This window comes from Urocitellus parryii, chromosome 4, assembly GCF_045843805.1.
Source record: "Urocitellus parryii isolate mUroPar1 chromosome 4, mUroPar1.hap1, whole genome shotgun sequence".
Lineage (NCBI taxonomy): Eukaryota > Metazoa > Chordata > Mammalia > Rodentia > Sciuridae > Urocitellus > Urocitellus parryii.
Window position 1 is genome coordinate 110,739,850 of NC_135534.1, and position 72,089 is coordinate 110,811,938.

The 72,089-nt window shown below is 38.5% G+C and overlaps 1 protein-coding gene and 2 pseudogenes across 1 annotated transcript; 1 reads left to right on the forward strand and 2 right to left on the reverse strand.

Annotated features, from left to right (window-relative positions):
- Positions 1-7,167: 7,167 nt before the first annotated feature.
- Positions 7,168-8,091, reverse strand: LOC113192555 (olfactory receptor 10D1B-like; annotated as a pseudogene).
- A 6,533-nt stretch (positions 8,092-14,624) lies between these two features.
- Positions 14,625-25,287, reverse strand: LOC113192560 (von Willebrand factor A domain-containing protein 5A-like; annotated as a pseudogene).
- An 11,505-nt stretch (positions 25,288-36,792) lies between these two features.
- LOC113192559 (putative olfactory receptor 10D4) lies at positions 36,793-37,725 on the forward strand. Its single transcript, XM_026402727.2, has one exon. It carries the CDS (start codon positions 36,793-36,795, stop codon positions 37,723-37,725), a length of 933 nt encoding a protein of 310 aa, XP_026258512.2.
- The last annotated feature ends 34,364 nt before the right edge of the window (positions 37,726-72,089 follow it).

Below are 72,089 nucleotides of genomic sequence, written 5' to 3' on the forward strand. Positions count from 1 at the left end.
ATATAACTAAGGATGACTGAAATTGGTATGGTTGAAGCCCAAGTAGAAAATAGTGGTGGAAAATTATACAATTGTAATGATTCAAGTTGATAATATTGGGCTGTGAATGTGAACTAATCTCAAAACAAATTTGACAAGGGTAAGCCAAATGTTTGTTGTGGGCATTCAGCATAAGGACATAAATGCTATAGAATTCCTCATCATCATAATGATACCATCTTGAAGGGGATGGGAGGCTGACACAAATTACTATGCTGAACACGACTGTGTGAGTCCTGTAGGAACATTATGGTGCTAGCCCAGAGTGGGGTCAAAGAAGGTTTTAAGGGAACTTGACTATAGACATATAAGTAGAAATGAGTGAGCTCTGCACAACATTCAAATTAGAGAATCAATGGCCTGACAATTCCTCATATCAAAGTCCCTGGATCCAGAGAAAAAACACCTATAAATACCAGTAATTTCTTTATAAGAAACAGAGTATCCAAAATGAGGGAAGTGGCAGATACCCAAAAGAAACTGTATCTGGTGAATTGTGCTTAATTCTGGGAGGCTACATTTTATGGTGGTGGTTTATAGATTGTTATTATTCAGAAAAATTTAATACTTAGATTAAAATAATTTATACCTAGTATCTATATGACAGTACAACAAACAGGATTTATTGTATCCTACTTCAAAGGGAGGATTTATAGCCATATAGATATATTTTATCTTTATATCTTTACCATAAAACATACCTGGAAACTGTATGAGTCGAAATATGAAAAACATAATTTTCTGTCTTCAGATTTGTTGCAGAATGAATTAATAATCATTTTTAGGTAGATGCAGGAAATCACTGTTATATTATAAGGAGACTCAACTTCATGAAAGTCCTCCTACCTTCTGAGAGTAAAAGGGTCTAGAATAATTGGAATTCAGATACTTGGTCTTTCTCTACTTGGAAACAGGAATCCAGGTTATACATTTTCTTTAGACAATAGCCTCTGAGAGAAATAACTCTGGATGATTTTGGTGGTGGCAGTTCAACATAGAGACTCCCAGGCTCTCTTTTCCTTAGGGAATTAAAGTGCAGATTTCAATATACAAGGATCTAACTTACATATTATAAATCAAATGCCACAATCCCTCCTTGTAGATTCCTCAAAATGCTATCCCAAGACACTCATCAAAACAATTTCATTTTGGTCTAGAGTTCTGATCCATAATAGATGTCATAAAAATACATAGGTAGAAACTCCCCCAGGATTTTTTTTTTCACCAGGGATGAGCTGTTACAATGTAAGAGCAGTTAAATGTTTTTTTTTTTTTCATCTTTCATATGAAACTGTCATTAGCTCCCTCGTGTATAATAATTTCTCTGGGCTGAAAAAGTAGTAGTTATTAGGTAAAGGACTAGAAATTAAAGCCTCATTGATACAGTTCTAGCAGGTCCTCATGACAGTCACTTCCTATCTGGAAATAATATCTGAAATGTTTAAAGCCATGATTTCAATCCTTGTTGTTTACTGAAGGCTTGGAGCAAGAGCTAATTATTTGTAGTAATTAGTGAAAGTTGCTCTGTATAGGTCTCTGTAGTTTTCGAGACACTTATGGCATCATCTTAGTGAAGGACTTGGGGGTGAAAGGTGTTGACCTAAGGAACTTAGGAAATGATAGATTAATAAAACAAATCGTGTAGTCTCCATTCCAATTGTAATTTATAAAGGTATTTTTCATAAAACTATAGGTTGACTATTCTGAAAATCACCATAGCTATATACTAGAAACACACACACAAACGCGTGCACACACACACACACACACACACACACACATTGGTCAGTGAATAATGGCAAGTAGGTTTATGTCATGATATAAAACTGATACAGAGAAGTCAGAACTTCATTTTTAGATAGGGAAATTATATAAAGTAAATGACTTTTTAGCTTGATTCTTAAAGTTTGTCCCACAGAGGAATTATGGATAATTAAACCAGAGGCAAAAATAAAAATGTTAAAGATACAAAATTGTGAATGATTAGATTTAAATGTTTTCTGAAATCATCTCCAACATCTGTCCAGGATTAATCATTTCTGTCTTTATTGACCTAGTCAATATTTCATGTATTTTCATTAAATATTTACTATATTTTATTTTAGTTATTTCTGTGTCTGCCAACCATGCTTAGCTATGAGCCTCTTAAGATTCAGAGACATTTATAATTCCAGTATTATCATACAAGTAATTAAGATATAATAGTTTATTATCAAACAAGTGGGCCAGGCCCAGTGGCAAACCTCTAACCCCAACCACCCAGGAGGCAAATGCAGGAGGATTACAAATTCAAGTCCAGACTCAGCAACTTAGCAAGAGCCTGTCTCAATATAAAAATTAAAAAGACCTGGGGATGTAGCTCTGTGGTATTGTGCCCTTTGATTCCATTTCCAGTACAAAAGCAAACAAACAAAAAAATCAAAAGTAAGTGGATGAATAAAAAAAAAGTGCAAAGTGGATCTTGAGTAAAAGATAAGAAGAAGAGAGATGGATGTAGTGCTGGGTTACTGTATGGCTTTGAGGAGACTAAAGAGGTAATTAATTCTTGTTATTAAATCCACAGATATTATACTAAATTACTAAGTTATTTTAGTTTAATTTTAAATGACAAACAATTATTAAAATGTTAAAGAATTAGAGCTGCACCATGTAGTTTGCATTGTGAAAAGATAGTACTTTAGAAATTAAATTAATTATGATCTGCCGCAATGTGGCTGGGCAAATAACCGGGAGGTGACAAGCAACGTGAAGGTTCAATGGGGAACTCAAAGTAGCGGTCACCTGAGATAGCAGGAGCCGATTCTCTGCCGGACAGCAGAGGTATATATACTTAACTAATTACACACAGCTTAACTCAATTAACATAAATTAGATACAGCAGTCAACCAATAAGGAATCCTCATCATCTTAATGGCTCGCTGGCGTTGCTTCACAGATCACTCCTCCTGGCAAAGTGCCAGGTGCCATCTTGACTTGATTTCAGCCTTCAACAATGATCATAACCCATCTTAAGATGTCTGTCCACATTCTTCAAGCTACTCCAGAGACCACCTTCAGAGTGTCTTGGTGACCTGAGGGATCCCCATGTCCTCTGCCTTAGGGTTGTCTCTGACCAAAGAAGATTTTTTAGCCTATATAAGTGAAGCAGTCCAGAAGGATCTGCTAATTAATACTCCCAAGAACATCCACTAAAAAATAGTTGATACAAAAATAGTCCAGCTTCCTTTGTGCCCAGGTACAATAATGGAGGTCTTTCTCCACCATTTTTCAGAGGATTCTCAATGGGATTGAGGCACAGTTCTTCATTGGGTGAGCCATAAATATATGCTTGATTGGCTGTCCTTTCTTTTCTCACTATTCCCTTACTATGCTTCCTGAGAGTCTCTTCCAAATGAGGATATATCACAACCTTTGGGAAAATCCTGAGTAGTTTTTCCTTTTTTTTCCTCCTCCTCCTTCCTCCCTTCTCCCTTCTCCTTCCTCTCCTTCCTCCCCTTCCTGCTTCTTTTTTTATGAAAGGAAATCTTGAGAAGAGGTTGACGATGTTACCTTTGTGTCATGCAAAGTTAATATATTTATAAAATGGGCTACTACACTTTGAAAATAGTGAATAAATTAATCTCAGACATGCAAATATGTAAGTATCCAAACAACATTTTTGTGAAAAAAGAAAATATCAATAGAATTTCATTGATATAAGTTTCAGAACCTTGTTGTATAATGTTTAGAAACAAAAACATATGAGGGAAAACTCAAAGAAAACATGGAATTCAGGAAAATTATGGCACCTAGAAGGAGAGAAGTGAGTGGGATCAGGCCAGAAACTACTTGGAATTTTCACTGGCATTGCTCTTTTCCTTTAGTGGGTAGAGAAAATAAACACATGTGTGCTTATTGTATCATGGTACAAAAATATTCTACATATTTTTCCACTAATATTATCTTCTGATTTTTTAATATTTGATAAAACGCATTTTAAAAAGACCAATAGGACAATGACAGATGATTTATGATATCATTCTAGGATATCATTGAAATGGGAATTAAAATAATTGTTTAAGCCCTGAAATATAAAACAAAGGAATGATAAGTAATATGCAAGATTGTTTCTCACCAATCTAGCATTCCAATAATGACAGTTAACCTTCAACCCTCGTCAACCAGTACACTATGTAAATATAATAATGCTATTCTCTTAGCTTAAATGATTATTCCGGTAAAGGTAAAGTTAGGATTTTTGACCAAAACCTTGCAGCTGGGGTGACTGAGAACATTAAGTTCTGATTGGTTATTCATTAATTTGAGTCACCTTCATTGGGAACAAGTCACTAGGGAGAGCAGGGAATGACTGGTGCAGGGCCTGACCCCTGTGGATATTCCCTTGAAAGCCTCTCTCCAGGGTGTCCCTGTCCTTGTCAGTACCATCATCTGGGCTTCACTTTTAGTGTCTATGTCCTAGTTCTCCACAGAGACTGCAGGTAAATCAAAACACAGGTCAAATTCAGAACAGGCTTTGGCTTTATAACAAATTATGGTATCTTACAGAAATGGTTGGATTCATGTAGAAGCCTTTAAAGAATCTAGAATCTTGGGTGGAGGTACTGGATGCCCCCTGAGCCATGCTTGAAGCTCATGAGTATCTCAGGAAGTTCTGCCCTGCAACCCACCTGCTCAAAACATCTTCTGAACCTCTAGTCCCATATTTCTCTTCTCTGGCCTCCCTAGTCTTAAAATTTGATTCTTCATTTTCATTTGCCCCTGTGGATTAGTCTGAGGGGTGGGCTACCTGAATTGAGGTTCTTCGATTGAAACTTTTTCTCAAATGCTTTTGTTTACTGCCACTTATGTGATAGAACCCATAAAAATCTTACCCTACCATGAAAGCCAACCTGGGCCTCCAACCTGGGCCTGGCATTCCTGCCTCCTGATTGGGAGGACAGTGTTCAGGTTCTACCCAGAGATCCAAGAGCTATCAGAACCTCTCAAAGCTGTTTGGACAAACAGAGAGATTAATTTGCTTAAGAAGATATGGATGGAGTTTTTTTGTTCAGGCTTCTCCCCCAATCCAAGAGCAATGTGCTGAGCTGGAGACAAACCCTGAAATCAGAAGATATAATAAATTTGACCTTCCTGCAAAGACATCTCCTCATAATGGCTTGTGGTTAAGAGAAACCAGTCCAAGAAATTTTCTCTCATCCTCCTCCCAAGTCCCCTAAGAGAAAGACCGAGAACTATGCTGTTTCTTCCTGGATAATACTCCTCTATTGGTTGGGTCTGGCAGGTTCCTTGGCTGCTTTCTAATTCTGATTTCTAATTCCTCTAGATAAAATAAGCAAGCAAACAAACACATCTTTAATCTTGAACACTTCTGTGAAGTCCTTCTCTGGCCTCAGGAAATGCACTTCTTACTTTCTGCTTTAATTTCTACCTTGGTCTTAGTGTGAACCCTGGATGTTCTGGTCAGTTGCCCATCTGCTTCTTTTCCTCAGCAAACTCTGACTTTCATAGTGTCTCTGAAATACCCAATCTTAGCTTGGGATTACTCATTGAATGATATGTAATGAGCAAAATTGGAAAAGAAGCAGGAGCCCATATTTTATCCTTATACGTTGTTGTGTTTTGAGTGAGCATTTAGCCAGGAAATTGAGGAAGGGAATCATTAGAGTGGATCTTCAGAGGAATGAGAAGGGTTTGTGATACAGTAAAATTCAAATAACCTGGGATGTATTTCCACTTCCCATTTAGGCCTTTGTTTACTGAAAAGGAAAAGATAAACAGCTGTGATAGAAGGATTTTAGGAGGTTCACAGTAGTAGTAGGCAAAAGTTTGCCTGGACCATTTGCCGGCTCACTCTGGTGGTATAGGCAGACACAACACTGCTAGTTGGGTCTGGCAGGTTTCTTGGCTGCTTTCTAAATCTGAGAAGACAAAAGAAAAGCCTTGCTTCTGTCTCTACCCCCTCCTTTTCCATCACCTTCTTACCAGGATCTTTTCTTCTCTATATTTTTTTTCAGATAATTTCCATTTAATTTGCAGACACATCTGCTTTTTAAAAAACATTTTAATGGTACATATTAATTATACACAACAGTTTCATTGTGGTATATCCATATATACACGTGAAATAATTTGATCAAATTCATTCCACAACAAACTTCACAGCAGCAGTGTTCCGCAAGCATGATAGTGTCCTTGTTAAATTCAGTCGTGAAAATTATACCTGGCCTGATTGAAATGAAATATTTCTCATTTATATCCTAGCTGACCCCCCAAAAAAATCAATAAATAGAGGAAGATAAGTCAAAGCCAAATCCTTTTAGTAAACAAAGAAGCCCAAAACACAAAAAAATAATAGCTTGGACCCAGCAATGCTCAGCATTGCCCATTGGTTGTACTGAAGGAGGCAAAGACAAGTCCAGATATTCTAACATGGAATCACAGCCCAATCCCCTCTCCATGGATCTCTTTATCTCTTCTCTCTTCCCATTCACAAGCTGACGTCTACTACCAATGCCTATTTCCAGGTTTAAGCCCAAAAGATTGTTTATAAGTGGTATAGAATACTAATATATCTGCTTCACCTGAGAAACCGGCCCAAGATCCTAGCAAGAAGCATTTTCTTACCCAAATTCTTTGTGGTTCTGAAGTAATAGGATGCTATTGGAAGCCATGAGAATACATCTCTCTCACTTCCCTAACAACCCTTTAGCCAGTAAAATGATGGCTTATCTAATGGTGGCATCTGGGGAGACAAACACTGTAGCCAAGATGAAAAATCAGTGTGAGAAGAAGATGAGGTGTAGGAATGTAAAAGGAGAGGAAAATTAATATTGAAGAGCAGAAGGAACATTTTTTTCTACCTACTGGGAAAAGTTCCCTTCCTCTTTATGAGTCCTGACATGTCCACAAGAAAACATTAAATTCCAGTGTCAGAAGACCAACCTTGGAGTCTTCATTCTGCTACTTGTTCCTCACACATCCTGAGACAAGTCACTTTAACTCTCAGCATCTCAGTCCCCCATGTTGTAAAATGGAAATAATAATAATTCCTCATGCAAACCAAATAAAAGTATTCCATCAGCTCTGATGTGTGGCTGAAGTTTTAGCTACTGATCTCTCTCTCTGCAATTATTCAGGATGGAAGCCCAGCAGGTGGAGGGCCTTCCTCATAGAAGATTTCATCTCCTTATTTCTGAGACTATAGATCAAGGGGTTCCGCATGGGGATGACCAGGTTATTCAGGACCTGAACAGTTGCATCCAGCCAGGGGCTTGGGGTTGGCCTTAGATAGATGAGGACCACTGGCATGTAGAAAAGCAGGATGGCCGTGAGGTGGGCACTGCAGGCAGAGAAGGTATGGTGGCAGCCCTCTGCAGAGTGGATCTGCAGGATGGAGCAGATGATTCAGCTGTAGGAGGTGAGGATGAGGAGGAAGCAGCTGAGGGGCATGAGGCCAAAGCTCATGAACCAAAGCCAGGGCTGAGGTGTCTACACAAGCCAGCTTCAGCATCACTGGGATGTCACAGAAGTAGTGGTCCACCTCATCAGGATCACAGTAGGGCAGCTGGATGGTGAGAGTGGTCAGAAAAATGGCCTGAACCAGCCAAAAAATGAGGTCCCTGCAGCCAAGATGGCACACACGTTGTGGCTCATGATTATAGTGTACCGTAGAGGGAAACATATGGCAACACAGTGGTCGTAGGCACAGAAAAGCAGTCTGTGTACAGAAAACACCCAGTCAGCCCAGAAAATGGTAGAATAATGGTAGAAGAGCTGGGACACGCAGCCCACATCAGAGATGGCTCTGCTGTTCCCTGAAAGGTAGAACAGCATCATGGGAGAACTCAAGGAAGGGAAAAATATGTCAAAAATAGATAGCTTGCACACGAAGAAGTACATAGAGTTATGAAGGCAAGTGGAGGAGATAATTGCCAACAAGATTAGCACGTTTCCAACAAAGGTGAAGATATAAAAGTACAAAAACAGGATGAAGAGAATGGTCTCCAGACCCTCTGTGTTTGGGATGCTTAGCAGGACAAACTCAGTCACCATGAATGATTCCTCATAGTTGTAAGAAAATCTAACCCTGAGAAGGAGTCTGAAACACCAAAATCTGGATAACAATGTCACATTATTAAGCTTTGACTATGTTTTTAAAAAGAAGCAACTTGCCATATGAAAGTCAAGAGCAAAATCTATGTAAAAATTTCAGGTAATAAGATGTAGCTATTTCAGAGTCAGTCAATCCAATCTTGCAAAGACTATTTTTAAGAGAAATGATTGTTTATTATAAATGAAGAGGAGAAATTTAGAGATATATTCAAAATATACCCAAGTTAGGAAACTTTTTTTCCATGCATATAATGTTTTTTATCACCATTATATTTTAAATTCTCATATCTTTAAGTAACAAACTCCAATTATCCATTAGGCTCTGCAAATAGCAGAAAAAATAGTGTTAGGAAGCTAGGCACTCAATATGAATAATGGCTTTATCTGTTAATCACCTTACAAAAGGATCTCATAAAAATAGAAGGGAGTCAATCACATAGAGAGGAGGAAGGGGATCAAGAAGAAGGGAGAAAACAGAAGACATGGGGAAGTGTGGGGAAACAGTGTCTACCAAATAATGCTATGTCCATGAACACATATATCACAATGAATCATATGTATATGATATACATGTATCTCAATTTTACATATTAATATAAAATTAATGAATGCTTACTATGTTCCAAGCAATGATTCAGCATTTTAAAAATGTTTTATTTCTTAAATGTATATATAAATCATATTTTATGACTATATTATATATATAAGTTATATAATAATAATCCATTAATTAAAATAATACTAATAATTGCCATAATTATAATAGTAGAAGGGATATGAGTTGAGTACAACAAGTGGATCAAGGAAGTCAGGAGGGGAGAGAAAGAGAAGATACTGGCAAATGACACTGATAAAATCATGTAATTTTAATGTTAGATTATGACTAATAAATCTCACTATGTGTAATAATGTACCAATAAAAATTCTTTTAAAAATCCTCTTGGGCTGGAGTATGGCTCAAGTGGTAGCATGCTCACCTACCATGCATGGGGCACTGGGTTCCATCCTCAGCACCATATAAAAAATAAAATAAGATAAAATAAAATAAGGATGTTGTGTCTGCCGAGAACTAGAAAATAAATATTGAAAAATTCTCTCTCTCTCTCTCTCTCTCTCTCTCTCTCTCTCAAAAAAAAAAAAAATCCTCTAAATCCTAAGAAAAAAATCTTTATTTTATACCTCTGAAACAGTGTTCTTTAAGCACCTTCCATTAATGCTGGTATTTTGTAATTATTTTCAAGTAAATAGCTTGTTAACACTATTGAATGGACTTAGATCACATCCTCTTCAGATTTTATTCCTCTAGATTTGATAATGCTAAGATGCACAATTCTATCACAAGAAACTGCTCTAGCTCTTTCCATCTGTTTAATCTATTCTACATGGACTTTAGCAACTTGAAAATATTAGCAAAATATAGCAGCAGCAAAGAAAGTGTCAAATTCATGTTACTGATGAAGTGGGAAATATGGTGACTCATGTAGAATAAAAGCAAAGACCAGTGCTAATCAGGAAGGTTAAACAAGTCGAGGGTAGTATGGTGCCTGGGAGATGTAGGTTCCCGTAATAAAATGAAAAGGGACACAGAGAAAAGATGCAGAGGCAGGAAAAAAGATGGCGGAATGGCAGAGAAGTCAAGCTGCTAAGCCTTATTTATATCAATAGGTTACTTTAGGTCATTGGCATCATTAGTACATATTTGTTCATTGTATTACTAGGCAGGTTACAGACTCAGCAAAATTATGTAGTTTATTCCTCAGTTATACACTAAGTTGCAATGTATTAGGAGCTTTGTGTAGCTCTTAAGAAAGTCCATTGTATAAAGTTACTGTTATATAGGCAGGTTTAGGCTCAGTGATACATTGTAGTTATCTAACAAGAGAGTTCCTTTATTCCCAGAAGTTGTGTGCCTGAAGTCAAAGTTGAGGCTGATAAGACTAACACAGATCCTCCTCATGAAGAACATTGCTACAGCAGCCAGGCATCCTGTGTCTTTGCATAGAAGTTTTCCCAGCAGCCAGGCATTCTGTGTCTTTGCACAGAAACTTCCTAGCTACCAAGCATGCCACAGTCATGAAGCTATCAGAGATCTCAATCCCAAACACAGAACCCCTACTGGTTTCTCTTCTTCTCATTATTCACTTAGTAATGATAATAGTAGTAATAATAATTGAATATATATAAATAATAGTAATAATATTTGAATACATATGTATTGATAATGGTAATAATAATAGAACATACACACACACACACACACACACACACACACGCAACATATAATGAATGCTTTTATGTACCAAGAATTGGATCGAACTTTTAAAACTGTGATTTATTTGTAAAATGTATTTATAAGAATAAGTTACCATTACTATTACTATTCAGATCCACAGAAAAGAAATGGAAACTCAGAAACGTTAATAAAGCTGCCTGAAGTGCAAAGATCCTCCTGCCTCAGCCTCCGAGCCACTGAGATTACAGGCATGAACCACTGAGCCGAGCTAGATGACAGTTTAAATAATAGTTAATGCTTATTGTTCATTTGCTATGTTCTGGCATTGTCTTGTGGGTTCTGTAAATACAATCTCTTTCACTTAGTACCATAAATTTATTAGACAGGTCAAGTCTCCCCAGTATTTTAAGGTATACACCTTAGTCTCTAAGTGTTTAGTCAAAGACTGAGGTAACCAAGTTGATTAATGATAAAGCTGTATCTCAAATCAAAAACAGTACGACTTCTCCTTTGAGTTATAAAGAAAAACAAATTCATCATTAATTTAATTTTCAAACACTCATTCATAAGTAATTTCACCTCACATTTGTGGTTGTTGTAGTTTTCCAGTGCATTTTCATTTTGCTTGGATTGATGACCAAAAAAATGTGTAAGATAGTTTGTCTTAACCCAATTTTACAAATACAAACACTGAAACTTAGAGCCCTTTTCTAAAGTAAACAACAGAAGAGCCCAGGCATTCCCAAGATTAGCTCAGTTTCCACTATATCACCATGGCCTCCTAGCATGACTGCAACTGACCCCGTGAGACAGCAATTTCCCATGCTTCTCTCTGATCCTCTCTCCGTGTATTATTATTAATCCATTCAATTTAGGGATTTGGATAAGTGTTCTGTATATCCTTAAAATCATTAGTGTTTCCATGACCAAATTATGGGGGACAGATGGGGAAAAAGGGGTAGGGGGGAGAAAATGTGTTAGCTCACAGTCTGTTCCATGAAGATAAATCCCACTAGAACATTCAACACATATTTATCAAGAGAGCTCCCTTGTCTTGATATAACTAGTGGGTAAATTTGCAATAGACTTGCATTATCCTTTTTTCAGAGTACAGTCTATCACTTTAATTCCTTATTCTCCTTTATGTTTTCAAGTAAATCACAGACATATTCCAGCAACAATTGGCTTCTCAACTAAACATTCAAAAAATTCAGAATATAAATAGCCAGGCTAAGTCTGGGCATTATTGATCCAGAATGGAAAGAGGTAGGATGTGGCTATTTAATGGAGGACATATTTATTTTATCTCCTCCTTTCTTTCTCCCTCTTCCCCTTTTTAAATTTCATTTTATATATTTTTTTTCTTGGTTGAAAAATGTTTGGGCTTCCTGAAAATTAAATAGTTTTGGTGAAAGAGAGATGATCCACCAAACAGAGAGTTAAATAAAAAAAGGACAAATACTCCCCTCGTATATATATATTTAATATTTATAGATATTTAAATTTTAATATTATATAATATTAAATAAATTATGTATATATATATATATATATATATATATATATATATATATACAATATCTACATTTTTATTGGAGAAATGAAAGTAATATCAGGAACATGAATTCCCCAGAAAATCTCTTGAGTGATTTGGTATCCGAGTCATCACTAATTCCTACACAATTTTCCATGCTTCTCTCTGATCCTCTCTCCTGTATAAAAGTCTATGATATGCTGGGATACGAGTCAGGTAACCACAGCAAGCCAGACTAATGGACCAGTTCTTGAATTGATATGGATAAAATGGAGTAGTAAGAGATCCCCACTTCTATCTTAATAGTAATGTTACCATAATTTGATCTTTGTCCCCAATACCAATCCATTGATGAAAACAGGGTTTTGAGAAAGATTTAATACAGATTATTAAATGAAGGAAAGAAGATAGCTAGCAAAATAAAACAAATCTAACAGACTTCAGGAATGCACCCAAATCCACACTGAAGACCTGAGTTACTAAGAAAGCTGCTGGATTGGGAAGCTACCTACTGAACTGTGAAGCCCCTGCTATGGCTGGCTGCTCTAGAACTAACATACTGTGGCACAGTCTACAATAGCAAACATGAATACCAAAATGTCCTGTCTCTTGCCACATGTGACTCTTACTGAAGTGTAACTGTTGGGCAAAACCTCAATCACATCAAAACCTAACTGCAAAAGAGTCTGGGAAACAAAATTTTACATTTTCCAAACTCTGTGCACTAGGAGTTGCATGCTGATCCACCATACCTGCTACAGTGACTGTTCTTTTGACTATTTTTATTTTAAAATATTATTTAAAACTTTATTTGGGTAAGGTTGAGATAAAATGGCTGTGTCTATTTAATATTTATAGTGATGAATTCTGAGATAAGTATACACCATGCAGGCATCACCACAATCTATACCATGAACCTATGCATTGCCTTCTTTATTACTATTTATGAAAATAACACACACAATATCTACCCTTTTAATATATTTTTAAGTATAAAGTGCAGTTTTATCAGCTATCAGCCTTGTGCTAGACTTATTCATCTTATTAATAAATGAAATTTTGTGCCCTTTGACTAATATCTCCTTGTTTTCCACTTCTTTAACACCGTGGCCATCACCAATCCATTCTCTGCTTCTGTAAATTTGACTATTTTAAATTCATCATGTAACTGGTATTATCCTCTAGTGTCTGTCCTTCTGCATTCAGCTTATTCCACTTACCACAATATCCTCCAGATTTATCCATCTTGTTGCATAAGGAAAGATTTCCTTCTTTTTCAAGACTAATTTCCTTCTTTTTACTATAAAAAGAAACTGAAAAAATATCCCCAAACACATATTTCCAGGAGTCAATGTTGAATCAGTTAAATAAATCAATGAAAAAAGTATCATGTATTTGTTGATCAACTTTCATCTTATCTTTAAGAGCTCTTAAAAGTAAGAGCATTATCTTCTACTTGAGCAACTGGGGTATCAAAGATATCCCTGTTTTTTAAAAATGCTGAAACTAAATTGATTACTTGAGATTGTAATTTTGGAAGATAATATAAGGCAACATTTATTCTATAAAAGCAAAATTTAAATAGTAAAGTATGATTTTAGTTCTTGAATTTGGAAGAAGACTATTCCAGACCAGTAATTCCACTGAGAAAGCTATCAGACACCATCCAGATCTATCTTCAAACCCAATTTGTAAAAGGATGACCAGTGAAGCAGGGACCGCAAACAGAAAGACAGCAGAGTTATGCAGGGGCCAGGCCCTAACTGCAGGCAACCTGTGCTGGCAATGATGGCAAAAGATTTTGTTTAACCACAGGTCACTCCAGACTCCATCAGAAGGAGGTTTCAGGTCCTATATTGTCAACTAATGAAGCTGAACTAGCCCTGGCAAATTTAGAGACTAGACAAATTTTATCCCCTATCTGATGATATTTCAAAAGATTACCTCCTAGGTAGTGAAAGCTACAAGAAAGTATAGCATCAAATATTACTACTTCAGGGCTGGGTTTGTAGCTCAGTGGTAGAATGCTTGCCTAGAATGTGTGAGGCACTGGGTTCGATTCTTAGCACCACATAAAAATAAAATAAATAAAACAAATGTCCATCAACAATTAAAAAGAAGATTAGCACTTCAGTCCCCATAGACCAGAAAAGTGAACTAAGGTCCATCCTACCTTTATGGTAACTTTGTAAGTTTGTCCTATTGGTGGAAGGAAAGGATATTAATTCAGAACAGGCAGACAGAGGCATTGAATAAGAAGTGAACGTTCTAATTCCCATGAAATATCTGAAGAACACCAATATACACACTGAGTCGAGGTACCTCCTTCCCTCTGCAGTAGGCAGAAAAGTTAATGAAGTCTGATAATGTGAGACACATTTCTTCCCATTTATATCAGATGCAGTCTCCACTCTTCTTGTGCTATTCTTCTCCTATGAACCTACCCTGGCACAAACTCACACTCTCAGAGCTCTTTCTACTTTCTATTGTGTCCTCTGAAACCCCTAACACATGATAAGCAATCTTTCCTGTATGTTTATTTTCAGTACAAGAGGCCTCTTCCAACTATGTCTTAACTCACATATCCTCTTTAAATTGTTCTCCCTTCATCTGTCTCTGACGGTTGTTACTCAATGTCTGCACTCTACCCAGATTTAGAAGGTGAATCTAGAAACTCTGTAGCCCCCAATGCTTACTCTTCCACTCTCACCTAGGTACCTTCCAGATTTCCTCACTACTTTCACCAACCCAAACCACTTTATCAGTTACTCGTTCTCTGAGGCTTCTAATATCCAGATCGTAGACATCAACTTTATTCCAAGGTCTGTTATCATCTTGAGGGTTTTCAGCATACCCATGGAGACAGCCTACCCTACTTTCTAATGCAAAGCTTCTTAACCTCCTCAAATTCAATGATTTTGCCTCTATTTTCCCCTTCACTTTTAGACTCCCAGACATGATAAGCCTTTTATCATGCAGAATTGTGCCATTTGTAAAAAATAAACTGAAAAAAATCTTACCTTTAAACTATTTTTTTCCAGTTTCTTACCTAGACATTCCTATTTTACCTGAACTTTGACCTCATCTAAAACATATAAGTCTTGATTTCTTCATTTTTTCCCTTATATCAACTTCCTTTCATCTTTATTCTGTATGCAATCTAAATGTCAAGTCCAACAGTTGCCACTCCATTACTGATATTTTCAACTCCATATTGTTAATTTGCTTTCATCACACCTATCTGGCAAACTCCCAACACTGAAATTAGCCCAACTCTCTACTTGCTCCATTCTTAGGCCACATCTGCTGGGTGCCACTAAAAAGATTCACATACACTATGGTTCTTTTTAGTAGTTTGGTTCTACTACATAAATTGAGATACTGGACCCTCTTCTACACAAATGTTTCTACTTTTCCCTGGGCATTCCACTTTCCAACTAACTTCAGGGGCTCTTTCTGTTTTCCTTGAGTCCTCTCTTCTATCATTCCCAGTATCAGGTCATTACAAACATCAGCCTTTTGTGGGATCATTTACCATCTCATTGATGAATTAGCTTCAGATTTAAACTGATTTTGGGGGGGGGAGATGATACTGGAGATTGAACTCAGTGTCTCTCAATCACTGAGCCACATCCCCAGCCCTATTTTGTCTTTCATTTAGAGACAGGGTCTCACTGAGTTGTTTAGCTCCTTACTTTTGCTGAGGTTGGCTTTGAACTCAAGATCCTTCTGTCTCAGCCCCCTGAGCCACAAGGGTTATAGGCATGTGCCACCACGCCTGGCAACTGTTTGGTTTTTGATGCTTGTGTGTACTTTCTATATTCTAATATCCCTCCATATTAAATGTCTCTTCTAATGGGCCACATTTTAGCTCCTTAGCACAGAAAAAAAAATGTTTAACATTCACCAGACAACCTTGGATATGGAGGCACAAGGAAAATGAGACAGTTTAAGGTCTTTCACAAGCTTTTCCTTTAAATAGTATACTCAGATATTCAGGACACTTAGTCTGTGGGAGTCTGAATGGGATAAACTCACCAGGAAAACACATCTTTGGCCTCCTACCGGCATCCTTGAACAAAATTGGCCTTGGAATCTGCCTGTAAGCCAGGGGACCCTGAACTGGCTGCTTAAGCTTCTTGTTTATAGCAATGAATGCTGTAAAGGAGCTGATGTCTCTAGATTCAATGCTGATCTTCAACACGTCTTCTTTATCTTTAACTAGGGTCTCACTGAAACCTAAGTCTTTTCTCTGGTCAAGGACATTTTAGCAAGATGGTGAATGGTGAATCTAAGAGAAAAAAATGAAACAAAACATTTTGAGACTTACAGAAAACACCTTACAGTTATTTGGGGTTCCAAATGTTAGGGATGGCAGAGTGAAGAAAATGTCAGAGAAGAGCAGAAAGAAGATTGAATATTTCATAAAGGAAAAGGCAAATATAGGGAAACAATTGAAGCTAAAACAAGAAAAAGAATCCACACAGCAAGGATGACAGAAAAAAAAGAAGAAAGGGAAGAAAAATGAAGAGAAATGTGGGAAAAGAATAGGGAAACTGAATTCTCACTTGGCATCTGACTTGGGTTGCAGAGAAAATGTCAGCTTATGCTTAAAACTCTTGTTCTGGAGCATGTACTTGAGGCATGCTTCTCCTGTAGACTCAACTGCCTAAAAATTAGAGAAGAGAAGTGATGGAAGGCAGACATGACCAGACAAATGATTGGAACCTCCCCAGCTCAGCACATTAAAATTTCTAAGTAGCCATCAGGTAGCCCAGGAAGTCAGAGACTTGAAATGATGGGGAAGATGGTGGTCTGGCTCTCCCTGGGATTTGCAGTCTTGCTGAAATGTAAATATACCTACTAACTTTATTGAAATTGTTAGGACAGTTGCTAATCTGCCTCACTTGCATTTTCCCAATGAGCAGGGCATTTATGATTAACCTCTGATCTTTAAACATGGCTGTTGGTTCTGGGGAAAGCATGGTAGCAGGCACACCAGGAGGTAAATTTCAGTTCAAAGAGATATTGCATATAGCAGGCTTTAGAGAGTGCTTCGGGGACCGAAGAGCCTAATGGGGGAAAGGGAACCAAATAGGCAGAAACAAATAAGGATGAGAAGGATACCCACAATTAACTGAATGTTTATTATGTATCAGGTGTTATGTGACATAACATATGTTATGCCTAATTCTTAATACTATCTTGGGATGTAGGTATTATCTCTTTTGCTTTATGCATTAGAAAACAAAGGTTGAGAGATTTAATAGCATAAATGTGAATGAAGATATGCTAGGGGAAGTATATATCCAGATAATGGAACTAAAAAAGCCATGGCAGCAACTGGGAAAGAAGAGTTTAGAGCTGGGTGCAGTGAAGCACACCTGTAATCCCAGGAGCTCAGGAGGCTGAGGCAGGACGATTGCAACTTCAAAGCCATACTCAGCAAAAAGCAAGGTGCTGAGCAACTCAGTGAGACCATGTCTCTAAATAAAATACAATATAGGGCTGGGTATGTGGCTCAGTGATTGAGAGACCCTGAATTCAATCCCCAGTACCAAAAAAAGAGAGAAAAACTAAAGAGGAGCTTAGAAATAGAACCAGAGATATCTCCTTCTGTACATTGATAAGGGACCATCAATTTACCACTAAAAGAGGTCCTGAAGCACAGGTCTGGAGTCTCAAACATGATAGCCAAAGCTCTTAGTTTCTCTGAATTTGTTCTCAAATTCAAAAGATTCAACCACTTTCAGATTCTTATTTCTGGTCTTCCAACTAATTGGGCCATATTCCACATGTACAGTGGACACATTTGTATGAGACCACATGTAGCCCTGCTAAGAGCAAAGCACAGGCCTTTGGGAAAATGCCCACTGGAAGCAAGTTGGGCTCCTGCCCTTGCAGCAGTGTCCCCTACCCTGCTGTGTACTTGATCTGGATTACCCACCTCTGGACACAGGGCTGGCTCCTAAGCTTGAACTGCATCCTGTCCTTACCTGTGATGAACTCTGAAGTGCCCGCTGTCACCTGGGCAATGTTTTTTATTAAGCTGGTAGAGATACCTTCTGCAATACTAAATGAGAAACATCTGCAATTATAAATAAATGGAGGTTAGACATGGGCATTCAAGAGTGGACTTACACAATTAATAAGGAATGGTGACAGCTACAGGATAAGTTAATCTACCTCCCTGATGAGAACTGTAATACAAGCCAATCATTGAACAAGTTGTATATTCATGGAACTTTAAAATAACCTGAAATTAATAGTAGAATTTAATCATGCTGAGTCTCTTCAGCAACAGTCTCTTCCATTTCCCAGATAAAGAACTGGGGACCTGAAAACTTAACAAATCTATCCACATTCATTTCCCTACCAAATGGTCAACATGGCACTAAGCATTACACTGAGCAGAACATTACTCTGAAGTGAAAGAAAATAGAAAAACTCTCTCCTTGTACCTCCCTGGTACTATTAGGGCACTGGATCTGCCCAGGAAGGCCATTCTTAATATGTGGCCTTCTGATCTTCAGTTGGAAAGATCTTACTGTGTCCTAGTTTGTGTGCACCAGAACATACTTAACCTGTCTGATTTCCCAAATAAATATATCTATGAACAGAGAACGCCTTGGTAATACTAATATAAGCATATAAACAACAGGAAAAAATAGTTTCTATTGTGAATTAATATTTATGGATTTAGATTTACATAACAAGTCTTTTTTCATTTGGGTTAGTGTGAATCATCATCCTCAAATCTAGTGACATTACATTAGGATGGATGCAATTAATTTGGTATCATTCTCTCTGAAGACGAAATTCTGCCAGCATCTTGATGCCCTCACTGCTACTTTTCCAACATGAACTTTGATCTGTCCCCTATGCTATATATATATAGTGCTTACATGCATAGTTTTACATTATTTTCATGTATGATGTCAAAACTGAAATGTTTTTATTGATCATAAATCTCTGCCTAGAACTCACTAAAATGTTCTGTGTGGATGAAAATAAGACAATAATTATAATAATAGCAAAAATGTATACAATACATATTTTGTCTTGAGAACAATTCCTGATGTAAACACTGGTATTATGAGGCTGTAGGTTGCAAGTGGCACCATTAGGGTCTGGTCACCCCAGCAGAAATCACATTCAGATTGTACCTGTGTTTCTCGTAGTTAAACTGAAATTTTTAAATTACACTAAATGTTTCAGCAACTTCTCCATCTGTGAAGACAAAAAGCTGTATAAAGAAAGAAAACACACATTAAACTTCAATTTCATCGTAAGGTATCAGAATTTGCCCTTGAAAGCCCTAATTGCTTCATTCCAGAGACTCCAGGGCTCTTCAAACAGGCATGCACTTCCCCTGGCACTGCACTGTGTCCTCACAGGTCTGTTTGCTGCTCTGGGGATTTTCAGCTCCTCCACACACTGACTTCATCCAGGCTTTTTGGACACTCCACAAAGTCAGTTCAAGCTGAGTTAAGTATTACAAGATAGAGTCTTCCAATTACCACATTTTAAAATTCCTGCAGTGAATGTCACGGACTGATTCTTTTATTTTCTCTGTATCCTTCTGTTAGGTCTGTTCCAATTCCTATCTGTAGGGGGTGACCAGGGATGGAGGGCTCCCTGTAAATGTTCTGAAGTGGTGCCAAGATTTCAGTGCCCCCTAGGTCCTTGCTCATGAGCTTAACTCTCTTCACCACTCCTCCATTGTTTTCTGAGTATACTTCACACTCTTCTTGAGAAAAACAAATACACCCAGGTATAGAACAGCAGTTGGACATTGCACACAGCTGAGAAATCCAAGTCAAATAGTAATCCCACCAGAAATCCCCAAAGCCTAGATCAATTCTTCAGTATTATCTTTAAAAATCTAATCCCTTCCTTTAAAGGATCAATTTTCTGGTCTTTTCAGAAATTTACGGAAAGAATTTCTCACAGAAAGATTCAAATTGATAAATGTCAATATAACATCCTACAAGGCAAACTCTTCAGCAGCAGAATCAGTGTTTCCTGAAGGGGAGAGAGGATGAGGAGAGAGTGAGAGAACCTTCTCAGACCCTGCCAAGCCAACTCTTAGGACTGCAGCCTGTCACCTGATGTCATGCCACTTTACCTTCCCAGAGCTCAGAGTGGTCATGCCTGCTGCTGCTCAGTTGGAGAACAGACCTACACCTCCAAATGCACCCCACTTTAAGCCCTCAGCTTCACCCTCACTTGTCTACCTGACTCAGAAGAAGAAACTGGATTTACCTGGGCTGCCTCTAGGTGTGACTGAGACCCATCCTGGTTATTCATGGGACACTGCATACTTCCTGAGCAGTCCATAAGGAAGACAAATTCTCCACAGGTCATAGAATGCCTCATCTTCAGGAATGTCTGAATAGAAACTCACCATGACAGAAGGATCTCCCATTAAACTATTATTTTTGTACAAAAGGGATAAAAATCCTGTGAGAAAAAAGGGCAAGTATCTTAAAGCCCCCATGGATCAATTATAGTGAACTCAATAGTGAACAAGAAAATCTCAAATCTAAATTTCTGTGTTTGATTCTTAGGCAATATTAGCTTGTAAAGGGCTTTGGCAAGTGAGGCATAAACATATAAATAAGTAAGGGAAGAATAATCAACCCTTTTAACAGTGTCCCTGGAAGCTATTTTCCTGGAAGCTTAGCAAATGAGTGAGACACATGAGATGAACATTTTCCAGCATTTGCCAAAAGAAGCAGAAAAGCTTATCTGCAGAGGCATACCTTCTCATATCAAACCAATATGAGAAGGTCATTGTTTAAATCTTTAATTGCAGCTTTGAAAGGTTGATGCTCATATGCATAATTTTGAAGCTCATAAATTACAAGAGTATTTATAAGCAATATACACACCAATGAAATTCCAGGTGATTTGGTATGAAGGACTCACTGATATTCTCTCTAAGAAAAGAAAGTTCTGGGGTTCATGTTGAATTCAAATAGCTTCACATAAACCATGGGATGAGGGAGAACAGAGGAGACCACCCTAAGTGGATAAACTGTTAAAGCTATATCTGATTTTATGTTTACATGTGAATGAAAATGGAGGCTGGAATTAAAACATCATTATTGAGATGGAAATGAAATGATGACTAGATTATATTAACTTCACTTTTATATTTCAGAGAATATAAGAGGATATGGAATGGGGTACCATTATCGTATTTTTATAAACCTAATCTAGAATGGTATAATTAAATCCTTAGAAGTCTGGGATTCAATATGACCATGGAACCTGTTTCAGTGTAATCTTTTATTCACAGGATACTCTAACAAACACGCTATTGAATATAGTGGGTATCATCCACAAAACACTTGATAAAGACTAGTTGAGAAAATTATGTATGCACAATCCAGACATCTGGATATGTAATGCAGCATTGGTTTTGATGAGTAAGATATATTCCTTTCTGTGGACACCTGGGTATTGTTGGGTTGGCTCTGTCCTGAGAAGTTAGAAAGGTTGAATGAAACTTAGTACATATGAACTGTTCAGAACACCACCAGATACATGGTAAGCACTGAATGTATATTGTCTACTATAACTCTTTCAGCTTCCTTCAAATTATCTTTAACTCCAGCAATCTCTGCTTTCTTGTTTTCTTTCTTTCTTTTTTACTCCCTTGTTTTCAAAGAAGGTGTTTCAAATCTTAACTTTACCACTTGCTATCCCCAGTTTTCTCATCTGAAAAATCAAGGTAATAATATCTACTTAATATGATTGTTTTGTTGACTAAGTGATATAGCTGAGGACTTATAGAAATTAGCTGAGGACTCAACTCATATTGAACTCTTAATAATTGTATAAATTTATTTCTAAAAGTTATTTTTATACAGTTATTTTTTAATTAAAATTTTAATTTTAAAAAGACTTTATTCCCTTAATATAGTAAATTCTTCTAAGTTTTAAAAAAATAATGTTGTGCTTTCCCCTCTATACTGGTATGCTTCTTGTGGCACAATACTGAAACGTTTTTATTGAGCCAGGTTGCCATTCCAAGATTTCATTTGCTTCCTTGTGGTTAAATGTACAGCAAATCAAATCGAACAAATATGTGAGCTATACAGCTGCACCTGAATATCACTGCTGGAAGAGATTCATGAGACTGATAAGGATGTCCTTGATGTCCCTCTGTGGGCTATACAACTGGCCATGGGAGTAGATAAGAACATCTGCATGGGGCCTAGAAAAATATCAGACAAGAAAAGAGACAGAGATCTCAATCCTTATCTTCTAAAATTGAACATTATGAAATAATGTTCTGAGAACCAATCACTAGTAATATATTTCACAGGCATGAAGAGCTCAACAATTGGAATCAAACACAGATAACTAACGTACAAGACAGAGAGTGCAGATTCATGGGAGATGAACTGGTTATAGCAAACATTTTTGAGTTTGGGACCTCATCATGGACAGCTGGCCCTAAGGAATAATGGTTGCCAAGTGAGGCCACCCAAAGAATGCCACTTTGCAAGCTCAAGTGTATGAAACTACCTTGGCCACACATCAGTAATGAGAGCCTGGGATGGCCTGTGGGAACTGACTCCAGGGAACTCTCTTCAGAGCGGTTATAGTTGTATAAGCATGAGTCTAGTCCCAACCATGTCACTGTGAATGTGACTGTCCCCAACAATGCCTCCATTCTAACCATGTGGAAAATGCTGCTGAGTGGAGGTATCTTTCCAGTAATACTTTATGGTCCCTGCACCCCAGTGCAGGCATCCAGGAAGGCCCAAGAGAACAATAGACTGACTTGGTTGTACCACTTTTTGTTATTAGGAGAAGCACATATGTGTTCAGGAAGATTTAGATAATAAGAAAAATTAGGGAAAAGTAAGAAACTGAACTTACTAAGATACTAAACAGTATTAGAAATTAATAACTAGGGCATTATAAAATTTTAGAGATGGATAGTGGTGATTGTGGTGAAAGATGAATTATTAAAGTCACAGAACTGTCCACTTGAAATATTTAAGGTGTTAAATTTTATTATTTGTCACAATTAAAAAGAAAGAATTTCAGGAATATTACATGTAGGTATGAAGAATCTATCAATAAGGGTTATTCACTGGATTAAAAAAAGAAATTAAGAAACCGAACATTGTCTTAATCTAATCCCAATGACTATATTCATACTTCCTTTTTAAAAAATGTTTTTTATTTCTATTGCATATGTTATTTTATAGTGGTAACCTGCTTGTATGACTTATTTCTTATTTCCAGTTACATGGAGGCCTTTCTTCCAAATTATTCCAAAATGCCAATGTATAATATTTCAATAGCTACATATTAACTTATCACATTAATGAGGGCACAGCATAGTGAATAAAATAATTTTAATCATTTAACACTTGATGTTATTAAAATTGTTATTAAAATGTATCCAGTGTATATTTTTATTTGTTCTTAGATTTATTTCCTTGGGTAACATTTCAAAAATTGCAGTTACCGAATTGAGCATTTATTTAGATATATATGGCAAAATTTGTCTTGAAAAGATCAACACAAAACATTTTGTTAACAGTAATCTATGACAGTGCCATACTTACTATATCTTTTGAAACATGAAGCATTATATTTGCAAATCTTTGATATTTAAAATATAAAGATGTCATATACTCATTTTTATTTGCATTTATATCTGGACTGATCACTGTTGCATGTATATAAATGCCTATATTTTCTGTTATGAATTATTTGTTTACATTATTCATCTAACTATCTACTACTTAAGCTTGCCTATAAGACAATGCCACAGCGTACAACCAAGCCAATCTCTTTGTGTGTTGCAGTGAAGCTCTTTCAATATTTCACTTTAGGAGGTTTATCTGCTAATGGATAGAAAATGGAAGTGAAGATATTTGAGAGTGATTCTAAGACTGTCATCTGCCAAAAGGTGAGTACAAAGGGAGAAAAAAAAAATACCTGGCTTATTCTCAGGCATCCCCATCTCCTCAGATACTCAGGGGCTGTACACTTCCCTGTAGTAAATCAGGAGTTCCATGTCTCTGTTAAACTTGTGTCCTTCAGCCAAGGAAACGTGAATTGGGGTCTATCAAGGGAGTCAGGTTAGAATATCACTCTTTGCTGCCTGGAGCTGAGGTCAGAGCTGAGGGCCACAGGCTTTCTCCACCAGTGAGCATGACCAGGAGCAGAGGGAGAATCAGGAGAAGACTCAGCACATTAAACCTGGGAGAAGAATGAGCACAGTGCATCCCCCTCTGGGTTAACAGGGAAAAGTAAGGACCACCTGGGAAGGGTTGGACAAGGTCAGGACCCAAGGAATAGGGTCCTGGCAACAACAGTCCTCTCTTACTGATTACCTGAGCAGAAGTCTTATCATCTGCAAGGACCGCAACAGCACTCAAGGGGCAATTGGAGTGGACCCTCTGGATGCCATGCTGGGAGCTGATGGTGGCAACCATGCTGAGTGTGTAGGGCAGTTCCTCCAAGGGGACTAGAGGAGTTTTCATATCAAGGCAACTATTTATAAGATGTTCTACAAAAAATTACTTTCATTCTGTTTTCCTTTCTAATAGCTTCAGCACACCCTCAAATGAAGAAAAAATTCCCCTATTATGCCACCAATTACTCAAAGGGGAGAGGCATTTACCAGGGAGATGGAATCTAGGATTCAGGATGGCTGGAAGAACATAGCACAGGGCCCCATCAGCATCCAAGGGCGGCTCCTGAACATACCTCAGGGTGAGCTCCACCTTTGACCCAGGCAGGAGGTTCCCCACATTGCAACATCTCTGGATTATGAGTCCTCCTCCAATAAGTAGGCCTCCAGACCCGGGGATATGGAACCCTCATAGTTGTGTTGGGCCTAAGGAAAATAGGAGGGATGGGAAAGAAAGGTAACAACAAATGAAAAGACAGGATTGAAGAAAATGAAGACTGTTAGAGAAAGAAATTAATGGGTCTTCTCAATTTCACAGCTGGAATTTGAATGCCTCTAAGTGATTTATCCCTAAATGATTTCAGGAAAATCAGCATTTAGATATGAATGGAGGGAAAAGCATCCAACACTAGCACTTTTTGTGAAGGTGCATTAGAATGAGATCTTAAAGAGTGCACATTAATCATTAAAGGAAGGGAGAAGACAAAGAACCCATCTCCTGTACCTCCATCTTGTCTGTAATTCTGCCACAATTTTCTTCCCATCCACCAAGTCCTCAAAGCTAAAGACATCAAAGACTTCCTCCATGGAGTACATAAAGGAGGCTTCCAAAGGGACGTTCTCCTCATTCTCATAGTTGAAGGTTGCAGACACACTGGCCACAAACTCATGGATGGACAAGGTCACAGAGATGCTCTTCATTGCCACTGGGTATAGATCAGGTTTCAAGAGTTCGACAAGCTATAATAGAAGGCCTCTTGCAGGTCAGGGGTTGGGCTAGCACTGGTACACAAGGGTTGGACATCAGGCTTACCTGGCTTCTATTGGAGAGTGATTAGGCCACAGGAGCCCTCTATGCTGACACGGTGATCTTAGGAAAAGACACTTCATGAGCAGAGTGACATGTTGGGAGATATGCATCCAAATATTAGTACATTATGAGCCTCCCTCTTGCATAATAATACATTCAGAAAGTTAGTGTTAGATCTAGAACAAAAGGAGGAGGAAAAGGGGACAGGGTCTGATAGTTTGGCTCCTTCTAAATGACAACCCTCCCCGGGAGTGTGGGTGGGTGATGCTGTATAATTCAACAAGGTTCACTAAACAGGAAATTTTGAAAAACCTTGAGGCTACTTAAAACAGCAATTCCACTTTTTCAAAAGCTCAAAAATGCATTTAATACACTATTCGCTTGGGAATATTGAATAGATACCATGGTAGAGCAAATGAGAATTTTAGCAGTTTAAGATCAGACAGACTGTGGTTTTGCACACTGACACATAGCAACTCTGCTTACTGACATTTAACCATGGAGGTTTGAAGAGGCTAACAGGTAGCTGTAACAGATAACTGCAGTAACAGAAGCAGGAAAAAAAGTAGTGGGACCAGAACAATCCCCCTTTAAGCTTACTGCCATAAAAATCCCTAAGCTATGTGAGCTGAGTCCCTAGATTGTTGACAAACTTGTACCTATATACGAAATGTAGAATGCATCTTCCAGTAGAATTGCACCAACTCCCTTACCTTGATGTACCCAAAATTTGCTTATATATAAAAGTATAAGCCCTGTTATGCTTGGGAGTTAGACATTGGCAATTATCCCTCTGAGCTGTGGTGCTACTAATAAATTATTGCTTCCGGATCTCAGTATTCTGACCCTCATTTCCCACTATACTATCATAACCTTAATCTCCCTTGAAACTCAGTATTATCTTTCCAAAATACTAACCATCAGACCTTCGTTTCACATTTGGATTAATATATGCAAAGTTCCTACATTAGTATTTTTAAACAACTGGGACAGATATCAGCATTGTTCCTGTTGTCATTGTTACTATTATTCAATAAACATTTATTGTTAATCATAATGAATCATTCTATTCAGACCTCCATATAGGAAGCATCTTAAATCTCCTAGATCTTGTACAATATACCTTGTGATTTTTTTTACATGTCACAGTTCTTTTTTAAATTGCTATGTACAAATTATTCTAATATTCAAGTAGAATACCTGCAACATGTCCCACGTTTTAAATCAGACTGTCCTAAACATTCCTCTCAAATTTTATAATCATTTTGGAGGTGCATTCCATGTAATTTGATTCATATCAACAGAGATACATCTTATGTACCAAAAGCATGATTTAATGGCAATTCTTTTATCTGGGGGGCCCACAGGTGGGTTTTATCCTAATGCTGAATCCTCATGCTCCTGGAAGTCATTTTGAGACCATTCTGCACTGGATCATGTGCTAGCTTGCCTCTCCCTGATCTGACACAGTGTGACTTGGGCTGCCATCTCCAGGACCAACAGGGGCTTTCACTAAAAATAGGACTTAAAGAGTTAAAATGGCACCACCTGGAGCTCAGAGCATGTAGGAGAACAATAGCACACATGTGCTTATCCAGAGCCCTGGGCAGAATATAGAGAATGCCATGCTTACCCAAGGGACCTGCATGCTCTTTCGAGGAACAGCTTTCCTTCTGGAATGATCCCTGCCCAAGCATTCTGAAGCTTTAGTTAAAACTATTTGTAAACTCACTTCACTGATCTAAATCCTTATTTAAAGCACATATTAGGGTGATGATTTTGCTAGTGATGAAGTATTTGTCTAGAACAAATAAGACCTTGAGTTAGATCCACAGAATCACAAACGTGCACATATATACACCCACACCCACACCCACACCTAGAACAACAAACAAAATATCCACTTTAACAAAATTGGAAATCATGCCCATGCTGATTATACATGTGATATCACTTGTATTTCCTATGCAACAAGCCTTGTTATACAAGTCCTCAGCAATAACCAGGCTCCTCATTCCAAATCTGTTATTACACGCAATTGAATAAAAACAGTGCATTGTAAAACACCCCATATTTTAAAGCAACACAAGAGGAAAGTAGCACGGTAGAGAACAGGAGAACATGCTGAGGAAAAGGGCTTCCAGGATGATCCTTAAGTGGGACAGGTAGAAGAGTCTGGGCTACCTCAGAGAATGAACATCTAATAACACCCACAGGAAGCTTAAGGCAGTAGATTCATAGAGGATGAAAGCAGACCAAAGACTGAGAAAAATCCAAGCTTTCAGCTACCCAGGAGAGAGAGCTTCTCTCTCAGCCTGGGAGCTCTGTCTGGACAGGACATCAGAGATGTAAGAGTCTGACAGAAGCAGTCTCAGGCAGGCAGGGAGGGGAAGAGCAGGAGAGTCCAGTGGACCACACCCTAACAGCCTGTTATGAGAAGTGGAAAACCTGGGCCAGCCAGGAAGAGATTTGGGCTGCAAAATGCGACTTGCCCAGAATCAGAGAGTGACTCAATCTTTAAATTTTCAGTCCTAGATTCTCATTGACCAGTTATTTACAAAAAGGGACAGCAGCAATCTCAGTTTTGACATAGATAGGCTTGGGAACCGCAATGATTGAGTTGGGTAGAGACTTAAAGCCACATTTGACAGCACAAACATACACAAAACAGAGAAAACATCACTTATCCCAGAAAAAAGGAGGAGGAAGGGAGAAGTAGAGGAATGGAGAGAGAGAAAAGCAATAGTAAAATGGGAAAGGTGGGGATTATCAGAAGATGGCCAAAATCTCACTCCAGGCCTTCCCCCAAGATTCCCCTAAACAACTAAACTTGCAGAAATCCTGGGGAAACACACCAGTACTAAGTTCCACACCCTGGGGTTTGCAACTAGAAGTCAGGCAACAATAGATGTAAGGACAGGGGAAAGGGAGGTAAAATGGCAGGCTCAGGCTTCAGGTGCAGGGGTGGGATTCTGTCTCAGTGCAGGCAGCAGGGTTACCTACCTCCTCCTGAAGTTCCCAGAGCTCTGAGCTGATGAAAAGTGAAAACAAATGCAGTTAAATTTCCCAGGAAGTCCTGCCCCCTTCTAGGGACCAGTTATAATTTAGCAACTATATCACTAAGGAACCTACTGATATTTATTAAACAAATACTTGTACTTCTGCTCTTCTTTGGATCATGTAAAAGTCCCCAACATGAGAATATTTGTAGACATCTGCCTGGTGTCTACAAAGGAACTGTAAGAGAGACAAAGAGAGAAGGGGCTGTGTTTTCCAGTGAAAATGCTGCAAGAGTAACATTAGCAATGATATCAGACACTAAATATCCCTGTAACAAACTTTACCAAGGGCTTGCTGCTGTGCTGGCCCTGCTAATACAAACATTATGGGCATGTGTCATTGATTCCTCAACTCTAACTTCAATTCTCTGTCTCTGCACTATACCCAGTGCTAGGGCTGGGTACACACTTCTGCTTTGTTGGGATAGCATCCATTTTCTAAGGTCTGCAATTTCCAGGCATGTTGATTTGTGTGTCTCTTCAGGATGGCAAATCACATGTTTGGTGTAACAGTGTAAATAGCTGAGAATATCTCTGCTCATTTTCCTGGCTAAAGAACACTAGCTGTGATTAAATTCCCTGTATCTTCTCCTATATATTATATTGACCTATTAAATCTGGATTAAAGAAATTCATATCAAGGTACAAAAATCTATGTAGCATATTTTATATATATATATGGAAGTCTCAGTTTGATTAGGTCTTTGTGATGTATTTGTCACAGCAATTTTTTTCTTCTTGCATCTGTGAAATGAGCATAGTGGTATAGCTAATCACCTGGGTTTTTTTTAAGATCTAATTGATCTTAATGCATGTGAAAGTAAACACACACACACACACACTCACACACAACAAATACATATACATAAAGATAAAAGCAATGCATAAGAACAAGAACAAATTTGGTTTTATCAGTAATAAGCAATAGTACAGATATATATTACTATTATATATGACAAACTAATTATGAGAAGGGATGGTCTATTTTTCTGGATAGAAATCATATATATAATATTTATATATTTTATATATATTGTATATTTCATACATTATATATATATATTTTTTTTTTCTTTCCTCAGCTACATCTTCACTTTATTGGCTGAAGATTCTGGCAACAGGAGAAAAAAGCCAGAAAAATGAGCAGGATTTATCCTCTGATCTAGCTGAGTCACAACTTTAGAATTTGAAGTTTGTTGCAGACCAGACACAGAATCTGGTTTGAAGGACAAAATCAGGGAACACACATATGTTGCTGGTTATTGCAAAGATAAATAAGTGATATGACCCTGAACCTGGCACAATAACAACTAAACAGACCTTTATATTTATTAAAGCATGGGTGCATTATATTTCTAATTTATTCACATTTGTTCAAATACAGTCAATAGTTTTACACTTTTCAGATAAAATATTTAATGAGTCCAATGATCAAACTTTTATTAGAGAAACACATAATTCATTCTTTCAGTCAACATGTATTTACTGGGCTTCTATACAAAACAAAAGATACTATTCTGCACATTGGCATTTGGCAAAAAAAAAAAAAGAAATTCTTCTCCATTTGGAGCTTATATTGTAAATGGAGGGAAAAATCAATAAACAAACAAATAAGCAAAGAAGTAAATATCTGGTAGTGAAAGTGCTTCAAGAAACTGAAACCATCATGCATGGCTCAGCTATGGAACATGTCCTGAAACATGTTTCATTGGGCAATTTCTTTATTATTTATCAAAAGTATACTAACACAGAACCAAAAGTCCATGTCAATTACAGGACATGGGCCCTTGATGTAATCAAGATATGCACCAAACATAAGATGTATGAGGCTCCTGCTGGTATATACTAAGGTTTTCTTTTTCTAAATGGTTTTTATATTTGTACACAATAAAAAATGGTAAAGAATATAGTATAAATGTATAAATTTATACATGTATAAATCAATAACATAGTCATTTATCATCTCTGTCAAATACTATGTAGCTTCCATAATTTATTGTGCCCTTCTTGTATGTGACTTGCAGCACAATAGGTTCATTTATACAGCATTACATATGATGCATCCTGCTATGACTTTAGGATGGGTATGACACCACAGGGAAATACAAATCTTTCAGCTTTATTATTATTTTATGGGGCACCATTAAAGATGTGCTACTGCCTGTGGACAGAAACCCCTTTATGTAATACATCAGTGTAGTACATTACAGAACAAATAGAGGCTACTTCAGATGAGGGATCTCCACATGAAAGTCTGTTCTTGTGCTTTGGCCTTGCTAGGTATTTTTGAACATTGATCCTCACCTTCTTTTCATAATAGTAGGTATTCTAAGTGAAGCCAAGTCTATGGCTATTCCAAAATAAAACATTTTCCAGTCTTTCTTAAATCCAGTGTCACCTTATGATTAAGTTCTGGCTCATGGGAAACGAGAACCACAAGAAATAAGGAAATAAGTAGAAACTGAAAATAATCACAGAACAGACAGGCCAAATCCTGACATCTATAGAGAACAAAGGGTGTTGATGAGATATGAACCCAACACAGAAAAATGGAATGATCAAGAAGGATTCCAAAGCTTTTTGATATCCAATATCTTGAAAAGAAACTTGGTGACTGTGCACTATTTTGTAATTCCCAAACTCCCTGAACATTCAGTATTTATTTGCTTATGCTCAGAGGGTTCCTGCTTCAGCATATATTATGAATGAGGCTTCAGAGGGATCATGAAATCATTTGAAGTCCCAGAAAGGCAGAAGGTACAGTTTTTAACTCCATCAATAGAAAATGATCAGTTGCAAGCAAGTGTAAGTATATTCAATACCCACCCTATCTATCCTACATGAAGAATTAGACCATATGATATTTTAATGAATATCTAAATTCTTTTCATTTGGCCTGTTGCTGCAGTCTGTCTGGGCACAATTCAGGAGCCACTTGTCAAAAGAAACGAACTTTATTTTTAGAGCCACACACGCCAAGCAAAACAGCTCCTCAGGAAAAACCTTCAGAGCCCAACTGCCACCACCGGCTTCCCACAAGCCTCTCCACCTTTCCCTCTCCTCCTTCTCTTGAGGCTGATTGGCTGGGTCATGTGGGCAGAGCCAAAAAAAGTCCCCCAGTGAGCAGCTCCCTGGTCTGAAAGGGTGGGGAAACAGCCCAATGAGCATCACCACAGAGGAGCCAATCAGTTGGCAGCTAGAAGTTTGCTGGGGCCGCTCTGAGCCAATCATCAACTGGCAGCTGGAAGTTTGCTGGCAGCTGGAAGTTTGCTGGCAGCTGGAAGTTTGCTGGGGCCCCTTGGGCTGTGGCTTTCAACAGCCTGGAGTCTAGTTTCAAAAACAAATTCATTGCAACAATTGCTCTCTTGGATTATTAAAAAAGGTTTAAATTTGGTTTTGGTCAAAAGTAATCATTTTAGAGCATTTGAAAATTTGATTCTGGTAATAAATCGTAATAAATATGGTATTCTAGAGATACAGCTATGAACATATTCTTCCGTATCTGACATTACTATATAGTACACTTACAAATCTATTAATAAGGTAAATCAATTTTAAGTATTCTTACCACAAATATTCTTTTTAAATACAAATTTTTACAATGCATAAAACATACAAATGTTATATTTAAAGATTTTAGTTTTGTGACTCTAAGGTTGCATGAATTGCATAGTTAGAAATGTTTAAATATACTATATTTTGCATCTTTATATAAGATGTGACTTTCCAAAGAACACAAAAATAGGAAGGGGGAGTGTGATTGTGACAGACACAATACCAGAACACTCTTTGTCACCAAATCACATTGTGCTCAATGAGTTCATTCCCCTGGGAATACCTCAGATGGAGGGAATAAAGACTTTTCTCTAAGGTATCTTCTTTGTCATCTTCACCCTGCTTGGAACTGATTGATCTTTATAGCATTCCTTTCTTCCTCTACTCTTGAAACTCCCATGTATTTATTCTTGGGATTTCTATCTATTTTTGATATGTTGTTCCCATCTGTAACAAATAGGATGTATTTTATCTCTCTGGCCTGAGCCACAACATCTCTTACAGAAGTTGTGAATACTTGCACATTATTTTATCGCAATACAAATTGTCCACGTATAAATGGACATTGGAAACAATGTCCACCTAAATGTTAAAATATGTAATCCTATTTGTGGGGATATGAATAACTTTCATTTTATTTTTTGTGTTTCTTTACTATTTTGCAATGAGTTTGCAACATTTACTTTTTAAAAAGCTGTTTTCAAGAGAAGGAAAGAATATTTCAGATTGCGGTCAAGTGAAAATGATAAGAAAATCTAAAAAGTTGAAGTGGAAAAACATTCAGAGTAATTACTCTTGAGGAAAAAAAGCAGAATCATTTCGAAACCCAGTGATGTAGTAGTAATTATGTTGCTTCTACATTTTTCCTAAACTCATTTACAAGAAAATGTTCTAAAGCCACAGAGTGGGGTTTATTATTCTCCTACCCATTTGTTGCTCTCCTCTGTTGGTTCCTACCTTGTAGGTATTCCCAGAGGGCATCTGTGGGAGGCCCATCCAGATAAGAGAGTTGAAATCTGGTTTTAGTGTACTGTCATACATAGAAACTTAAGTAAATAAACATCTGCTCTGATGCTATCAGATGAGGCTAATGCCAGGCTTTTGCCCTTTGCCAATTGCATTTTTCTTTTAATCTTGTGATATCTTTCTCCTTTTTTTCTGAACAAGTATCACAAAATTCTATAGTTCAGGGATCTTATTTATAAGCTATGCAGAGGAAGACAAATACTGTGCGTTTTCTCTGGTATGGGGAATATAAAAAATTTGAACTCATAGAAGTGGAGAGTAGAAAGAGGTTTATCAAGGACTGGGGCTTGCTAAAAGGGAATATTGATCAAAGGATACAAAATTTCAGGTAAACAGGGGAAACACATTCAAGAGATCTATTTGCACAATACTATGATTAGAATTAATAAAATTGTATTGTAGCCTTTAAAGTTGTTGAGAGTAGATTTTAAGTGTTTTCACTACAAAAAAAGGTAATACATATGTTAATTAGATTGATTTAGTCATTTAATAAGATATAACTAATTGAACACATCATATTGTACTACATAAATGTATGTACATTTTCTCAATTAAATAATAATTCCTTTAAAAGAAGTATTTGATGTGTTCCAAACACATACAAAATCTATTTGACACAAACAGCAAAACTTTGGTTAAAAATGCAGATAAAAAACAACTTGCAATTTTACTTTTTTGCTTATGTTAATTTTGGAATATCTTGTTGCTTTCTGGAAGGTGAGAACTATAGGCACAAATAAGAGACCTTTTGCTATTTTATCAAATTCTGTCCCATTGCCCTAATTTTGGAATATCTTGTTGCTTTCTGGAAGGTGAGAACTATAAGCACAAATAAGAGACCTTTTGCTATTTTATCAAATTCTGTCCCATTGCCCTCTGATGACTACTAATTCTGTAATAAGTATCATCACTGAGAACTTTGGACCTTTTGGGATGTGGATGTATTATCACTGTGACAATCACAGTAATTTAGCACATGCCACCTTGATTCTAAAGTGAACATTTAAGATAGTCTATTTTATTTGTCTTCCTAAATTTTAGCTAATGTAAATTTAAAGAAATCTTGATTGCTTGTCACAAGTATATGAATCATCTCTTTATTCATAAAAAATAATTCTTCACGCCCAGACATGGTGCTCCAAAATTTAAAGATAATCAAGGATTGGACTTGGGGTGAGGCTCAGAGGTAAGGTGTCTGCCCAGCATAACTCAGACCCTGAGTTTCCTCTCTCATACTGAAAAGGAAAAAAAAAAGAAAGATAAATAGGATAGTAAAATTATCGAGTTTTATATCATTTTAACATTTGTTTAGTGTGTAAGAAAACATTATTAATTTTTAATAATAATTCCAGATTCCAGATGTTTTCAGAGTGGTGTAACTACCTAAACATTCTATAAGCACTAAAACTTGATCAGAAACTTCACAGACAAGAGTCCTGAAAAACAAGCCAAATGCCACCTTCTTCCCTGATTTGGGGCATTTATAAACAACAGCAGCATCAAAAACAACAACAAAAACGCTCTTTATTACTTATTTTTTCCTATCTCTGTAGATTTCATCAGAATTTTGAAATCTAAATAAGACTGTACAATGCTTTTTCTCCCAGAGATAGTTTACATTTCATGAGCCAAGGGAATATGTCTAACCCATTTTACAGTTCACTTGTCTGTCTCTCTTAGCAAGTGATTAATATATGGCATAAATTGGATTCCAGATATTTGTTGGAATGAGTGGAATTCATGTACATGTAAATAAACAAATGAATAATTGTATTCATTGAAGAATTAGGTCTGGTACCCTCTACCCAATATTTATTGAATATTCATAACATTAACATGGAAGACACAATATATGCCACTCAGTACATAAGGCAGACATTTCAAGTAATAGCTTCAAACTCATAATGGCCCTTCAGCATATTTTCTACTTGTCTATCTAGGCAGTAGCTCCTGTCCATACCATTGAGCACTGCCCATATTTGTTCCCCTGGACCCTGGACCCTGAACACAAGGTAAGAGTATGACTTAACCAAGGACATTGTACTGAATTTTAAGTTGAGTTCCACAAAAGCAGAGGGCTGTGAACCTGAGTCACTGCACAGCCTTGCTCTAAAGCTGCTTCATAAAACTCTAAGGGCCCTGGAGCTGCCCTTGTTCCCACACTACTGGGCCTAGCTTTTCATCAGTTTCTTTAATTCTCTCAGCTACTGCAGTTGCTATTGCAATAGGTCAATTCTGGCAGTATTGTGGAGTAAAATAATGTATAAATGATCTATTAAAAACATTAGCACATAGAAAAGCACTAAATAAAAACATGTATACATAAGTATGTGCTACATAGGTATCAGATCAACCTTTTATTCCACAAAGTATATTTTACAAAGGAAATTATAATAATCTCTCTCTCTTTCTCTTCATCTCACTTTCTCATTTCTGAGCTCCAATTATACCAAGTAGTTAATTGCACTCTTGCACAATGAGGTTCCTGACTTGAAGGATTAATTCCCAAAGGAAAACAAGGTTATTAAAATCTCCTGTGTTTATGAATTGTTGCAGTTCCTGGAGTCAGACAGGAAATGACTGTAAGGGAGCTGGAGTACCCTTAGATATGTGGCATTCTACATGGAAGTAGCTAAAAAAGAGAGTAATTCAGGATCCTTATTAGCAACCTGTAGGCTGCTGGGAATTGGGGCAGGGGAAGCTTCTTTCTTCTACTGGGGAGGAAACAAAAACAACATTCAACAGATCGAGCCATTTATGCACAGTGTTTGCTATGTGAGTACCTGAAGTTTTGCCTTTGTTTATTATTTATTTACTTATATTTTGGTACAGGGATTGAACACAGGGGCTTAACCACTGAGCAACCTCCTCAGCCCTGTTTTCTATTTTATTTAAGAAAGAGTCTCACTGAGTTGCTTACCGCCTTGCTAAGATACTGAGGCTGGCTTTGAGCTCATGATCTTCCTGCCTCAGCCTGCTGGGCCTCTGAGATTACAGGGCTGGGACACCATGCCCAGCTTACCTTTATTTTTTATCTTGTCTTTCCTCATAATCATATATAGATGTGTGTGTGATAGAGAGAGAGACAGAGAAAGAGAGAGAGATAATAGATATTGATAGGGTCTTAGGCATTGTTTTTAGAATCCACGGAGCGATCTATAATTTAAAGATCTTACTGTGTTGGAAAACATAAAACAATAAAAAATTCAAGGTTTTCAATTTATAAAACTTGTAAAGGTGTTTTTACTACCCTCTCCCCTGTGTCTCCTACTGGTGCAAAACTAGTGTTGTTTAAATTGGACCTGCTTAGAGAATTATAGACTTTGGAGCCTGAGGTGGAGGCTGCCAGTCACTCATCTGCACTAATTTCAGGGACTCCAGAGGATGAGACCACTGAATAAATACTGTATCTTTTGCACGTGTGGCTTCCACAAGTGTCACAAAGGAACATTTCAATTAATGCAATTTAGCAGTGTGTATGCAGAATGGAAGACAGGAGAATAGACCTATGAGGCTGAGTGGGATTGTTCATGAGTGCCACCTGCTACTGGAAACTGCACTATGGAAGGGTATAGCCATCTTGGGAGATGTGGGAAGGTAAAGACAATTTTTTCAGGAAGCATCACTCTCTAAATAGCTAGATAATTTTCTTCTCTATTTCATTTCACTGATATAAACAGAGCAAATTTACGTACATGTTAAATTTAACCACAGCTTTCTTTCTACAGACAACCAAGAATTGATTCTTCTATAAAAATGAGAAATCAAACCATGGTGAGCGAATTCATCCTGCTGGGAATCCCTGAGACAGAGGGCCTAGAGACAGCCCTTTTCTTCGTGTTCTCATTAGTTTATTTGTGTACCCTCCTGGGAAATGTGCTCATTCTCACTGCTATCATCTCCTCCTCTCGGCTTCACACTCCCATGTACTTTTTCTTGGGAAACCTCTCCATCTTTGACCTGGGTTTCTCTTCCACAACTGCTCCCAAGATGTTGTTGTACCTCTCAGGGCAGGAACATGGCATCTCTTTCCAGGGATGTGGTGCCCAGCTCTTCTTCTACCATTTCCTGGGCTGCACTGAGTGTTTCCTGTACACAGTGATGGCCTATGACCGCTTTGTTGCCATATGCTTTCCCTTGAGATACATGGTCTTCATGAACCACAGAGTGTGCTCTGTCTTGGCCACAGGGACCTGGATGGGTGGCTGTGTCCATGCCATTATCCTAACCTCCCTCACCTTCCAGTTACCCTACTGTGGCTCCAACGAGGTGGGCTATTACTTCTGTGATATACCTGCAGTGCTACCTCTAGCCTGTGAGGACACATCTCTGGCTCAGAGAGTAGGTTTTACAAATGTTGGTCTTTTGTCTCTCATTTGCTTTTTTCTCATCCTTGTTTCCTACACTCGCATTGGGATCTCCATATCCAAAATTCGTTCAACAGAGGGCAGGCAAAGAGCATTCTCCACCTGCAGTGCCCACCTGGCTGCAATTCTTTGTGCCTATGGGCCAGTCATCATCATCTACCTACAGCCCAACCCCAGGCCCCTGATGGGTGCTGTCGTTCAGATCTTGAACAACCTTGTGACTCCCATGCTGAATCCACTTATATACAGCCTGAGGAATAAAGACGTAAAATCAGCCCTGAGGAATGTATTTCCCAAGAGAAGTCTTGCTCTGGAAAAATAAATAAAAAATAAATTAAAAATAAATAAAAGACTCTAAAGCTTTTTAGGATGAAGTCTGATTTTCCATATCATAGGACCAATTCTCATCTGCGGTTCTCAAAACATATTGAAATAAAATATACTCTGAATCAATCTACCTCTTATTCTCAGTATTTTAATATACTTGTCCATCTTTTCCCCCCATGTTTATAATGAAATAGAACTGATAATGTTGCTACTTGACATTGTACTCATGCTATATGAATTCTGTCTCAGCACAATTGTACCCCAAAACCTTTCTTAGTTGTTTAAATAGTTGAAATAATTAAAACACATCTGTCTCCTCATGGTCTTGGTTAAAAGTGTACTCTTATACATTGTGAGGAAAACGAGAGTGAGAAAAAAATTGAAGAAAGGCTAATACATAACATCAGAATTCTGTCTCTTTTCTTTTAGAGAGTGAACTCCAATTTCCAGCAAGCAACATCAAAATTCAAACTAAGTTAATATTTAAGGTAATATCTTCTTGGAATAAAGTCTTGTGTGATTTTGAGAGTTTTTTATTGTGCGGATTCCTTTGGACCTAGATGTTTTCATTGCATTATTAGACCCCTGGAAAGATATGAGTCTATATTGTTTCTCATTAGATACACAAAGTAAGAATTTTTGTCTTGTAAAAATGTGATTAAAAAATAAAAAAAACTCCCATTGACAGTAAATAGTTTGCTATTTGGCTTTAAAACAAAGATGTTGATTTATTTCTGTGTCTATAAAGAAAAACCAAACTAAAATTATTTAAATTCAAATAGGAATAGTAAATTTCCCTCCCACGGGAAGTTTCTTCCTTTCTCATAAAACAAACAATATAAGTTATTTTTCTTCCCCTAATCTCTGTGTTCCATAATGCTGAGGGTAAAACAGGTAAGTTTTGTTTCTAGAAACTATACTAAATTGTGTAATAAATATAATTCTCTTCCTCTTTTTCTATATTATTTTCTCTACTTATATTTTATCTACTAGTTATTTATGACTTTTCTAATAAGCCACATTAACTCCCCTTGGACAGATGAATGAAATAAATATTACAGAGAAAGAAAGAGGGAGTAAGGGAGGAAAGGCGGGAAGAAAGGAAAGAGAGAGAGACAAAGAGAAAAAAGTAGGATAGGGAGGAAGTAATTTGTATTTTAGAAGTAAAATAGAATAGTGCTTTGTAATGAAATGGTTTTTGCTTTCTTCTTTTCTTCAATTTCTGCCCATCAACAGGTGACTAAAAACCAGTTCTCCAAGAAGAATCTATAAGTCATCACAGAGTGTGGAATGCACTATTAGAAAATATTAAAAGGTTCAGTGGCAGCTCATGCCAGTAACCAGGGAATTGCAATGTGGTGTCTAAGAATTTCTAAAGAAAGAATGTATTCATTAGTTTTTCAATTGCTGTGACAAAATTCTGAGATAATCAATTTCAGGGAGTAAAGAAAAATTTGGCTCAGTGTTTCAGAGGTTTCAGTTTATGGCCATCTTCTGGCTTCAAGGTAGAAACATCATGGCAAAAGGGCATGACAGTGGAAAGCTGCTCCTCTGCTGGCTTCTGGGAACTCAGAGAGATAGAGAAAGAGAAAGAGATTGGGAAGGGGTCTGGAACAAGACATTGCCTTCAAAGACGTGGCCCAGGCTACCCACCTCTTCCAACCTGGTCCAACTTCTAGAGTCTCCATCACTTTCCAGTAGTGCCCCTAGTTCTATTCAACATGCTAGCCTTTGGAAGGGCATTCAGGATTCACATTATAACAGATGCTGTGATTGTTTTTCACAAGAAGTTAGATTCCACTCTTGATAGAAATCAAATGGACAATATTGCAAATTTCAAAATCATTGATACACAAATGTTCCTTTCAAAAAGCAACAATTGGATTTAAATACAAAACATATCTAATGTTAACTAATACAATGTAAACAGTGGCTCATTTTCTCCTATATGTGTAATGTCAATTTTTTTAAAAAAAATATTCATCTGCTAGAGTAAGGTTGTTATGACTCTAAATATTCTGCTAATCAGAAAACCCAAACAGCCCCTCTAGTTTTAAACACTTATATGTTTCTTTCTTTTTCCTTCACCTGCCTTTTGGGAGACAAATTGTGTGGGCTCTCTCTCATCCAGTGAGGAGGTCCACGGAACAGGGTAGAGAAGAGAGTGGCTGAGGAGTCACTAATCAAGACCTCTGGAAATGAAGGTGGAAGCAGGTCTGATTTTATTGCACATTTACAATGTATATAAACTCAGGCAGTAGGTAAGCAGATTATAGGCAGCCACCAACACAATGTCTTGCTAACTGTCCTTGCAGCAACCAGTCGAGGAGTGGGCCCTGGAGCAAGCACAGGGACTATAACACATGGCCTCACGCCCAGGGCTGTGCCTACAGGGTAAGTGGTTTACCACTCATGTGCCTATGGGGGGGGAGGTGGTTTGCCACTCAGATGCCCTTAACATATGCCATGTATGCAGTACTCCATGCACATGTCCCCACATCTCACCCCTCTGACTGTGCTGCAAGGACTTCAGCCAGCATTGCTGTTTTTTGTTCAATGGCTTTTATATGGTTATGCAAGCATCTCACAACAACACAAGAAAAATTTATCACTGCCATAAACAGCAAGGCCAGGGTAATTCCACTATAAGAATTAGTTAATTTGGCTATCAGGTTTCTCCAATGTTCAGTTAATCCCTGGAAGAAAGATAGATCTTAGTCTCACTGATTTTTGACAATTGCCTTGGTAAGGTTATACATAATCATAACATAGTTAGGGTCCCAAGCACCCTTAATATACTGAGAAAAACTGGAGAAGTGTAAGATTACGTTTTCAGATACAGATATTGGGTTGTTAGAGTCTGTAAACAAGTCAGGATGGTGCCTGGCATTTTGCCAGAGAAATGTTAGGATCTGTAAACAAGTTAAGATGGTGCCTGGCAAAATGCCAGAGGGAGTGGTTTGTGAAGCAACGCCAGGGAGCCATTAAGTGTGGAGATTCCTTATTGGTTGACTGCTGTATCGAGTTTATGTTAATTAGATAAGCTGTGTGGAATGTATAAATACCCCCTCCTGTCCTACAATAAACGGCTCCCACTCCTGCTGTATCAACGTGCACAAGTTGTTCGTCACCCCCCGGTTATTTTGCTGCAGCTGGACTGTGGCATTGGGTGACATAAATGCAATGAAATTCAGAGTCACAAGTGAGCCTTTGCAACATAAACAGAATATCTAGTTGTTCCTGGTGGAGGTCTTGTTCTTGCTGAATGACTAAAATAGCAGCTTGGGACAGTTTATTCAAGTCATTTTGAACAGCAAAGGCTTCTGCCATGGCAGTAGACAACTTGTTTACAGTCTGAGCAGTCTGGATACTCTGAGTGAATCAGCTGCAGTGGCTGTGGCATTGATGGCGGCCACCAGGGCAGTAATCCCAGCCATGATGAGGCTAACTGCATGCCTTGTCCTATGCAGGATCTCATTCAGAAGATTCTCCATCTCCATGTCCCCCGGACTCCTCCACTCTCTAGACAGGTTCACTGGAAGTCAGATTGCACAGGGGGCACTCTGAGGATAAATATATGTTTAGCTTTCATAGCAAAGGTTAGACAATTTGTGAGCCAGCAGGATGTGTTGACTGCACAAGGGATCTCTGTATGAGTGATATTTGTGCGAACAGTACCATTGATTATTAGCATGGCAAAGGGTGGCATAACACAAGCTTGAGTATAGTGGGTATGGGTATAATTTGGCATAAAAGCAAATCCATAGTGAGGGTCTGAACTCATTATTAGTCCATTCATCCAGCCAGCTGCTGCTCATTTGATGGGTCTAGCAGCCAGAAATATTGGTGTGATATCTATCATGCTATACTGATTTCCTGCATAATGGTTGGTAACGGCTTGTCCTGTGTAGCAGTTACTGCGATAGCTCATATAGCTTTGGGGAATATTAGTTACATTCCAGGGAGCTGCACCCACTCAAGTGCATAGATGTTGTTCTTCCCCAGAGAAATTCCTCTTATCAAGGAGATAAGGTAAGGCAGGGACACATTAATTCCATGGGATGCTATCATTATCCGAGGGAGCTTTCCAAAAAGCATTGTTGGGCATGTTGGCAGCAAGGGTTTCTAGTATTTGCCATGGGGGAGTCTGTGGATATAGGTAGCATTAACTATAACTCTAAGGTCAGTGAGAGACAGGCCAACATATGACTTATTATAGTTATAGATAATAGTTTCATTGGCAAGAGCAAAACAGAGGGGACTGTCTGGATTATGGGTTTCATTATCTACTCTAGAGAAATAAATGAGCAGAGTAGGCATAGAAATGCTGGTATTTCAGGGTACCATCACCTCCTGGATGGATAACTGAGGATCAATAACGTTGGAATTATTACAGAAGAACTTAGATAAATCCCCTTCCCAATTAACAACAGCTAAAGATGGTTGCCTAGTGACCAAAGCCCAATTTACCTGATGGGAGGCTTCACTGTTAGCAGTGAGCATTGCACACAATAGAATCATCATCATAGGCCCAGGAATGAGGTTGCCACCAGGCAAAGGGGACAATCTGGTGGCTTGGTCAACAGCACCTTTCATATCACCCCAGGTTACTTTACATGAGGTTTGTTTGCATCCTTGAGTCCTTTGTTTGTGAGGTTTATCCTTCAGAGTTAGTTCCTTTATCTTCTTGGTTGGTATTTTGGGAGTCCAGGGCTTGACTTTTCTGGCAGGCACCCAGTTGGGGTGAGGCTCCTGTTAACATATGTAAACCCTCAACCCATGGTTAGGAGGGGCCCCAGACCATCCCATGCATTTTTATAGGAGCCTTTCATGAGACCATAGTAGATGAGAGGTCCCCATGAGGGGGGCCCAATGCTTATGGGCTGCTGTTTCTGTAGAAAATTTTGAAATGGAAAGAAAATTTAAAGCAAGTAAGGTTTTGTTCAAGGCATTGCAAGGGGACAATTGGTATAGTTTCCCCCCTCTGTTTTATAGCATGGTCTTTAATTCCGTGTGTGTGTGTGTGTGTGTGTGTGTGTGTGTGTGTGTGTGTTTATGATGCCTTGAGTCTAAAGGTTATAGGGGATCCCAGTTAAGTGCTGTATTTGCCAATCATTACTAATTGCTTGAAATGTCTTGCTAGTATAGGCTGGCCCATTGTCAGTTTTAATAGACATGGGAACATTCATAACCAAAACATTTAAGAGATGGGAGATGACCACTTTTGTGGTTTCTCCAGTGGAGGCTGTGGCCATTACACAGCCTGAATATATATCAATAACTATATGAATATATTTTAAATTTCCAAAAGGAGCATAATGAGTGACATCCATTTGCCATAAAGTATTAGATTTTTAACTCTCGGGGATTTACTCCAGCAGGTTGTAAAGGACCAATTGGAAAAATGGGTGCACTTTTTTTTTTTTGCTGTCTCTGACTAGCTGTTTGCAAACCTCCTTAATCTTGCCTTTATGCAACTGTCATGGCTGAGGGCAACAGAGAGTCTTGAGCTGCTTGTGACCCTATATCTTGAATGGCAAAAATCCAGTCATCTAGTGTGCCATTGTGTACTGGTACCACTGCTGTACTATGTTCCTTATTTAATTACCCCCAGATCAACTCCTTGGCTAAGGCTGCCCTAGCTTCTTCATGAGACACCTTTCCTTCTACCACCTTGTTTACTCTGTCAATAAATTGTGGCAAGTCTTCGGTGACTTTCTGCCTTAAGCCCTGTTTAGAAACTGTCCCTCCCCCAGCTGGTAACTTCCTCCAAGCTCTCAGAGCACAGAGCCCCACCTGATCAAAATAATTTGGTGGGCCTGTGGCTTGTCCTGCAGGGGAACTGTAGATTCTTTCTTCCTGCAAACATTCAGCTGGGAGGTTAACATTTGTGGTGTGATTATGATCCCCCTGCTGTTCACAGTCATCATAGAAAAATGCCTTCCACTTCAAAAATGATGCTGGCTCGAGAGGTTCTGGGTAGGTCTTTCCAGTCTTGAGGGGAATTAAGTTCAAAACAGTGATTTGAGCATTTGCTCTGCAAATAGCACCCAGGACCCATCCTCTTTTACTGACTTCTTTAACTCCTTCAGGGTACCCAGTGTGTGTGGATACCAAGTGGCAGGACGCTGTGGTGTGAGGGCCTTGTTGACTGGGAAGGCCTGTATTCCCTTACCCCACTTTTCATTTTCTATCTTACATAGATCTTCAAAAGGATCTCTGGCCTCTTGGAATGGGTTTCTGGGAGACCATGCCTTGGGCCTGTCTGGTGGCCTGGTCATTTTTAAGCTGTCATAGTCCCTTGCTGGCTTTGGCATTGCCTCATAAGGAGGCAGTTGCCATTGACTTATGGAAGGAATTAATCTTTGCCTGTAAGTAGAAGGCACACTTGCAACATTTGTGGTCACCTCTTCCTGCACCATGAAGGCTAGCAGTACCATTTCCCACCTCTCGCACTTCTGCACCTGTTGTGATTGCTTGTTTGAAGTAGATTCTCACCCCTGCTTTCCTGTGACTGCTGTGGTTCCTTGCTTTTAGGTATGTTTTCACCCCTGCTTTTTCCACTTGTCTGTCTCTCACAGCCTCATCTTCCCTCAGGGGCCATCATTATATGCCAAGGGTCTACTGCAGGGCACCCTAAACTTTGCCCAATGGCTGTCACAATAGGAAAAAATAATGTAGTGGTAAAGTATGCCCTTGCCTCACTTCAGCTTGCCATGCATTTGCCATTATCTTCTCCCATATCGTAGGATCAAAAACATTAGCAGCATTGAGCCACAGGCTAGTGTTTATTACTACATCCCAGAACTTCTGGGCTTCTCTCTTATTCAGGGTTAAGCCTCTACTATCTAAGAGAGTGTGCAGCACTTGCAGCTGCAAGTCTTTGGTAGAACTTGGTAGGTTCCCCATTTCCCCTTCCTCACTGCTCTGTGAGGGGCCACACCCTGTCCTATAGGCTTATCTCAGGTCTGTTTGGACACGAGCTGTGTGGGCGCTCTTGTGTCCAGCAAGGAGGTCCACAGAACAGGGTAAAGGAGAGTGTGGCTGCCAAGTCACTTATCAAGACCTCCAGAGACCAAGCAGGAAGCAGGTCTGCTTTTATTGCACAGTTACCACATATATATACTCAGGCAGTAGCTAAACAGATTATAGGCAGCCACCAAGACAATGACTTGCTAACCATCTTTGCAGAGGCCAGTTGAGGAGTGGGCCATGGAGTAAGCGCAGGGACTGCAACACATGGCCTCACACCGAGGGCTGTGCCTTCGGGGTAAGCGATCTTCTGCTCATAAGCCTAGCACAAGGGGAGTGGTTTACCACTCAGATGCCCTTAACTTATGCCATGTATTGGTACTCCATGCAGTTGTCCCCACAAAGAATGTTGAAGTAGACATTTTTTTACAAGCTCCCCTTTTCTGTTTTTTAAATACAGAAACACACACACAAATATTTTTTAAAAACTGTTTACCACTTATCACTATAAAGTAATAGATGGCAATATTAGAAATAATAAATACCAGTAAAGAGCCTAAATTTTGAAATTTTAGGTAATAACATAACAAGCTCTAGAATCCAGATCTTCCAATGTATAATCCAGTTCTCTTGCTTCACAAGTTTATAATACCAACAGAAAGACTTATGGATTATCTTAGTGCTACATGATTTTGATTAACCTCAGGACAAGCTATCACAACCATAAAAATACTAAATAAAAAATATTCTTCATTTTGTTGTAAGGGAGCATCTCTGGTGATTTAGATATTTATTTTTTCTAACCTCAAACAAATTAAACCTTTCCAAACATAAAAAGTCTAATACAAAATAACAAATTTTTAGCATTTCTATTTTGATGAAATACCTATAGAAACTTAATTAGATTGACTTGCAAAAATTTAGACAATTTCAGACTTATGGAAAAATGGTAAAAGTAATACAAAGAATCCATGTGCATCCTTTCCTCAGATTCACTAAATGCCATCTTGAAATAAATTAGCTTTATTTCCTTCTTCTTTTTTTTTCTTTTATATATGTGAACATGTTTGTATAGGTATTTGTTTATGATCCAAGGTAAGTTGTAGAGATGATTTATAAACATGTGCTCCTTTTCTAATATATGTCTGTCTAATCTATAGACATGCTTTTGATTTTATTTATTTCAATAATGTCTTTTAAGTCAAAACGAACAAACAACAAAGGCCAGGATCACATATTGTGTAAAGTCATTTCTCTTTGGGTAATTTTCATTTAAAAGAGCCTATGTTTTCCAGAAAGTAGGAATATTTTTCAGTTATGTAGGGATCCAGTCAACACTCAAAAATCTTGCCTGTTAGTTTTATCATTCATGTGTGAGTTTTGCCTGAATCAATTATACCTGCTCCTCAACTTATAATGGGGATCTGTCCCAACAGACCAGGTTAAGTTGGAAATATTTAAAATTAAAAAATGCACTTGTTTTGGTTTCTTTGTAGAGTGTCCCCCAAAGTCTCATGTGTATAGAGGTGGGGCTTTAGGCAATGATTACATCATGAGGCCTCTGACCACATCAGTGGATTAATTCATTGATGGCTGAATGGGAGGTGGAACTCAGTTGTAGGAAACACACCACTGGTGTGCCCTGAAAGGGCTTATCTTCCTTCAGGTCCTTCCTCTCTCCCTCCCTCTCTCTCTCTGTCTCTGTCTCTTTCTCTTTCATTTCTAGCTGCCATGAAGTGAGCAGCTGCTGCCCTGACCTGTGCCAGTAGCTGAACTTAAGATCGCTCCTGTGAATTTGTAGGGACACCAAATAAAACACAGACACAGTGTATCTTTACATAAGCTTCATGATGGCTTTTCCGCTCTTGGCCTCAGGCTCCCCAAGAGGGAGAGCAAGAGAAAGTCATAGAGGCTGATGAGAGAGAGAGAGAGAGGGAGAGAGAGAGAGAGAGAGAGAGAGAGAGAGCACTCTGACGTTTGGGGACACTTGTTCTTTAGAAAGTTCTATCCAAAAAATTCCAGAAGGGGCAGGGCTACAAGAGACAGGTGAGTGTGACTCAAGCCTGGGGGCACATCCCACAAAGAAGACCTTCTTACTATCGGTGATAGACCCCACCCTAACCAGAGTGAATGCAGTAGTTGGTCAGAATCTGAGCATCAGGACTGGAAGAGTGTGGTCATTCATTTGACTCCCCACAAGCAGCTTACCTCTGCCACCCTCTTCTTTCATGATGTGCTGCCTTATGTCAGGCCCAGAACAATAGAGCCAGGTAAGCATGGATGGAAACCTCTGAGACTGTGAGTCAAAATAAGCTTTTCCTCTTTGATCACAGCAACACAAAGCTGACTAATGACACTTAACACACCTACCTCATTGAACATCATAGCTTTGCCTCGCCTGCCACAAATGTGCTCAGAACACTCACAGAATCCTACATTTTAAAAAATCATCTAACATAAAGCGCATCTCATCGCAAACATCAAATATAGTGGGAAGATGGTGGGCAGGCTCTACCTGGCAAGTGCAATTTCTTGCTGAAACCCTAATATATCAACCAGCTTTAGTGAAACTGTCAGGGCAGTAGCTACTCTGACCAGAGGACAAAGATCAAGGACTTACCCATATCATCCCAATCGGTTGGGCATAAACATTGAACTGATGACGCCTAGAGATGACAGTAAATTCTTGAGAAAGCATGTTAGCAGACGCACCAGGATGCAAATTGCAGCTCCTAAAGGCCTTGTCTACTGCAGACTGTAGCAAGTGCTTCAGGGACCTAAGAGCCTGATAGAAGAAAGGAAAGATAATAAGGATGAAAAGGATAGCTACAATTAACTGAATGTTAATTATGCATCAGGTGGTATGTGACATAGCACATGTGATGCCTAAACTTTAATCCTATTCTAGAATATGGAAATTATTTCTCTTTCTTTACACATGAGGAATCTAAAACTAAGAGGTTTCACAATATAAATGTGAATGAAGGAAAATTTAGAGAAATGAGACCCTTGAAGAAGGGAATTTGAAAAGTGATGGCACCAACTGGGATAGAGGGACTTAGAAATAGAGCAAGAGACATCTTCTCCTTTGCATGTTGATAACAGAATATCAATTTGTCACTATTCCACTATCCATTACACATATTACATTTGTTCTTTCTCCTCTGGTCTGTATCCTTCATGTGAAAGATAGGCTATAGTACTAAAAGAGGTCCTGGAACACAGATGTGGGGTCTCAAATATAAGAGCCAAAGCTCTTCGTTTTCTCTGCTGTCAATACAAAAGCTTCACACTCAGGGGTAGGGTTGTGGCTCAGTGGTAAGATGCTCGCAAAGGCCCATCTCTCGCTCTGCGAGCAGCTGCCCCACCCGCCTAGCTCTTAACCATGCAGCCGCAACTACCCGGCTCCACAGGCGGCTCCACGGCGGGTGCAGGAGTTCAGTCCCGCAGCCAGCAACCCCTTCTGTAAGTGGCCGGCATCCGGAGCGGCTCGGCCCGCCCCGCCCGAACTGGCAGGCGGCCTCTACCATCCGGGCTCTCACAGGAGGCCTGGCTCTTGCTCTGTGAGTGGCCGACCTACCTGCCCGGCTCTTAACCACGCTGCAGTATGAAAAGACAAGGAAAGAAAGGACCACAAGCAATGCAGGTCAACTCAAATTTAGAAGAGGCAATAGCTGCATCAGATGGAATGTCAGATAAAGAGTTCAGGATATACATGCTTCCGATGATCTGGAGTCTCAAGGAAGACATGAAACAGCAAAATCAGACAATGAAAGATCACATTGACAAGGAACTACATAAACAAATACAGGAAGCAAAAGATCAATTACACAGGGAGATAGAGGTAATAAAAAACAAACAAATAGAAATCCTAGAAATGCAGGAAGCAATAAACCAACTTAAAAACTCAATTGAGAATACTACCAGCAGATTAGATCACTTAGAAGATAGAACATCAGACAATGAAGACAAAGTATTTCAACTTGAAAAGAACATAGACAGCTCAGCAAGTCTGCTAAGAAACCATGAGCAGAACATCCAAGAATTATGGGATAATATTAAAAGACCAAACTTAAGAGTCATTGGGATACAGGAAGGCACAGAGATCCAAACCAAATGAATAAATAATCTATTCAATGAAATAATATGAGAAAACTTCCCAGACTTGAGGAATGAGACAGAATCCCAAATCCTAGAAGCCCACAGGACGCCGAATGTGCAAAATCATAAGAGATCCACACCTAGACACATTATAATGAAGATGTCCAACATACAGAATAAGGAGAGAATTTTAAAAGCTACAAGAGAAAGGAAGCAGATTACATTTAGGGGTAAACCAATCAGGATAACAGCTGATCTCTCAACACAGACTCTGAAAGCTAGAAGATCCTGGAATAACATATTTCAAACACTGAAAGAAAATGGGTTCAAACCAAGAATCGTGTATCCAGCGAAATTAAGCTTCAGGATGGAAGATGAAATTAAAACCTTCCACAATAAACAAAAGTTAAAAGAATTCGCAGCTAGAAAACCTTCTCTTCAAAAAATCCTTGGCAAAACATTACAGGAAGAGGAAGTGGAAAATAACATTGAAAACCAATATTGGGAGATAGGACAGTAAAGGGGGGAAACTAATCAAAGAGGAAAACAAATCAGGTTTAGCAACATTAATAAACAAATATGGCTGGAAGAAGAAACCATATCTCAATAATAACCATAAATGTTAATGGCTTAAACTCACCAATTAAAAGACACAGACTAGTTGAATGGATCACAAAACAAGACCCAACAATATGCTGCCTACAGGAGACGCATTTGATAGGAAAAAATATACATAGACTGAAGGTGAAAGGTTGGGAAAAATCATACCACTAATATGGACTGCGGAAACAAGCAGGAGTGTCCAAACTCATATCTAATAAAATAGATTTCAAGCCAAAGTTAATCAAAAGGGATAAAGAGGGACACTACATACTGCTCAAGGGAACCATACACCAACAAGACATAACAATCATAAATATATATGCCCCAAATAATGGTGCAGCTATGTTCATCAAGCAAACGCTTCTCAAGTTCAAGAGTCTAATAGACCACCATACAATAATCATGGGAGACTTCAACACACCTCTCTCACCACTGGACAGATCTTCCAAACAAAAGTTAAACAAGGAAACTATAGAACTCAATAAAACAATCAACAATCTAGACTTAATTGACATATATAGAATATACCACCCAACATCAAGTAGTTACACTTTTTTCTCAGCAGCACATGGATCCTTCTCAAAAATAGATCATATATTATGTCACAGGGCTACTCTTAGACAATATAAAGGAGTAGAGATAATACCATGCATCTTGTCTGATCATAATGGAATGAAACTGAAAATCAATGATAAAAGAAGGAAGGAAAAATCAGGCATCACTTGGAGAATGAACAATAGGTTACTGAATGATCAATGGGTTTTAGAAGACATCAAGGAGGAAATTAAAAACTTCTTAGAGTTAAACGAAAACACAGACACAACATATCGGAATCTATGGGACACATTGAAAGCAGTTCTAAGAGGAAAATTTATTGCTTGTTGTTCATTCCTTAAAAAAAGAAAAAAACAACAAATAAATTATCTCATACTTCATCTCAAAATCCTAGAAAAAGAAGAGCAAAACAACAGCAAAAGAAGTAGAAGGAAAGAAATAATTAAAATCAGAGCTGAAATTAATGAAATCGAAACAAAAGAAACAATTGAAAAAATTGACAAAACTAAAAGTTGGTTCTTTGAAAAAATAAATAAAATCGACAGACCCTTAGTCATGCTAACGAAGAGAAGAAGAGAGAGAACCCAAATTACTAGCATATGGGATGAAAAAGGCAATATCACAACAGACACTTCAGAAATACAGAAGATAATCAGAAATTATTTTGAATCCTTATACTCCAATAAAATAGAAGATAGTGAAGGCATAGATAAATTTCTTAAGTCCTATGATCTGCCCAGATTGAGTCAGGAGGATATAGACAACCTAAACAGACCAATAACAATAGAGGAAATAGAAGAAACCATCAAAAGATTACCAACTAAGAAAAGCGCAGTACCTGATGGGTATATAGCAGAGTTTTACAAAACCTTTAAAGAGGAACTAACACCAATACTTTTCAAGCTATTTCAGGAAACAGAAAAAGAAGGAGAACTTCCAAATACATTCTACGAGGCCAACATCACCCTGATGCCTAAACCAGACAAAGACACTTCAAAGAAAGAAAACTACAGACCAATATCTCCAATGAACCTAGATGCAAAAATCCTCAATAAAATTCTGGCGAATCGGATTAAAAAACATATCAAAAAAATTATACACCATGATCAAGTAGGATTCATCCCTGGGATGCAAGGCTGGTTCAATATACGGAAATCAATAAATGTTATTCACCACATCAATAGACTTAAAAATAAGAACCATATGATCATCTGGATACAAGCAGAAAAAGCATTCGACAAAGTACAGCATCCCTTTATGTTCAAAACTCTAGAAAAATTAGGGATAACAGGATCATACCTCAACATTGTAAAAGCAATCTATGATAAGCCACAGGCCAGCATCATTCTGAATGGAGAAAAATTGAAGGCATTCCCTCTAAGATCTGGTACAAGACAGGGATGCCCTCTCTCACCACTTCTGTTCAACATAGTCCTCGAAACACTGGCCAGAGCAATTAGACAGACGAAAGAAATTAAAGGCATAAAAATAGGAAAAGAAGAACTTAAATTATCACTATTTGCAGATGACATGATTCTATACCTAGTAGACCCAAAAGGGTCTACAAAGAAATTATTAGAGCTAATAAATGAATTCAGCAAAGTGTCAGGATATAAAATCAACACGCATAAATCAAATGCATTCCTGTATATCAGCAACAAATCCTCTGAATCGGAAATGAGGACAACTACTCCATTCACAATATCCCCCCCAAAAATAAAATACTTGGGAATCAACCTAACAAAAGAGGTGAAAGATTTATACAATGAAAACTACAGAACCCTAAAGAAAGATATAGAAGAAGACCTTAGAAGATGGAAAAATATACCCTGTACATGGATAGGCAGAACTAACATCATCAAAATGGCGATATTACCAAAAGTTCTCTATAAGTTCAATGCAATGCCAATCAAAATCCCAACAGCATTTCTTGTAGAAATAGATAAAACAATCATGAAATTCATATGGAATAATAAAAGACCCAGAATAGCGAAAACAATGCTAAGCAGGAAGAGCGAGTCAGGCAGTATAGCTATACCAGACTTCAAATTATACTACAGAGCAATAGTAACAAAAACAGCATGGTACTGGTACCAGAACAGGTGGGTGGACCAATGGTACAGAATAGAGGACACAGTAACCAATCCACAAAACTACAACTATCTTATGTTTGATAAAGGGGCTAAAAGCATGCAATGGAGGAAGGATAGCATCTTCAACAAATGGTGCTGGGAAAACTGGAAATCCATTTGCATCAAAATGAAACTGAATCCCTTTCTCTCACCATGCACAAAAGTTAACTCAAAATGGATCAAGGAGCTTGATATTAAATCAGAGACATGGCGTGTGATAGAAGAAAAAGTTGGCTATGATCTACATACTGTGAGGTCGGGCTCCAAATTCCTCAATAGGACACCCATAGCACAAGAGTTAACAACTAGAATCAACAAATGGGATTTACTCAAACTAAAAGTTTTTTCTCAGCAAAAGAAACAATAAGAGAGATAAACAGGGAGCCTACATCCTGGGAACAAATGTTTACTCCACACACTTCAGATAGAGCCCTAATATCCAGAGTATACAAAGAACTCAAAAAATTAGACAATAAAATAACAAATAACCCAATCAACAAATGGGCCAAGGACCTGAACAGACACTTCTCAGAGGAGGACATACAATCAATCAATAAGTACATGAAAAAATGCTCACCATCACTAGCAGTCAGAGAAATGCAAATCAAAACCACCCTAAGATACCATCTCACTCCAGTAAGATTGGCAGCCATCATGAAGTCCAACAACAACAAGTGCTGGCAAGGATGTGGGGAAAAGGGTACACTTGTTCATTGTTGGTGGGACTGCAAATTGGTGCAGCCAATTTGGAAAGCAGTATGGAGATTTCTTGGAAAGTTGGGAATGGAACCACCATTTGACCCAGCTATTCCCCTTCTGGGTCTATTCCCTAAAGACCTAATAAGAGCATGCTACAGGGACACTGCTACATCGATGTTCATAGCAGCACAATTCACGATAGCAAGATTGTGGAACCAACCTAGATGCCCTTCAATAGATGAATGGATTAAAAAAATGTGGCATTTATACACAATGGAGTATTACTCTGCATTAAGAAATGACAAAATCATAGAATTTGGAGGGAAATGGATGGCATTAGAGCAGATTATGCTAAGTGAAGCTAGCCAATCCTTAAAAAACAAATGCCAAATGACTTCTTTGATATAAGGGGAGTAACTAAGGACAGAGTAGGGAGGAAGAGCAGGAGAAGAAGATTAACATTAAATAGGGATGAGAGGTGGGAAGGAAAGGGAGAGAGAAGGGAAATTGCAGGGAAAGGGAAGGTGATCCTCAGGGTTATACAAAATTACATACAAGAGGAAGTGAGGGGTAATGGAAGAATAATACAAGTGGAATAAATGTTTTACAGTAGAGGTGGTTGAGAGAGAAGAGGGGAGGGGAGGGAAGGGGAGGGAGGATAGTAGAGAATAGGATAGAGAGCAGAATTCATCAGACACTAGAATGGCAATGTGTAAATCAATGGAAATGTAACTGATGTAACTGATGTGATTCAGCAATCTGTATATGGGGTAAAAATGGAAGTTCATAACCCTTTTGAATCAAATTGTGAAATATGGTATATCAAGAAAGATGTAATGTTTTGAATGACCAACAATAAAAACAAAAAAGAAAAAGATGCTCGCCTAGCATTTGGAAGGCCTTGGGTTCGATCCTCAGCACAACATTAAAAAAACAAATAAATAAAATAAAGGTATTGTGTCCAGCTACAACTAAAAAATAAATATTAAAAGAAAAAAGCTTGGGATTCCAACATGGCGTCGGGCGCGGAGAGATCAAGTCTCTGACCTCTTCAGCTGTGCAGGCATAGGGTGTCATCAACAGCCTAAATCTGTTTGCTCAGGATCACTAAGCAATGCTGAGCTGACGTGGATCTGGGGTGATCAATCTGGACCTCTCAGAACACACACTGAGCCCGGATCGGCTGAATTCAAGCTCCCATTCGCCTGATTCCCGCAGACAAACAGCTGTGACTCAGCACTAATCCATCCGGCTGAAACAACTGGTCAGCCCTTCTGATCCTACGGAGGTAATGGCAACCGAGCCTTCATAGGTAGTGGCCACAGGTTTCAAACGGGGTTTGGGAGAGACAGTAAGGACCCACCCGTTGCATTGGTCACCCTGCAAAGGGAAACGAACTGTCGCCATTTGCAAGAGATACCACCATGGCAGAGAACTGACGTCATCAGACTGCGGCAGGCGAGATAACTTCATTGAAACCTGCGGCTACAGCATCAAATAAATTTATAGGAGTAAACAGTAACTCAGCAGTCAAACAGAACAAGAAGTAACATGAGCAGCTTCAAAAAGCAAGGAAGAAAAGGAGTACAAACAATGCAGGACAGCCTAAATATTCAGGAGGACCTAGAGTCATCGGAAAAATGTTGATATAAAGAACTCAAGGAACACCTTAGACAGATGGAATGGAACCTTAAAGAGGATACGAGACAGCAAATTCAAGCAGCAAAAGAACACATTGAGAATGAATTACATAAACAGATAAAAGAAGAAGTTAAGCATCTTTATCAGGAGATAGAGATTATAAAAAATAATCAAACAATAATTCTAGAAATGAAGGAAACGATAAACCAAATTAAAAACTCAATTGAGAGTATCACTAACAGAGTGGAGCAAGTAGAAGCCAGAACGTCAGATACTGAAGACAAAATATATCATCTTGAAAAGGGTCTAGCCAACTCAGAAAGGCTGGTAAAAAAACACGAGAAAAACATCCAAGAGTTATGGGATAACATAAAAAAAAAACAAATTTACAAGTCATCGGGATAGAAGAAGGTACAGAGATTCAAACCAAGGGAATGAGTAACCTGCTGAATGAAATAATTACAGAAAACTTTCCAGAAATAAAAAAGGAAACAGATATACAAATTGAAGATGCTTTCAGGACACCGAGCACACAAAATCACAGTAGACCAACGCCAAGACACATTGTTATGAAGATATCCAATATACAGAACAAAGAGAAAATATTAAAAGCTACAAGAGAAAAGAGACAGATTACATTCAGGGGTAAACCAATAAGATTGACAACGGATTTTTAATGAGACACTGAAAGCAAGAAGGTCATGGAACAATGTATTTCAAACACTGAAAGACAATGGATGCCAACCAAGAATTCTGTATCCAGCAAAATTAAGCTTCAGGTATGACAACGAAATAAAAATCTTTCATGATAAACAAAAGTTAAAAGAATTTGCAGCCAGAAAACCAGCTTTGCAAAGCATTTTGAGCAAAACACTACACGAGGAAGAAATGAAAAACAATAACCAAAACCATCAGAGGGAAGTGCCGCAGTAAAGACAGAGGGTGAGGGGAAAGATAATCATGGAGAAACAAACTTAATTTTTTTTAAAAAAGGATAAATAATCAAACATGGTTGGAAGTACAAACCATATATCAATAGTAACTCTGAATGTTAATGGCTTAAACTCTCCAATAAAGCGACATAGGCTGGTATCATGGATTAAAAAAACAAATCCAACAATATGCTGCCTCCAGGAGACACATCTGATTGGAAAAGACATACACAGGCTGAAGGTGAAAGGATGGGAAAAAATATACCACGCACACGGTCCTCGTAAGCAAGCAGGGGTGGCCATCCTCATATGGAATAAAATCAACTTCAAGACTAAGTTAATCAAAAGGGATAAAGAAGGATACTATATACTGTTAAAAGGAACCATTCACCAACAAGACATAACAATTATCAATATTTATGCACCAAATAATGGCGCTGCGATATTCATAAAACAAATTCTCCTCAAGTTCAGGAATCAAATAGACCACAACACAATAATTATGGGTGACTTCAACACACCTCTCTCACCATTGGACAGATCCTCCAAACAAAAATTGAATAAAGAAACTATAGAACTCAATACCACAATCAATAACCTAGACTTAACTGACATATATAGAATATATCAACCATCATCAAATGGATATACTTTTTTCTCAGCAGCACATGGATCCTTCTCAAAAATAGACCATATATTATGCCATAGGGCAACCCTCAGTAAATATAAAGGGGTGGAGATAATACCATGCATTTTATCTGATCATAATGGAATGAAACTGGAAATCAATGATAAAAGAAGGAAGGAAAAATCCTACATTACATGGAAAATGAACAATATGTTACTGAATGATCAATGGGTTACAGAAGACATAAAGGAGGAAATCAAAAAATTCTTAGAGATAAATGAAAATACAGACACATCATATAGGAATCTATGGGACACAATGAAAGCAGTTTTAAGAGGAAAATTCATCACCTGGTGGTCATTCCTCAAAAAAAGAAAAAACCAACAAATAAATGAGCTCACACTTCATCTCAAAGCCCTAGAAAAGGAAGAGCAAAACAACAGCAAATGTAGCAGAAGGCAAGAAATAATTAAAATCAGAGAGGAAATCAATGAAATTGAAACAAAAGAAACTATTGAAAAAATTAACAAAACTAAAAGTTGGTTCTTCGAAAAAATAAATAAGATCGACAGACCTTTAGCCATGCTAACGAAGAGAAGAAGAGAGAAAACTCAAATTTCTAACATACGGGATGAAAAAGGCAATATCACAACAGATGCTACAGAAATACAGAAGACAATTAGAAATTATTTTGAAAACCTATATTCCAATAAAATAGAAGATAGTGAAGACATCGATAAATTTCTTAAGTCATATGATTTGCCCAGACTGAGTCAGGAGGATACACACAATTTGAACAGACCAATATCAATGGATGAAATTGAAGAAGCCATCAAAAGACTACCAACCAAGAAAAGCCCAGGACCAGATGGGTATACAGCGGAGTTTTACAAATCCTTTAAAGAAGAATTAATACCAATACTTTTCAAGTTATTTCAGGAAATAGAAAAAGAGGGAGCTCTTCCAAATTCATTCTATGAGGCCAACATCACCCTGCTTCCGAAACCAGATAAAGACACCTCAAAGAAAGAAAACTACAGACCAATATCTCTAATGAACCTAGATGCAAAAATCGTCAATAAAATTCTGGCAAATCGAATACAAAAACACATCAAAAAAATTGTGCACCATGATCAAGTAGGATTCATCCCTGGGATGCAAGGATGGTTCAATATACGTAAATCAATAAATATTATTCACCACATCAATAGACTTAAAGATAAGAACCATATGATCATCTCGATAGATGCAGAGAAAGCATTCGACAAAGTACAGCATCCCTTTATGTTCAAAACATTAGAAAAACTAGGGATAACAGGAACTTACCTTGACATTGTAAAAGCTATCTATGCTAAGCCTCAGACTAGCATCATTCTGAATGGACAAAAGTTAAAGGCATTCCCTCTAAAATCTGGAAAAAGACAGGGATGCCCTCTATCACCACTTCTATTCAATATAGTTCTCGAAACACTGGCCAGAGCAATTAGACAGACAAAGGAAATTAAAGGCATAACAATAGGAAAAGAAGAACTTAAATTACCACTATTTGCAGATGACATGATTCTATACCTAGAAGACCCAAAAGGATGTACAAAGAAACTACTATAACTAATAAATGAATCCAGCAAAGTGGCAGGATATAAAATCAACACGCACAAATCAAAGGCATTTCTGTATATCAGCGACAAAACTTCTGAAACGGAAATGAGGAAAAACACTCCATTCACAATATCCTCAAAAAAAATAAAATACTTGGGAATCAACCTAACAAAAGAGGTGAAAGATTTATACAATGAAAACTACAGAACCCTAAAGAGAGAAGTAGAAGAAGACCTTAGAAGATGGAAAAATATACCCTGTTCATGGATAGGCCGAACTAACATTATCAAAATGGCGATATTACCAAAAGTTCTCTATAGGTTTAATGCAATGCCAATCAAAATCCCAAAGGCATTTCTTGAAGAAATAGATAAAGCAATCATGAAATTCATATGGAAAAATAAAAGACCCAGAATAGCAAAAGCAATTCTAAGCAGGAAGTGTGAATCAGGCGGTATAGCGATACCAGATTTCAAACTATATTACAGAGCAATAGTGACAAAAACAGCATGGTACTGGTACCAAAACAGGCTGGTGGACCAATGGTACAGAATAGAGGACACAGAGACTAATCCACAAAGCTACAACTATCTTATATTTGATAAAGGGGCTAAAAACATGCAATGGAGGAAGGATAGCATCTTCAACAAATGGTGTTGGGAAAACTGGAAATCCATATGCAACAAAATGAAACTGAATCCCTTTCTCTCACCATGCACAAAAGTTAACTCAAAATGGATCAAGGAGCTTGATATCAAATCAGAGACTCTTTGCCTGATAGAAGAAAAAGTTGGCTATGATCTACATACTGTGGGGTCGGGCTCCAAATTCCTTAATAGTACACCCATAGCACAAGAGTTAATAACAAGAATCAACAAATGGGACTTACTTAAACTAAAAAGTTTTTTCTCAGCAAGAGAAACAATAAGAGAGGTAAATAGGGAGCCTACATCCTGGGAACAAATTTTTACTCCTCACACTTCAGATAGAGCCCTAATATCCAGAGTATACAAAGAACTCAAAAAATTAGACAATCAGATAGCAAATTACCCAATCATCAAATGGGCCAAGGACCTGAACAGACACTTCTCAGAGGAGGATATACAATCAATCAACAAGTACATGAAAAAATGCTCACCATCTCTAGCAGTCAGAGAAATGCAAATCAAAACCACCCTAAGATACCATCTCACTCCAGTAAGATTGGCAGCCACTGTGAAGTCCAACAACAACAAGTGCTGGCGAGGATGTGGAGAAAAGGGTACTCTTGTACATTGCTGGTGGGACTGCAAATTGGTGCGGCCAATTTGGAAAGCAGTTTGGAGATTCCTGGGAAAGCTGGGAATGGAACCACCATTTGACCCTGCTATTACCCTTCTCGGACTATTCCCTGAAGACCTTAAAAGAGCATGCTACAGGGATGCTGCCACATCGACGTTCATAGCAGCACAATTCACAATAGCTAGACTGTGGAACCAATCCAGATGCCCTTCAATAGACGAATGGATAAAAAAAATGTGGCATCTATACACAATGGAGTACTATGCAGCAATGAAAAATGACAAAATCATAGAATTTGCAGGGAAATGGATGGCACTAGAGCAGATTATGCTTAGTGAAGCTAGTCAATCCCTAAAAAACAAATACCAAATGTCTTCTTTGATATAATGAGAGCAACTATGAACAGAGCAGGAAGGAAGAGCAGGAAGAAAAGATTAATATTAAACAGAGACATGAGATGGGAGGGAAAGGGAGAGAAAAGGGAAATTGCATGGAAATGAAGGGAGACCCTCATTGCTATACAATATTACATATAAGAGGTTGTGAGGGGAATGGGAAAATTAACAAGGAGAGAAATGAATTACAATAGATGGGGTAGAGAGAGAAGATGGGAGGGGAAGGGAGGGGGGATAGTAGGGGATAGGAAAAGTAGCAGAATACAACAATTACTAATTTGGCATTATGTAAAATTGTGGATGTGTAACTGACGTGATTCTGCAATCTGCATTTGGGGTAAAATTAGGAGTTCATAACCCACTTCAATCTAATGTATGAAATATGATATGTCATGAGCTTTGTAATGTTCTGAACAACCAATAAAAAAATAATAATTTAAAAAAAAAAAAGAAAAAAGCTTCACCCACTTTTAGCTCTCATCCCTGGGCTTCCAGTTAGTAGGGCTAAGTGATGTCCTCCAGAAACCATAGTGGATAAATTTGCTAAAAGGCCCAAAGCAACCACACTAAGAACATAACCTAAGCTTTGGGAATTTGGAAAAATTCATGCTGGAGGCAAGCTGGGCTCCTGTCCTGATAGTAATGTCCCCCACCATTTTGCATACTTGGTCTGGATTGCCCACCTCTGGACACATGGCTTATCCCTCACCTTGAACTGTATCCTTTTATTGCCTGTGATGAACTCAGAAGTGCTCTCTGTCATCCTAGCAATGCTACTTTTTGGTACCAGGGATTGAACTCAGAGGCACTGAACCACTGTGCCACATCCCCAGCCCTATTTTTTATTTTATTTAGAGACAGGGCCTCACTGAGTTGCTTAGTGCCTTGCTTTTGCTGAGGCTGACTTTGAACTCGTGATCCTCCTGCCTCAGCCTCCCAAGCTGCTGGGATTATAGGCGTGCACCATCACACTTGGCTATGGCAATGCTTTTTATTAAGCTGGTGAAGTCCCCTTCTCCAGGTGCCAAATGAGAAACATCTGTAATTATAAATGAATGGAGGTTAGACACAAGCACTCAAGAATCCACTTATAAAATTAGCACAGATGCTCAAAAACACACAATGAGACAGTCTTCTTTTTTGACCAAAAGTATAATAGTTACCATTGCTTGAGCATATTCTATAATCTGGAGACCACATTAAATGTTTTAAATTAATGGTACAATTTAATCATCATTATTCTTCTTACAGGCTAGCTTCTGTTTCTTTTCATGGATAAGGCAATGGGCCCCAGCTTATTTAATAAATCTGTCTAATACCACATCCTTATTAATTAGAAGGGTGGCATTGGAGTTCTGGACTGACCACAAGATTCCCATGGCAGATCAAGAAATAGATAGAAACCATCACTATTTCCAGCCTAAGTCACTGTATCTGTCTGACATGGCCATTCCTGGGACATGGAAGTTTGCTTCCTGTTCCCCTTATTAGAAAATTCTCATCCTGTCCTAGTCCACAATTTTGTTTCTAACACAGAACTGTCAATAAACAGAGAATACAATGGTAATACTAATACAAGTATTTTTAGAACACATGAAAGAAATATTTTGCACTGTATATTAATATGCTGTAAATATGGCTTCTGTATCAATATCTTTTGTTTTGGATTAATGAGCCATCATCCCCAAATAGAGTGAGCTTACACTTAGGAATAATGCTCTTAACTTGTCAGGACCAGGCTTCTAATTGTAGTGATGTAACTGGGGTCCTTCTCATGACAGTTTAAAGCTTGCCAGTACCTTAATCATGTTATTTTCACATCAACAACATGATCTTTGAACTGAAGCCTGGGTTAGAGAATGCTTCTGGGTATAGTTTTAAATGTTTTTTTTTAAAACATATAAACCAAAATTGAAGAGTTTTTATTGATAGTTGTCTTCCTATAACTCACAAAAGTTTTTCATGTGGATGATAATAAAAATAACAGAATAATAGAAAAAATTAAACACTAAAATATTTGTGTGAAGGATATTTCCTAATGCTTTGCATAGCTTTATTCATTTAACTCTCATAATAAACATACAAGTAATATTAGTATTACCATTTTCAGGAAAAGAAACATCTTACAGAAGTTAGTAGATTTTTCCAAAGTTAGTTGCAGCAAGTAGAAAAAGTACAAATTACATATATGGTTTCTTAACACATTATGATTTTATAGCAGTCAAATATGACTAAAATAAATTGTTCTGTGTGACTTTTGGTCGCAGCAATGCTAGAGTGTGATATTTCAATCCAGTAGTGAAATAGGAAAGCCATAACCAACATATTTAATAATTTGTTTGAAACTATCAAATACATTGAGACAATTGAATCAACTATCTCCAAATATAATGAGAAACTAACAAGACTGGGAAGAGAGGGAAACCCAGTGCAATGAGCCTGCCTTTGGTGTCTGTCTACACTTTGAGGCAAGTGGCAAGTGACAAATGGATGGCTGAAACCTGAGCTGCTTCACAGAAGTGAGAGAAACATCAGGGATTGAGACTTTCAAAGCTGAAGCATCCTAACTTCAGGTTTTTGAAAAGAACCCTACAGGATTATAGCTGAGAGGTAGAGGAATATTAGAAATAGACTGGCCATCACAATGACTATAGCTCTCTAAGTTTTGTGTCATCCTCTAAATGTGAATTGTTTAAAATATTTATATAATTTACTATTTAATTTTTCTTTTCACAATGCTTTAGAAAAATAAATACTAGGTTTGCTTTTTATTGATGTTTTATAGAAAATTGCTTTCCAATTTTGTAGAGGAAAAAAATTTTGTGAGTTGGTAAGTAAAATTCTTGAGTCAGGCTGTTCTCTGCAGGCAGTGTCAGCAGTGGTCTCAGGGGGCACTGCAATTCACATGGCACTGCGTGGGTCCTGTGACCACAACACAAATCACATTCCTTTCATACCTGTGTTCCTTGCTGTTACCCTGAGCTTCTTTAATTACCCTCAAGATATCAGTAACTTCTTCAAGTGTGAAGATAAAAAGGTGTAAAGAGAAAGAAAACTTATATCAAGCCTTGGTCAAACTCATTTTAACATGCCAGAATTCTCTAACCACACTGTTTCTTTTCTTTTTTCTTTTTTTTTTTTTAGAGAATTTTTAATATTTATTTATTTATAGTATTTGGCTGACACAACATCTTTGTTGGTATGTGGTGCTAAGGATCGAACCCGGGCCGCATGCATGCCAGGCGAGCACGCTACCCCTTGAGCCACATCCCCAACCCCACACTGTTTCATTCCAGAGGCTGTGATGCCTTTTTGAACAGGCACAAGCTACCTAGTGTTCCACCGTCACTCTCAAGGTGTCCTCACAGGGTCTGTTCAGAACACTGGAGATTTGTAGTTCCTCCCGTTTAAGCTTAATGGAAGACTTGTGGGTCACTCCATGAAAGCAGATCCATTGCATGAGGCTAATGAAGGAGAAAAATGCCTCCTGATGTTCTACCTCTTTATTATGTGATAGAAAACTGCATTACGCACCGTATTTCAACAATACTGTAGTGAAGGTCAGGGACAGAGATTCTTGAACAGTTTTCAGTCTCTGCCCTTCCATGACTTCTGCTCCAATTCCTACCTGTGGTGGCAGGGGTGATCTGGGATGGAAGGTCTCCTGTGAATGTTGATTGGTTTCAGGATTTCCATAAACTAACTCTTAATAAACTAACTCTTTCTATTGCCTTTTCCATGGTCAACTGATTGTACTTCAGTACCTGGTGGCATGATGCCAGCTCCAGCTGAGAAACCCCATCCTATAAAAATCCTACCGACAGCCCCAATGTCCAAGTCAATTACACATTATCTTCTTTCCCAATCTAGTTTCTTCCTAATAATTTTTTGTTTTTTGGACTCTATGGCCTTTCCAGAAAATTACCGAAAGTATGTCTGAAAGGAAGATCCAAATCCATAGATGTTAAAATAGCAGCTGTAGGCAAACTCTTCAGCAGCAGAAATAGTGCTTTCTGAAGATGAGAGAATGGGGAGACTGAGTGCCAGGATGTGGAGGCACACAGACGGTGCCAAGCTAACTCTTGAGAGTCTAGAACATCACCCTGATTTATGCCACTTTACATTCCATATCCTCAGAGTGGTTGTGCCAGCTGTTTTTCAAGCAGACCTACAGCTCCAAATGAACCCTAATTTAGCTCTTTGTTTTCATCCTCACTTGAACATGTGACTCAGAGAAAAACTGATTTTACCTTAGCTTTCTCATGTGTGCCTGAGACCCGTCCTCCCCATTTATTGGAAACCACATTTTCTGTGAACAATCAATGAGAAACATAAATTCTCCATGAGGCATTGATGCCTCAACTTCTGGGATATTCAGAGAGAAATTCACCATTACACATGAACCACCCATCAAATTTTCTATACAGAATACATGAAGACACTGTAAGAAAAAAAAAAGAACTTAAGTACAGAATCAAGTGTCGTGAACTCAATAGGGAGCTAGAAATCTCAAATCTAAACTCCTGTGTTTGGTCCTTAGGCACTCTTCTTGCAAAAGGCTTGAATTGATTTATAAATATATAAAAGAGTCAGAAGTAGAACAGATATGGAAAAGAAGAATGTGGAAGGCAAAAGCAATAGTTTCAAGTGTCACTGTAGGCTAATTTTCTGGCAGCTCAGCAAATAAGTAAGACACACAAGGCTAACATTTTTCATCCTTTTCCAAGAGAATCACACAAGGTCATCTGCAGATATAAACTTTCTCTTTAATTCAAATAAATAGAAATTTTATCACATGGGTTATAGTTTCATCTTTAGTTGCAGCTTTAAAGAATGATACTCATGTGTATAATTCTTAAGCTGACAAATTACAAAAGCAGTGATAAGCAATATACACACTAGTTTAATTCCATATATTAGGGCATGAAGCACTCACCCATGATTTGCAGAAGAAAAGGAAGCCCTGAATTCATGCTGAACCTTAATAGCCTCACTCAAGCAATGATGTGAGCAAGACCATGGGAGACCACCATGAGTGGATAAGTTGTTACAGTCATGGATGTGATTTTACTAGAGGAGCAAGCACAAGTTGATGCAAGAAATAAAACACTAGTTTTCAGATGTAAATGAAATGACTATGGCAGGATTATATCAGCTCTAGTTTTATAGCTCAGAGAGGATACAAAGTTAAATCTCAGTGTCTTGTTTTCACAAAGAAATGGCTTCAAGATGACTGATTTAAATTCTCAATCACCCTGGCATTCAGCATGAGCACATAACCAGGCTCAGTTTAATCTTTTATCCATTGGATACTTCAATAACCAAGCAGGCTATTCAAAAAAGTGTAAAGGGTGTGTTTCCCAAACATATTTGACAGAATACTCATTGATAAGTAATGTTTACACAATCCACATTTCTGGATATATAATGTAAGACGAGTGTTTGTTTGCTTGTTTGTTTCTTAAGGGATAGAATCCTTTCCATGCTGAAAGACAGCAGTCGGGAAGGTTGCAATAAGAATGAAAGGAGTTAATGGATCTAAACTGTTTAGAACATCACCAGATACGTAGTAAGCATCATATGTGTGTTGTATACTATGACTCTTTAAATCTGATTCAAATAATATTTCCCTTCTCTCCACAAAGTCTCTCAAGTCTCTCTCTCTCTCTCTCTCTCTCTCTCTCTCTCTCTCTCTCTCTCTCTCTCTCTCTCTCCCTCTCTCTCTCTCTCTCTCTTTTTGGTGCTGGTGGGGATGAATTCTAGGATTGAACCCCGAGGCACTTAACCACTGAGCCCCATCCCCAGACCTTTTTGTTTTTTAATTTGAGGTGGGGTCTTGCTATGCTGCTTTGGTCCTCACTAAGTTGCTGAAGCTGGCTTTGAACTTGTGAGTTTACTACATCAGCCTCCCAAAATGCTAGGATTACAAGTTTGCAGTACTTGTGCATGGCACAAATCTTAACCTTTTTTTTTTAACTAAGCATTTCAAACTTTTGCTCCTTCACTTGCTAGTCTCATTTCCTTATCTGAGAAATCAAGACAGTAATACCTACCTCAATATCATTTTAGGACTGAAGTGATACAATAAACTTAGGAAATTCAGTCTAGGACTCAGGTTAAATTGTTAGTTATAATTTTAAAAAAATATTTCTAATTTTTTATACATTATTAAAACATAAATTTAAAGTTAAAAAGGCATCATGTTCTGGATATAAGCAAATTTATTCTATATATATATATATATATATATATATATATATATATATATATATATAAATGTATTAAATGTATTTTGCTTTCCCCTGTACTGGCATGCTACATAGGACACAACATTAAATTTTTTTACTGAGCCAAGCTGCCACTCAAGGTTGTCATTTGTTTCTTTGTTTGTAGGGGAACAGCAAGTCAACTAGATTAACCACTAGGAACCAGTAGGGAACAACAACTGAGTGTCCCTGCTGAAAGGGATTTGCAAGATGAGGAAGTGCTGCCCTTGATGCCCCACTATGGCTTGCAGAACTGGTCAAAAGGAAGATGAGAACATCTGAATGGGGGAAAGTGAACATTTTAGAAGGCAACACTCAGATCTCAATGCATAACTTTTGAGATTCAACATTGTTTTAGTTAGATTTTTGCACTTGTGTAACCAAAGTACCAGACAAGCATGGAGCTTCATAGGAGAGGAGCTGGTTACAGCAAATGTGCTTGACCCTGGAGACCCTCAGTGACCTTAGCATAGGCAGTTGGCCCTAAGGATTAATCTTTGAATACATGAGGCCACCCAAAGAGTACCAAATTGTGAGATCATGCATGAAGCCACCTTGGCCACACATCAGTAATGAGCCTGGAATGGCCTGTGGAACCAACTCCAGGGAACTGTCCTTATAGCTGTTTTATGAGGATGTAGCTTAGGATGGAGAAAGAAGCTCATCCTGGTAATGTCACTGTGAACATGACTGTCCCCAAGAATGCCTCCATTCCATCCATGTGGAAAATGCTGCTGAGTGGCAGTATTTCTCCTGTCCTGATTTATGGTCCTACCACCCAGTGCAGGCAGGAAAGCCCAGGAGAGCAACACACTGACAGGGGTTATTCTACTTTAATTCTAAGGAAAACTCCATATGTATTGAGGAAGATTTAGGAAATAAGAGACATTAAAAAAACTGAGTCCAAACAAATTTAGAAGTTAAGCTGAGCCTTAAAAATCAAGAATCTAAGGCAAGAAGAAAGAGTTCTGAGAGGAATGATGGTGAGGTGATATAACAAGATGAAGGTACTTAGGCCACTGATGTGTGTGCAGAAACGTGGCTAACATGTAAATATGTTGGGCATATCCTATCACTATAAAAACTACATGCAGATCTGATGAGTCTTTCAAAAATACTTATTAAGTTAAAAAGGAAATTAAGAAACTAAATTCAGTGCTAATCTAATCAGAATTACTATTTGTAAACTACGTTTTTTTCCAAATGTTTTTTCCTTATGTAAATCTGTTGTTATTGTTATTATTTTTGGTACCAGGAATTGAACCCAGGGGCACCTAACTGCTGAGCCACACACCCCTCCCCCCTTTTTTCTTTTTTCATTTCAGACAGGGTCTTGCTTAGTTGCTTAAGGGCCTCACTAAGTTACTGAGACTGGTTTTGAACTCATGATCCTCCTGACTCAGCCTCCCAACTTATTGGAATTACAGGCTTGCACCACTGTGCTTGGCTGTAAAATTATTTTGTAGTGAAAATTTGTTTTTATAACTTCCTTTTATCTTATTTTTTATCCTCTAGAGGCCTTTATCCAAATTATTCTCATCTATCTATTTACAGTAAGTACTGCACAATAACTCATTGAGTTGCATATGGCATAGTACATATAGTTAGGCACTGTCATTTTCATTGTTCACTAATAATTAGATGGCAGGAAACATGCAGTGTATATTTGTACTTTTATTATGATTTTTTCCTTAGGTAAAAGTTCCAAATTAGAATTACCAAAATAATCATTTATTTTGACATACATAGACAAAATTCTGAAAAGTTTCTTATCAAATTATTTTGTGTAAAGCAATCGGTGAAATGTGAAAGTCATCACACCTTTTGAAGCATTAGGCATCACCACAGTTGGAAATCTAAGATGGTTTCAAAGGTAAAAGTGTCACACTATTATTTTTATTTGCATTTCTGACATGACTCATCATGCATGACGTTGATGAGTCATGCATATAAATACTGTGTTTTCTGTTGTGAATTATTCACATCCTGTACCCAATTACTTACTACTCTATATAAATCTGCCTGAAGACAATAGCACAGGATAATCTCAGGCCTGGACATTTTGCATGCTGAAGTGAAGCTCTTTCAGTATTTCACATTGATATGTTCTCCTGCTGCTACACAGAGGGAATGGAAGTGAGAATATTTGAAGATGATTCCAAGATAGAGAGTTACCTCCCAGAAGGCGACCAAAAAGGAAGAAAGAAAATAACTGTCTTCTTAGGCATCCCTATCTCCACAGCTACTGGGGCGAGGGAGGGCTGTGCACCTTATTGTAATACATCAGAAGTTCTACATCCCTGTCAAACTTGTGTCCTTCAACCCATGGAAATCTGAGTTGAGGACCGGCAAGGGAGCTAGGTTAGGCACTCTTTGCTGCCTGGAAATGAGGTCAGAGACAGGTTTCCTCCACCAGTGAGCACGACCAGGAACAGAGGGGAGAATTAAGAGAAGACTCAGCACATTGAACCTGGGTGAGAAGGAAGCACAGTGCAGCTCCATCTGGGTTAACAGGGAAAAGAATGGACCACCTGGGAAAGGTTGGAAAAAGTTAAGACCCAAGGAATAGGGTTCTGGAAACACCAGTCCTCTCTTATTGATTACCTGAGTAGAAGTCTTATCATCTGCAAGGAACACAACAGGATTTAAGGGATAGTTGGAGTGAACTCTCTGGATGCCATGCTGGGAGCTGATGGTGGCAACCATGCTGAGTATATAGGGCAGTTCCTTCAAGGGATCTATAGGAGTTTTCATATCAAGGTATTTCCCCAAGCTATCCTACAAATAATTATCTTAGTACTGTTTCTCTCACGATTACTTTTAGCATTCCTATAAATATAAGGGAAATTTCCCACTTATGCCACCACTATTCTTTAAAGAGGACAAATACTTACCAGAAAGATAGTATCTAGGATTCAGAATGGCTAGGAGCAGGTAGCACATGGCCCCATGTGCTTCCTGGGGCAACTCCTGTGCATACTTCAGGGTGAGCTCCACTTTCAACCCAGGCTGGATGTTCCCCACATTCCAATAGAAGGCATCCCCAGAGTACCTGTCTTCATCCAGTATGTAGGCATGGAGATCCAGGACATTGTTTCTTCTCAGGTCTTTTGGGCCTAAAAATAATATGATGAGGGATGAAAAAAAGAAACATAATATGAAGAGACTAGGAGCACAGAAAAAAAAGACTGTTGGAGTGGCAGTCTATGGATTTTGACATGTTCCCAGCTACAGTTTGAATGCCTCAAATTGATTTCCCCCAAAATGATTTTCAAACATCAGCAGTTAGAAAAAAGTGCAAGAAACAGCATTTAAAACCAGCATTTTCTGTGAAGGTGTTTTTTGTAGCAATTATAAAGACTGTGCAGAATGAAAAAAAGAGAAAATACAGTACTCATCCTTGTACCTCCAATTTGTCTTGCAATTCTGCCACAATTTTCTTCCCATCCTCCATGGCCTTAAAGCTGTAGACAGCAGAGTCCTCATTCATGGGGAACACAGAGGAGGGATTCAAAGGGACTTTCTCTGCATTCTCATAGTTTTAGGTTGCAGACACACCAGCCACAAACTTGAGGGGGGACAAGGTCACAGAGATGCTCTTCACTGTTCAGTATTAAAGAGTTCAAGAAGCTGTAGTAGAAGGCTTCCTGCAGGCCAGGAATTGGGGGATGTTCCAAGGATATACTGGTTAGTAAGAATCACTATTTGGGTTTACCCGGCTCCTTTTGGAGACTGATTAGGTCACAAGATGGCAGTATGCTGATACAACTTGGTTGTGGAAAACAGCTGGTCACAGGGGTATGGCATGCTTCTCTCTGGCAAAAAAAAAAAAATACATTCAGAGGGTTAATATTGGGGCTAGGAAGTAGGTAGGTAGAGAGAAAGGCAAGAAGATATGGATACTAAGCCTCCTTCTGAATGCCAACCACAGTTGGGCAGGCGGTAAGATTCACCAAGTGCCCACTAAAGAGGAAATCTCTACAACACCTTGTGGCTGCTTTAAACAGCAGTGCCATGTATTCAGAAGTGTGTTCAATACTCTCTCACCCGCAGCCCCTGCAGGTGACAGAAGCTGGGTTCCCCTACATGGAGTGGGCTGGCTGAGAAATATGGTGAAAAATCACACAACACAGAAAATAGTTTTAAAGAGCGAAGGCTGGGGGTCGGGCTTCCACACACTTATTTGTATGGCAGAAATTCAAAAGCATTTTAGAGAATGTCCTTAGCCAATTAAGGTAGGAGGTGGGCTGTGGGTTACGCCCAAATCCAGAGCTAAAGATCAGTCTTCTTAGCCAAGCAAAGACAGAGGTCACGAGCATTGTGCAACCCATGAAGTAGGAGGAGTGACAAAATAGCTTGCAATGCTCCAAGGCCCAGTGAAGAACCTCAAATAGCTCAGGGGAGGCTCCCACAATACTCCTTAGAATATAGCATGGGTGTCATAACCTTAACCCTCCTGAACCTTAGTACTCTTTTTCTAAAATAAGTACAATAAAACCTGCATATCACATATGAATTATGTGTGAACTTCCTATACTAATGCACTTCAGAAATGTGTTTAGCAATATCTAGGGTAAAGACTGGCCACAACAGCTGACCAAGGCCAAAGCCTTGAGTGTTAGGCAGCTGGGAGGACAGAGGACTTCTCTCTGTGCCAGGTAGCTTTGTCTGTGTTGGACACTGGATATGCAAGACTCTGGTGTAAAACAAGTCAAAAGCAGGCAGGGAAGGGGAGGAGCAAGTGAGCCCAGTGGACCACCTGTTGCAGGCAGAAGTAGAGAGCCTGGGCTGCAGCCAGGAGATGTGGGCTGCAGAGTGGGGCCTGCACAGAAACAGAGAGTGATTTATTTTTAAATTTTTAGTCTTAGATTTTTAGTTCTCAGATATCAACAAAATGGGCAGCAGCAGTCTCTTCAATTTCTACATAGATGGGCTTAGAGGCTGCAATGATTCAGTTGCATGGAGGCTTAAAGCCACATTTCCAAAACACAAACTTACATAAAATTGAGAAAACATCACTTATCTCAGAGAAAGAGAGAGGGAGGGAAGTAAAAGGGGATGGAGAGAAACAGAGAGGAAGTAAGAAAAGGGAAAGGGAGGCATGGGGATTATCAGAAGATGGCTACATGCCCCCTCCAGGCATCCCCCAAGATTCCCCTAAACAGCCAAACCTGCAGAAATCCCTGGGGACACACACCAGGGCTAAGTCGCACACCTCTGGCACTTGGGGCTACAGTAGGCACCAACAGATCAGGGGCAGGGGGAAGGAAGGCAGAATGGGAGGCCCTCAGGCCTGAGGTGCAGGGCTGGGAGTCCCCCGGGGCGGGCAGCAGGGTCAGCTACCTCCTCCTGAAGTTCCCAGGGCTCTGAGCTGATGCAAGGTGAAAGCAACTGTGGCTAAATTTCCCTGAAGCCCTGCCCCCTTCTAGGGACCAGTTATCAAGTGGGGACCATATCACTAAGGGATCAGTGGGAAATTCTTAAAGGTTTGAACTTCTTTCCTCTGGATCCAGAGGAAAGTCCGAGAATTGAGAATGTTGACTTGCCTCTGCCTGATCTCTCCAAAGGAACTGTTAAGAAGACAGGCACAGGGAAGGGGCTTGTTTTTTAGGTGAAAATGCTGCAACAGTACATCAGTAATAACATAAAAAAACTATATATGTGTAAAAAAATATATAGCTATATATTTATATATATATAACATATGACTACATATATATATATATATCTGTAACAGACTTTACCAAAGGCTTGGTGTGTGCTGGCCCTGCTAATGTAATACCGAGTTAGGAAGTTGGGTTCTCATGAAGTTGAGGAATGAAATCCACGAACACAAGGATGAGAGCAAAGTAATAGAATTTGTCAGAGTAATAGAAAGAAAGCAAAGTTCCTGAAGGGGAGGGGCCCCCAGAGAGGGGTGTTAAAGGGTGACTGTTGTCTAGGGGCTTTTAAAGGCATATTTGATGGCCCAGTGAAGGTGATTGGTGGGATAAGTGTTGCTGGCAGGGACCAGTCAAACTCTTCAAGCTCTAAGCTTAATAAACCAATTAGAAATACATAATTTCAATGCCTGATTTACATAATTAAAAGGACAGGTCTCATATGGTGTTTTTTGACACCTCAATTAAGAAGTGGAAGCAGTTCAGAGAGGGGTATGTTTGTGGTCAGTCATCGCTAGGGGTGAGGGCAAAGAGTGCTGTGGTTGAAGCTTTGAGGAACAGAAACAGGGGTTCTAACCCAGAAGTCACTATGGTAAACACAGGGCAGCAACTCACGAATGTCTTTCAGAACCAATGACTTCTTTTGGTTTGATGATGTCCCCCTCCCCACTGTCCTTCTCCAAGGCCCTTATCTTGGCTTCCTATGGGGGATCTATCTTCCTGTACCACTTCTAGGAATATTAGGGGCTTTTTATCATTGATTCCTCATCTTTAATGTGAATTCTCTGTTCCTACATTCTACCTAGAGGTAGGGCCAGCAACATACTTTGTTGAGGTAGCATCCATTTTCTAGGGACCCTGCCTTCCAGGTATGGTGACTTGTTTGTCTCATCAG

Bases quoted from the DNA above. Each gene is read 5' to 3' on its own strand.
- LOC113192559 (XM_026402727.2), top strand. From the start codon at position 36,793: ATGAGAAATCAAACCATGGTGAGCGAATTCATCCTGCTGGGAATCCCT.